Source organism: Diadema antillarum, unplaced genomic scaffold, assembly GCF_040938485.1.
Source record: "Diadema antillarum isolate AM-2024a unplaced genomic scaffold, OU_Dant_1.0 seq00001526_RagTag, whole genome shotgun sequence".
Classification (NCBI taxonomy): Eukaryota; Metazoa; Echinodermata; class Echinoidea; order Diadematoida; family Diadematidae; genus Diadema; species Diadema antillarum.
Genome location: NW_027272258.1, coordinates 529 through 72,617, shown reverse-complemented (window position 1 = coordinate 72,617; position 72,089 = coordinate 529). Strand labels below are relative to the sequence as shown.

Genomic DNA, 72,089 nt, shown 5'->3' with positions numbered 1-72,089 from the left:
ACTGCCTCCGATTGCAAAGCCAGGTAATTCGTCCAATTGTCGCATAGGGGAAATTCGTCCAATTTCCCCTATAACGGATTCTTTAATTTGTCGAACCTTCCCCGGATATCTAGCGAGTAACAAAATCGACGTAATCAACAGAACAAATACAATTAATGTTCTCTCCTTGTAGAACACATCGAATATTATGTCAAATACCCAATTTACTGGGAATTCAATGAAACTTTCATTATGGACTGATTTGATTTCATCACCGTTATAATACCGAGACTCATTACACGGACTAGTTTCGTTTGAAAACATGATTGAGAACAAATTTGGCCACTTTGATCTTAAAGGGAACGTACAGTTCTGGTTGAGACCTAATTTCAGGTTTCTAACATTTTTAGGTGAGATAATGGGAAATCTCATATGAAATATGAAAGAGCATCCAATTTTATGAGGAATTCAACGTTTATTTGATAAAAATTGCTTTTGAAATGGCTGAGATATCCAAAAAAGAACGATTCTAATAAAGTATGGGACCCACACTTTGTAACGATCGCTTTGTTTTACTTTGTTTTTGGATGTTTCAGTTATTCCAAACCCGATTTTCATCAAATAAACTTTGAATTCCTCTTAAAATGGAATGCTCGGTGCTATATCATAAGTGTTTTCTTGGTATCTTGCAAAAATTCGAAAGCCTATTTCTCATCTCAACCAAAACTGTACTATCCCTTTATGCTATATAATCAACTATTTTGTTGTACTCACGCAGTTTCTTTAAAACTTGTGAATTGCCTCATTATAACAAATGAAAAACAAAATTCACAACTTATTAATTTTTTCTTCCTTTCAAGAAAGGATCGACATTGTGGATTAAAGATAATAAAAAGTTTTGGTACCTCAAAAGCTCCCCTGAATGTCCTTGTCTTGGTTTATGTTTCGGGTTAAAGTACGTTGTCTGTGAAAATTACTCGCCCCAAAGTGCTCTCATGTCTTAGCAATCATGCAATAATGGTTTCGTACCAGAGCCGACGTCGATAAATACTGTACGAAACCACTGACTGCGACCAGCAGCGTGCAGCCCATTGTACGCATAGCTAACTGCGACCAGCAGCCCCATACGCAGAGCGTAATGGGGCTTCGCATTGTAGCATTCAGGATCATGACAGAATTAGTATCGCGGGTAAATGTCAACTTAAAATCCAAAAATTTCTTCGATTTGAAGACTTACCAATTAAGTTGAAGTATTGAAAACAGGCTTCGAACAACGTTTGGTTCTGCCAATAGTCCCTTTCTTTTCGAATTGATGACTGAATGTGACTCGGTCGAGAGGACCTTGGGAGACCTACATACACTGGATACTACGGCCAGCGCATGCGCACACAAACATCTTATCCGTTGATGGATTTGAAATTTGTGCGCATGTGATGTGTTCGCATGCACTGGCTGCAGTATTCAGTGTATGTAGCTCTCCAAAGGTCCTCTCGGCCGAGTCACATTCAATCATCAATTCGAACAGAAAGGGACTATAGGCAGAACCAAACGTTGCCCGAAGCCTGTTTTCAATACTTTACCTTCATTGGTAAGTCTTCAAATTGAAGAATTTTTGGGATTTTAAGTTGACATTTATCCTGCGATACTAAATCTGTCATGATCCTGAATGCTACAATTCGAAGCCCGATTACGCTATGCGTATGGGACTGCTGGTCGCTATGCGTATGTGGCTGGTGGTCACAGTTAATTGCGTGATTACTAAGACATGAGAGCACTTTGGGGCGAGTAAGTCTCACAGTGTTAGTTATATGAAAGGTACCTTAACCTGAAACACAAACTAAGACAAGGAAATTCAAGGAAACTTTTGAGGTACCAAAACTTTTTATTATCTTTAACTATGCCTACTATTATGACCATCTTAACAGAAATTTGTAGAAGTTATACAAATTGGGGAAAAAAAAGAATTCTTTCTCAAATCATGACTACCTTAGTTTCTCAGAATAACGTGGCACACAGGGGGTTTCCTGAAGACCATGGTTACTGATTTCGCGATGTTAATCGATAGCCCCTTTTCCTCGCTTGCTCTGGAGACAACATCTATCAATCCCTACAACTTCTCTGCACTGTCAGCTAGAATCACCGTGTCATCGGCGTACCTCATGTTTGTGAGTTGACTGCCTCCGATTGCAAAGCCAGGTAAATCGTCCAATTGTCGCATAGCTATAACGGATTCTTCATTTTGTCGAACCTTCCCCGGATATCTAGCGAGTAACAAAATCGACGTTATCAACAGAACAAATACAATTAATGTTCTCTCCTTGTAGAACACATCCAATATAATGCCCGATGTTCTTTTACTTTGTGACGTTAGTGCCAAATACCCAATTTACTGGGAATTCAATGAAACTTTCATTATGGACTGATTTGATTTCATCACCGTTATAATACCGAGACTCATTACACGGACTAATTTCGTTTGAAAACATGATTGAGAACAAATTTGGCCACTTTGATCTTAATGTGTAGTTATGCTATATAATCAACTATTTTCTTATACTCGCGCAGTTTCTTTAAAACTTGTGAATTGCCTCATAATTACAAATGAAAAACAGAATTCACAACTTCTTAATTTTTTCTTCCTTTCAACATAGGATTGACATTGTGGATAGCTTCACATATCTTGCTAGTTTTATAAACAAAAGGAGGGTGTGATTGCAAAGGAACTTAACTGTCGTATTGTGAAGGCTTCTGCTGCCTCCAAGAAGCTGAACATAATCTGGCCTGAAAAACAAACTTCGATTCTACAACTCAAATGTCCTATCAACATTCCTTTATAGTTGCGAAATTTGGAACTTGAAATCATCTGAAGAATTCAAACTTGATGCATTCGACTCAAAATGCCTCCGAAGAATACTGGACATTGAGTGGAATGACTTCATTACCAACAAGTAAGTCAGAGAGAGAACTAATCAACTTCCAGTATCCTCCATCATTTGTAAAAGGCGGCTTAAGTGGCTTTGGCATGCTGCACGACTTCCACCTGATCTTATAGCTAAACCAATCCCTCTGGTGGGTTCCTTCAGGCAGAAGGTGAAGAGGCAGACGACGAATGAACTGGCAACAGACTGTCTGCAGAGATGTTAAAGACCTAAAAGAGTGGGAAGATATCAAGGCCTTAGCCGCCGATAGACAAAGCTGGAAGAAGATGACCGCCTCATGCGTCGGACGACGCGGGAGCTACTAAGTCTAAGTAAGTTCAACAAAGAGGAAGGAGCTTTGAACCCGATTCACAAAATTCGCGGTATGTTTTCACATATTGTTACATATATAATCTACTATAGGCCAACTTTACGTCATTAGTAGTAATGACACAAAGATGAGAAACTATAGCACACGCGATTAAAGACCAAGAAGAAAAATGACATTGGATTCCTTCTGCTACTTTCAAATACTATGGTACTTGTTTCAAACTGCAAGTAATTAGACTATCAAACATCTTAAGTCGGTCTTTTATCATGACTTGATTTCATAACATACTCTTTCTTGAAGTTCCTGAAGTTTCTTAAAGTTTCTTTTCAACTTCAGAATTCCGCCATAATAAATAATGAAAGTTTTGTTTATTTTGAACAAAATAGCTTTGTAATCAGATAGAACGAATTTGACGGGTTTGTTACAATTCATTTTCAATCAACTGCAAGTAATTAGACTATCAAGCATGCTAAATTAGTCATTTATCATTCATTTGAATTCATAGCACACTGTTTCTTAAAAACCAATGGCTTCGTTTAACTTGCACGAAAATGTGGCGGTTTTACGTTGGAAACGGTTTCAAACCCGTTTGCAATGTAATTAACGATTTCCCCTTTAACGGATTCTTTATTTTGTCGAACCTTCCCCGGATATCTAGCGAGTAACAAAATCGACGTAATCGACAGAACAAATACAATTAATGTTCTCTCCTTGTAGAACACATGGAGTACTTGTTTCAAACTGCAAGTAATTAGACTATCAAACATCTTAAGTCGGTCTTTTATCATCACTTGATTTTATAACATACTCTTTCTTGAAGTTCCTGAAGTTTCTTAACTCTTTATGTGCCACGTTCGCACATCCGACTCAGTCGACGGCGTGCCATATTCGCATATTCTGCTCAACAAACAAAGCCGCCAAAACCGATCGATAATCATTGCTAATCCCACGGCACAATGAAAGTGTTTCTCGTGCTTTTGTTCCTCTCATATACGGTTCGAATTCTATGAGGGTTATTGACTATGAAGCGGTGTTCCCAACTAGATTTGCTCGTACAGTCTAAGTTTCTGTCACGGTTTTATGTGCAAAAGTCATGCCTTTACAGTAATGTAGCAACTTGTCATTCTAAAGAAAAATGGAAAATAGATTCGTCAGACAATTTATATCAAACAAAGCTTGGCACTCCTCTTTAGAGATAATAAAAAGTTTTGGTACCTCAAAAGTTTCCCTGAATTTCCTTGTCTTGGTTTGTGTTTCACGTTAAAGTACGTTGTCTGTGAGAATTACTCGCCCCAAAGTGCTCTCATGTCTTAATAATCATGCAATAATGGTTTCGTACCAGAGCCGTCGCCGTACACCGTCGATAAATATTGTACGAAACCACTGACTGCGACCAGCACCGTTCAGCCCATTGTACGCATAGCTAACTGCGACCAGCAGCCCCATACGCAGAGCGTAAAGGGGCTTCGCATTGTAGCATTCAGGACCATGACAGAATTAGTATCGCGGGTAAATGTCAACTTACAATCCAAAAATTTCTTCGATTTGAAGACTTACCAATTAAGTTGAAGTATTGAAAACAGGCTTCGAACAACGTTTGGTTCTGCCAATAGTCCCTTTCTTTTCGAATTGATGACTGAATGTGACTCGGTCGAGAGGACCTTGGGAGAGCTACATACACTGACTACTACGGCCAGCGCATGCGCACACAAACATCTTATCCGTTGATGGATTTGAAATTTGTGCGCATGTGATGTGTTCGCATGCACTGGCTGCAGTATTCAGTGTATGTAGCTCTCCAAAGGTCCTCTCGGCCGAGTCACATTCAATCATCAATTCGAACAGAAAGGGACTATAGGCAGAACCAAACGTTGCCCGAAGCCTGTTTTCAATACTTCACCTTCATTGGTAAGTCTTCAAATTGAAGAATTTTTGGAATTTTAAGTTGACATTTATCCTGCGATACTAAATCTGTCATGATCCTGAATGCTACAATTCGAAGCCCGATTACGCTATGCGTATGGGACTGCTGGTCGCTATGCGTATGGGGCTGCTGGTCGCAGTTAATTGCGTGATTACTAAGACATGAGAGCACTTTGGGGCGAGTAAGTCTCACAGTGTTAGTTATATGAAAGGTACTTTAACCTGAAACACAAACTAAGACAAGGAAATTCAAGGAAACTTTTGAGGTACCAAAACTTTTTATTATCTTTAACTATGCCTACTATTATGCCCATCTTAACAGAAATTTGTAGAAGTTATACAAATTGGGGAAAAAAAAAAGAATTCTTTCTCAAATCATGACTACCTTAGTTTCTCAGAATAACGTGGCACACAGGGGGTTTCCTGAAGACCATGGTTACTGATTTCGCGATGTCAATCGATAGCCCCTTTTCCTCGCTTGCTCTGGAGACAACATCCATCAATCCCTACAACTTCTCTGCACTGTCAGCTAGAATCACCGTGTCATCGGCGTACCTCATGTTTGTGAGTTGACTGCCTCCGATTTGCAAAGCCAGGTAAATCGTCCAATTGTCGCATAGGGGAAATTCGTCCAATTTCCCCTATAACGGATTCTTCATTTTGTCGAACCTTCCCCGGATATCTAGCGAGTAACAAAATCGACGTTATCAACAGAACAAATACAATTAATGTTCTCTCCTTGTAGAACACATCGAATATAATGCCTGATGTTCTTTTACTTTGTGACGTTAGTGCCAAATACCCAATTTACTGGGAATTCAATGAAACTTTCATTATGGACTGATTTGATTTCATCACCGTTATAATACCGAGACTCATTACACGGACTAATTTCGTTTGAAAACATGATTGAGAACAAATTTGGCCACTTTGATCTTAATGTGTAGTTATGCTATATAATCAACTATTTTCTTATACTCGCGCAGTTTCTTTAAAACTTGTGAATTGCCTCATAATTACAAATGAAAAACAAAATTCACAACTTCTTAATTTTTTCTTCCTTTCAACATAGGATTGACATTGTGGATAGCTTCACATATCTTGCTAGTTTTATAAACAAAAGGAGGGTGTGATTGCAAAGGAACTTAACTGTCGTATTGTGAAGGCTTCTGCTGCCTCCAAGAAGCTGAACATAATCTGGCCTGAAAAACAAACTTCGATTCTACAACTCAAATCTCCTTTATAGTTGTGAAACTTGGAACTTGAAATCATCTGAAGAATTCAAACTTGATGCATTCGACTCAAAATGCCTCCGAAGAATACTGGACATTGAGTGGAATGACTTCATTACCAACAAGTAAGTCAGAGAGAGAACTAATCAACTTCCAGTATCCTCCATCAATTGTAAAAGGCGGCTTAAGTGGCTTTGGCATGCTGCACGACTTCCACCTGATCGTATAGCTAAACCAATCGCTCTGGTGGGTTCCTCTCCAGGCAGAAGGTGAAGAGGCAGACCACGAATGAACTGGCAACAGACTGTCTGCAGAGATGTTAAAGACCTAAAAGAGTGGGAAGATATCAAGGCCCTAGCCGCCGATAGACAAAGCTGGAAGAAGATGACCGCCTCATGCGTCGGACGACGCGGGAGCTAATAAGTCTAAGTAAGTTCAACAAAGAGGAAGGAGCTTTGAACCCGATTCAACAAAATTCGCGGTATGTTTTCACATATTGTTACATATATAATCTACTATAGGCCTACTTTGCGTCATTAGTAGTAATGACGCAAAGATGAAAAACCTTAGCACACGCGATTGAAGATCAATAAGAAAAAAAAAATCATTCCTTCTGCTACTTTCAAATACTATGGTACTTGTTTCAAACTACAAGTATTTACATTATCAAGCATCTTAAATTGGTCATTTATCAGTCACTTGCTTTCATAACATACCCTTTCTTGAAGTTCCTGAAATTTCTTAAAGATTCTTTTCAACTTCTGAATTCCGTCATAGTAAGAAATGAAAGTTTTGTTTCTTTTGAACGACCAGCTTAGTAATCAGATTGACAAAATCGACGGGTTTGTTAAAAAAATCATTTTCAATACATTAGTAGTAATGACGCAAGTATGAGGAACCATAGGACAAGCAATTGAAGATCAAGAAGAAAAAAGGCATTTCATTCGGTCTATTACTTTCAAATACTTTGGTACTTGTTTCAAACTGCAAGTAATTAGACTATCAAGCATCTTGAATTGGTAATTTATCATTCACTGAATTCATAATATGCTGTTTCTTGAAAGCCAGTGATTTCGTTTACTTTGCACGAAATTTTGACGGTTTTACGTTGGAAACGGTTTCAATCACGTTTGCAATGTAATGTACGATTTCCTCAATAATGGATTCTTTAATTTGTCGAACCTTCCCCGGATATCTAGCGAGTAACAAAATCGACGAAATCCGCAGAACAAAACAAGATATTTTCTCTCCTTGTAGAACACATCGAATATACTGCCCGATGTTTCTTTACTTTGCGTCGTTACTGCCAAATACCAAATTTACTGGGAATTCAATGAATCTTTCACCATGGACTAATTTGATTTCATCACCGTTATGATGCCAAGACTCATTACACAGACTAATTTCACTTAAAAACATGATCTTCATTTGTAAAGTCATGCTATGTAATAACTATTTTCTTGTACTCACGCAGTTTCTTTAAAACTTGTGAATTGCCTCATAATAATAAATGAAAAACAAAATTCACAACTTAATGATTTTTTTTTCTTTCAACAAAGAGGAAAGAGCTTTGTACCCGATTCACAAAATTCGCGGTATGTTTTCACACATTGTTACATATATAATCTACTATAGGCCTACTTTGCGTCATTATTAGTAATGACGCAAAGAAAGAAACCATAGCATACGCCCTTAAAGATCAAGAAGAAAAAACACATTTCATTCCTCCTGCGTCTGTCAAATACTTTGGTACTTGTTTCAAACTGCAAGTAATTAGACTATCAAGCATCTTGAATTGGTCATTTATCATTCACTTGAATTCATAACATGCTGTTTCTTGAAAACCAATGATTTCGTTTACCTTGCAAGAACATTTGACGGTTTGATGTTGGAAACGGTTTCAAGACTGGTGCAGTTCTAAGAAAGTGACAATTAATTTGAAAAAGACTAAATATATGATTATAAAAAGTAAAAAAATGGGAAGTTACAGTAAAAGGAACAATGAAACTATCAGATAATTTCATTAGTAGAGTGAATGAGGCATCTTTTGTTGGAATATGCATTGATAGTCATTAAATGTGTAAGACGGAAGGTTGGTATTCTGTTTTAAATTACGACACTGTGTCCCCCAACATACACTTATTCTACTTTACAAATCCTTTATCCAATCCAACATAACATATGGAATTGAAGTGTGGGGGAGTACATGCAAATCTTATCTAAACTGCCTTCGTCTTAATCAGAAAATGGCCATGCGAGCTATCACTTTCAGTCCACTCAGAACACCTTCTGATCCCCTATTTCAAAAACTGGGAGTAATGGATGTATTTGAACTGCATAGACTTTACATCTGTACATTTATATTTGATTTATCAAAGGGAAATATGCCACATGATCTAGTAGAATATTGTCAAAACATCCAACATTCTTATTCAACAAGGGGTAAAAAAAAAGGCTTGCTTTATCTACCAAAATGCAAAACTATGTATGGCCAACTCTCACTTTCTTATATAGGAGTGAAATTGTGGAATGCTTTGCCAAAAAAATTAAGGAGTATTAATATCAGAAAAAATTTCCGAAGTAATTTAGCAAAACACATTAAATCTGTATAGACAATGGTACTACAAATTAATAATGTTATAACAGTATTTTTAAATGTATTTCAATAGTTCATTATGTAATACGTGTTTAAAAGGACCAACACCTACTAGCACCTGTGCTACCTCTTGGTTCTTTTAGCAACCTCATTGTATACAACATTGCCATATTGTAGCTCTTTTTTTAGAGTAATAGTTTTAGATTACATAATCATTTATAATTTTATTTTATAGATTATATTCAATATGTATTGTTTAGATCGTTTAGACTGTTACATGTAGTATGTATTAATATTGATGTATAAACATGTATTCAAACTTTCCTGTACATATGTTGTTGTTATAAATAAACTCAAACTCAAACTCAAACTCAAACTCAAACCCGTTTCCAATGTAACGTACGATTTCCCCAATAACGGATTCTTTATTTTGTTGAACCTCCCCGGATTTCTAGCGAGAAACAAAATAGACGAAATCGACAGAACAAATACAAGGAATGTTCTCTCCTTGCAGAACACATCGAATATACCGCCCGATGTTCCTTTAATTTGCGTCGTTACTGCCAAATACCCAATTAACTGGGAATTCAATACAACTTTCATTATGAACTAATTTGATTTCATCACCGTTATAATGCCGAGACTCATTACACAGTGTAGAGCCCACTAATGTCAATATCGCCCACTAATGTCAAAACAACCACTTATATCATAACACGTCGACGACAAATGTAAAAACAACTATTAATGTCATGACCCGTCGACGACAAAATAATGTCAAATTTCCCAAATTTTCTGCAAATGTCATGACGCGTCACAAGGGCGGATCGAGGAATTCCATAAAGGGGAGGCGCCTTTACAAAATCAAAGGCTGGCGCGACCCTCGTTCCCCCCCCCCCCATTTTCTTATTTTTATTTCTGTGGTGTTGACAAAATAAAGAGAGGGGGCACTAAAGGGGGATGCGCCCCTTTAAATCCGCGATTGCGTCAACCATAAATATCAATATTGGATTAACCGCAATATTTAATGTTGACGGTTAATGTTGACACGTCGACCACAAATGTCCTAACGCGACGCAGGGCCGGATCCATGAATTCCGTAAAGGGGGGGGGGGGGGAGCTTTACAAATTCAAAGGCTGGCGCGACCCCCTTTTCTTATTTTTGTTTCTATTGGTTTAACCTAATAGAGTGAGGGTGAGAGGGGGAAGGCCCCCCACCCCATTCGATTCATCATTGCGTCAACCACATATGGAAAAAATCATTGCTTGCATTACAGGGGCGGATCCAGGAATTTTGTATAGGGGAGGCGTCTTTACAAAGTCAAAGGCTGGCGCAACCTTCCTCTCCTCATTTTCTTCTTTTTATTATTGTTGTGTTGACGAAATAGAGAGGGGCTCTAAAGGGGGATGCGCCTCCTCTCAATCCACGATTGCGTCAACCACAAGTCAAAATCGGGGATTAACCACAAATGCACTAACACGTCGACCACAAATGTCATAACGCTTTACAGGGGCGGATCCAGGAATTCCGGAAATTTTCTTATTTTTATTTTTGTTGTGTTGACAAAATTAAGAGAGGGGGCACTAAAGGGGGATGCACCCGTCCTCGCCAGAAAATGAAGTACGCGTGGCGGAAAAGTGCCGTCAGGTAGTTTGAAATATTTACGCGTGGTGGCTCAAACTGAACACGTGGTCGGGTCGTCGGGAGAAGAAACGGCGCTTACACACCGACATGCGCGTGCGCGAGAAGCATGCAAAAACAAAACAAAACAGAAAGAGAGAGAAAAAGGGACAAAATTGGTGCGATATCGCACTGTCGACTCTGCGTTATAACGTTACAGCTTCGTAGCTAAAAAAATGGTACTAAAAGTGTCCGAAATCATCCCTCCGTTTGTAACAGATTTTATATAATATGCTGGGCTCGACACTAACGGTTCCCCGGGGTCACCAAAAAAGTCGGATGTTTGCCTTTGCTTTTGGAAATGAAAAGCGGTAACAATCGGCTCCATACGATGCCAAGATAACTGTCGGATGTTTGCTTTTAAATTTCGATATGAATAACAGTAACATTTAGTTGCGTTCGATGGTAAATTTTATGTTTGATGTTTGCTTTGACATTCGGAAATGAATATCAATAGTATTCAACTCCGTACGATGATAAAATGAATGCCGGAAGTTTGTTCTTACGTTCGAAAGTAAATAACAATAAAATTTAGCTCCGGAAGATACTAAAATAAATATCGAATGATCCCTTTGACGTTCGGAAATGAATAACAATTCTATTCAACTCCGTACGATGATGAAATAAACGTCTGATGTTTGCTTTTATGTTCGAAAGTAAATAACAATAACTTTCAGCTCCGGAAGATGGTAAAATAAATGTCAGATGAGTGCTTTTACGTTCGGAAATGAACAGCGGTAACAATCGGCTCCATACGATGCAAAGATAACTGTCGGATGTTTGCTTTTAAATTTCGAAACGAATACAGTAATATTTAGTTGCGTTCGGTGGTAAATTTAATGTTTGATGTTTGCTTTGACGTTCGGAAATGAATAACAATAGTATTCAACTCCGTACGATGATAAAATGAATGCCGGAAATTTGTTTTTACGTTCGAAGGTATAAATAACAATAAAATTTAGCTCCGGAAGAAGCTAAAATAAATGTCAGATGAGTGTTTTACGTTCGGGAGTGAATAGCAGTAATATTCTGCTCCATACGATGCTAAAATAACTGTCGGATGTTTGCTTTTAAATTTCGAAATGAATAACAGTAACGTTCAGCTGCGTTTGATGATAAAGTAAATATCTGATGTCTGCCTTGACATTGAAAAATCAAAAACAGTATAACATTCGGCTCCGTACGATAATAAGATAAATGTCGGATGTTTGCCTTTGCTTTTGGAAATGAACAGCGGTAACAATCGGCTCCATACGATGCTAAGATAACTGTCGGATGTTTGCATTTAAATTCCGAAATGAATAACAGTAACATTTTAGTTGCGTTCGATGGTAAATTTAATGTTTGATGTTTGGTTTGAAATTCGGAAATGAATTACAATACACTTTTGCAGTATTCAACTCCGTACGATGATAAAATGAATGCTGGAAGTTTGTTTTTACGTTCGAAAGTAAATAACAATAACATTTAGCTCCGGAAGATACTAAAATAAATATCGAATGATCCCTTCGACGTTCGGAAATGAATAACAATACTATTCAACTCCGTACGATGATGAAATAAACGTCTGATGTTCGCTTTTATGTTCGAAAGTAAATAACAATAACTTTCAGCTCCGGAAGATGGTAAAATAAATGTCAGATGAGTGCTTTTACGTTCGGAAATGAACAGCGGTAACAATCGGCTCCATACGATGCAAAGATAACTGTCGGATGTTTGCTTTTAAATTTCGAAACGAATAACAGTATCATTTAGTTGCGTTCGGTGGTAAATTTAATGTTTGATGTTTGCTTTGACGTTCGGAAATGAATAACAATAGGTATTCAACTCCGTACGATGATAAAATGAATGCCGGAAATTTGTTTTTACGTTCGAAGGTATAAATAACAATAAAATTTAGCTCCGGAAGAAGCTAAAATAAATATCAGATGAGTGCTTTTACGTTCGGAAGTGAATATCAGTAATATTCAACTCTGTACGATGCTAAAATAACTGTCTGATGTTTGCTTTTAAATTTCGAAATGAATAACAGTAACGTTCAGCTGCGTTTGATAATAAAGTAAATATCTGATATCTGCCTTGACGTTCAAAAATACAAAATAGTATAACATTCGGCTCCGTACGATGCTAAAATAATTTCCAGATGATTCATTTCACTTTTGGAAGTGGACAGCAGTAACATTCGGCTCAGTACGATAATAAAATAATGTCGGATGTTTGCTTTTAAATTTGGAAATGAAAAACGTTAATATTCTGCTCCGTACGATGCTAAAATAAATAACAGATTGTAATTGCTTTTACACTTGGAAATGATTAACGGTATCAATCGGCTCAGTTAGATGCTAAAATAAATAGCGGATGTGTTTTTGCTTTCACGTTCGGAACTGAATAGATAAGGATTTAACATTCATGAAGCTCCGTAAGATGCTAAAATGAATGTCGGTTGTTTGCTTTTAAATTTAAAAATCATTTACGGTATTATTCGGCTCCGTAAGGTGCTAAAATATTAGTAAATGTTGGATGAGTGCTTCTACAATCACAAATGAATAACAGTAACTTTCGGCTCTTTACAATGCTAAAAGAAATGTCGGATGTTTACAAAGGTCTGCAAATGATCCCAATTTCTCATTTCAAACGTAAGTTTTGATCACCTAAATATAGGCATTAACTTTTATAGTAATCTATAAGCCTATTTGCTAAATCTTAGAACTCTGAATAACGGTAAGATGATTGATTTTTTTATTCATTTATTTCAGACATGGTATACCTGTATCACTTCAGTCATACTTTCTTTTTATTTGTCTAACGGACCGGTATCACACTGTAACGCTGCGTTAAGCTTAGCTCCGCGTCGCTGAAAATGTGACTTATAGTCTGCGAAATCATCTTTTCTTTTATGACAATAGTGGATGCGTATATAACTTAGTAAAGTATCGGTTTGCATCATTTTTTTACACTTTATTTTGCGTTTCTTTTTCATTTCAAGGATTGCACTGATTTGAAGAAAAAAAAGAAAAAGGAAGAAAATAATTATTGGTGCTACTAGCCTATAACGAAGCGTCAACCCACCATAAAAGCTGCGTTTACGTTAACTTTGCGTTGCTGAAAATGTGACTAAAAGTCTTCGTAATTATCTTTCCTTTAATGCAATATTGTTGATACTTGTCACGTAATAAAGTGCAAGTTTGCATCGCTTTCATCCTTTATTTTTGTGCGTTTCTTTCTCTATTTCAAGTCTCTCACGATTAAGAAGAAAAAATGAGCAAAGGAAGAAGTTTTGAAAAAGAAAAGAAAAAGAAGAAAATATTGATGCAAGTATAACAAAACGGCATCGCGGTATCAAAGCTTAACTTTGCGGTGCTGAAAATGTGACTTCCAGTGTCCGAAATTATGTTTTCTTTCATCATACATTGACATAATTGTTGTTATTCATCATGTAACTAAAGTGAAGGTTTGCATCATTTGACTATTTCCTTTCGTCTCATTTTTTTTTTTGTTCTGTTCTTAAAAAATCACTCTATTTAGAAGAATGTGGAAAGAAAACGAAGATGATGAAGAAGAAAAAAATAGTGCAACTGTCGTAACGAAGCATCATCCATGCTCTATCAACTCTGCATTTAGTTTAACTAAACGTCTCTGTGAAGTGACTTAAGTGTCCGAAATTCTTTTCTTTCATGATATGATTGTTGATATTTATCACGTGACTAAGAAAAGATTAAAAGAAGAAAGTATTAGTGGAACAAACTGAGCGCAGAGTCAGCGTCCTCGCACTAAATGTGACTTCAAAAAATCTCCGAAATTATCTATTCTTTTATGACAATATTGTGGATACTTATCACTTAATGAAGTGAGAGTTTGCATTGCTTTCATACTTTCTTTTGCGCTATATTAAGTTCTTTTTTTTTATTTCAAGGATTACACTGATTTGAAGAAAAATGGAATAAGAAGAAAATATCGGTGCAACAAGATAACAGAAGCCCGGCATCCCGCCATCTCAAAGCTGCGTTTTATCAAAGCTTTCTTGCGTCGCTGAGAATGTGACTTATCTAGAGTTCATTTTATTTTATCATTCAAGAATCGCGAAATTTAAGAGAAAAAAAAAAGAGAAAATAATTTAAAAGAAGAAAGGATGAGTGGAACGAACTGATCGCAGAGTCCGTGACATCACACTATATCAACGCTTTATGTCACTAAAATGTGGCATTTATAGAGTCCGAACGAAATCATGATTTCGTTTATAATTGTTAGTACTTATCAAGTAATAAAGTGAAGGTTTGCATCACATTTTATTCTTTCGTCTATTTTTCCATTATATTATAATATACTTCAAAGATCACGCAATTTAGGAGAACATGCATACGTCTTCGTCTTATTTCATGTCTCCCTCTTTTGCTGTATTTCCCCTCCAATGAATGATGAAAATAAAAATTATGTACATGTCTCCCTCAAAACAAAAAGAACCACGTGCTAGCAACCTTCGTAAAGTTGAATCTAACTGCTAATTGCTAGCAAAGAATAGCCACCGTGGGGAAATACGACAACAAATAGAAGCGAAAGATAAGCATGCATTCTCTTGGGATTGAAGACGCTTGACATCCTCCCACCCCCCACCCCCCTTTTGCAGAAATTTCCACAAAACCAGGTGCCAGACGCAGGTGCCAGACGAAAGAATGCGCGCACTAGAATTCTGTTAATAAACAGAGTGTAAATAGCCTGGAAATATCGATCGAAGAACTAGCTCGAGAATAGAATTAAAGGAATCATTACAAGGATCATGATTCTATTAATTTAGTCTTTCTTTTGGCCTATAGTAGAAACATCGAACAGTCGATCATAATCCGGGATAATAGTGTATACTTGATTATTTTAGATGTTCCTGAACTATAGAAAGGGATTGATTAATCACTAATGCGTATTACTAACCTTCAAAGCTTGAAAGAATTTCACCTGTGAACTGTGACGGTCCACTATATGCGGAGATGATTTGGCTATCAACATTCGTTTGTTTCTCGTTTTGTTATGTCTTGTCTGTTTGTTTGCTTGCTTGCTTTTGTTTGGTTTTGTTTTTACTCGTACAAGACATGACGATTTCTTGGTATCGAATGTAAACTGTTACCGCAATCAAGCCATAAAGCGCAGCTGCGGCGCATTCGATTCATTGAACTTGAAGTAGCCTCAAACAAGGCAAGAGCACATGGCACGTGTTTCGCACATCGGCACATCGACACACAGCGAGACATTTAGCAATCATCGTTATGGCAGACAATCTGATTTCAATCATGGGAAAAGAAACTGGAATACTTGGGAAAATGATGATGTTTAAAATCAAATCAAATAAAAAAAAAGCCTATATATAAAAACGCATGGCTTATTCTGAGTTATAAGATTCAACATAGGTTTATAGATTGTTATAAAAGTTGATGCCTATTTAGGTGGTCAAAACTTACGTTTGAAATGAGAAAGTGGGAGCATTATTTTGTAGACATTAAGATGTAAACATCCGACATTTGTTTTAGCATTGTAAATAGCCGAAAGTTACCGTTATTCATTTCTGATTGTAAAAGCAATCATCCAACATTTACAAGTATTTTAGCACCTTACAGAGCCGAATGTTATACCGTTAATCATTTTCAAATGTAAAAGCAAACAACCGACATTCATTTTAGCATCTTACAGAGCAGAATGTTATCCCTATTAAGTTCCAAACGTGAAAGGAAACATCCGTTATTTATTTTAGCGTCTAACTGAGCCGATTGATACCGTTAATCATTTCCAAATGTAAAAGCAACAATCTGTTATTTATCTTAGCATGTACGGAGCAGAATATTTCCGTTATATTCATTTCCAAATTTAAAAGTAAACATCCGACATTATTTTATTTCATCATCGTACGGAGCCGAATGTTACTGTTGCCCGCATCCGAAAGTGAAATGAATCATCTGACAATTATTTCAGCATCCTACATCAACGTAAAAGCAGTCATCTGACATAATTTATTTTGGCATCATATCCGGATCCGAATATTATTGCTATTTATTTATTTTATTTCATCATCGTACGGAGCCGAATGTTACTGTTGCCCGCATCCGAAAGTGAAATGAATCATCTGACAATTATTTCAGCATTCTACATCAACGTAAAAGCAGTCATCTGACATAATTTATTTTGGCATCATATCCGGATCCGAATATTATTGCTATTTACTTTCGAAAGTAAAAGCAAACATCCGACATTTATTTAATCATCATACGGAGTTAAATATTATTGCTATTCATTTCCGAACGTCAAAGGGATCATTCGACATTTATTTTAGCATCTTCCGGAGCTGAATGTTATTGCTATTTACTTTCGAACGTAAAAGCAAACATCCGGCATTTATTTTATCATCGTACGGAGTTGAATATTATTGTTATTCATTTCCGAACGTCAAAGCAAACATGCGACATTTATTTTAGCATCTTCCGGAGCTGAATGTTATTGCTATCTACTTTCGAACATGAGAGCAAACATCATACATGTGTTTTATTATCGTACGGAGTTGAATATTATTGTTATTCATTTCTGAACGACAAAGAGGTCATCCGACATTGATTTTAGCATCTTACGGAGCCGATTGTTTGATAACGCTGTTCATTTCCAAAAGTAAAGGCAAATAACCGAAAAAAAGGAGGTTGAAACGTATGAAATTTAAAAAAAAATACAAATTTTAGAGCTGCTGAGTACAATACTAGTTTGTGCTTCCAAACATTGGCAGCTTTGCTTGCTGGATCACTCGCACATGGCTCGATCTGCGATCTGCTGCTCCGGGGATTGCGCGCGTTCACGTGTAGTAACAGTGGCATGCAACTCACAGTGATCGGAGAGAAGCGCCGGTAAATTTTCTGCACCGGAATCTCGGTGAACGTGGTGCGCTCACTTGTGCACCTGCGTATGCTGGCAAGCAAAGTGGAATCGGTAATAGGTCGACCGCGTGCGATGCGGGTACATCGCACACGATCGACGATCTTGCCGCTAAAGCGAGCGCCGAGCAAGTAACTGTCGAGCATGCGTTCGAAGGAAACTGCAAAAGATTTATTTTTTTTTAAATGGGAAACATGAAAAAATGGGGAAGGAAGATAACAAAAACTCTGAAGATTACGCGTGGTAGTCCAAATTTACGCGTGGCGCAAAATTGGTCGCCACAATTCACGCGTGGCGCAAAATTGGCTGCCACAATTCACGCGTGGCGCGCCCGCCACGCGTAAAACGCCTTAGTCCAGTCAAAATACGACAAAAAGTGGGTTAACCCACAACTAATTGCAACAGAAACGATTCCACTTGCATTTGACCCGGAAGAGCTATCAAAATAACATATTAAAAGTTCCCTAAAATTCGAGTGGTGGATCAGTGTCTAATTTGCATAAATTCAAAATGGCCGCCATACAACCTGTTTATGCCTATATCTCGGGATACGTAACCAATAGAAAGTAAATTCCGGTGTCTAAACCTATGTTTTTTAGGTCAAGGAATACAATTATGTTATCTGTAGCAACTTTCAAGCATCCCTTTATATAGTTTTTGCATATATTTGCATATAATTACATGCAAAATGGCCGCCATATTGCCTGTGCAAGCCCGTATCTTCGTATACCATTAATGTAGTACACTCAGGAATAAGTCGCTATATATCTGGACATAAAACCCACAAAAAATATATTCTGGTGTCTAAACCTATGTTTTTTAGGTCAGGGAATACAATTATGATATTAGCAGTAACTTTCAAGCTTCCCTTTATACATTTTTTGGAATATATTTGCATTCACTAAATGCAAAATGGCCGCCATAATTCCTCTACAGGCTTATATCTCTATCTGTAAAAGGTACCCAGTGGTGGTGTCTATGGTCTTAATTTACTGCTGAAAGTCACTGTTGTAGAAAACGTTCCAATCAGGAATAATTACCTATATTTCACTAAAAATTTGCATATATTTATACATAAATCTATTCAAATTAAGAGTAGCTTATATCCATAAGCTACTCTACAAAAGCTTCGTGAGTTTGGACATTTGTTTAGAGAATGTTCTTGTCATATCAGGATACCATGTCACTCACTCACTTTCTGAATAAAAGACCCAGGGGTCCAGCCCTCACTCGAGTATCTCAAGTTCACCTTCCATGCATTCTTACAGACTATTACTTGGGAGAGAGGAAATTGGAAGACTTTGGGAAGGGCCATTTCTACAAGCCTTTAGGGACCTCCATGGCCCAGGGAGGCATGATGTTCATATATTCATGACACTAGCGATAAATGCACCTACAGTACTAAGTTTGTTGAAAATTTGACCATATGTTTTCAAAAAAAGGATCAAAAATCAAAAGTGGCCCCCAATAACTGGTCCCAGCCCCAAGGCATCCGCACCTATAGGTAATATTTAAGGTGCCTTTGGGCATCCTGTGGCCTGGGGTGGAGGGGGGGGGTTGGGGTAGATGGTACCCGTGATATATGTATATATATATATATATATATATATATATATATATATACATACGAAGTATGGTGGCAATGCATTTCAGTTCAACAGTGCTATTTATTCAGACCAAATTTTCGACGGATACATTCATCTTCCTCAGGATCGACAATGACAATTGTGAAGAAAGACGAATGTTTGCGTCGAAAATTTGGTCTGACTAAATAGCACTGTTGGACTGAAATGCATTACCACCCTGATTCGTCATCTTTCTGTACTGGTACCAACACATTGATTACAAGTATCATTATATATATATATATATATATATATATATATATATATATATATATATATATACTGACATCAAAGGACTTAACCACAACATGGCGGGGCGGTGCAAGGACAGTAAATCTATTGACAGCAAGTCTTGCATATATAGACGTGGCTGGTGTTGGGTAGCACCCCTTTAATCATCGAGCTTTCAGGCGAAAAGCCCTTCTTCAGGATTGTGTTGGTGCTGAGTGTGGTCTTGTAGTGTTGTCTGTACACAGACAACACTACAAGACCACACTCGATGATTAAAGGGGTGCTACCCAACACCAGCCACGTCTATATGTGCAAGATTTGCTGTCAATATATATATATATATATATATATATATATATATATATATATAATGTGTAATATTTCGAAAATAAGTTAAACTGTGAAAGTAAACTTAAATCTATATGCAATCTCCAAGATATTCAACTTTGTACATTATACCTAGCTCTGTTACACTTGGTTCTACTTTTGTGTGTGTGTGTGTGTGACGGGAGTTTTTTTTTTTATAATAGATTCCTTAATTTCGGGGTTCTGGGACCTTTCGGAATATGGTGTCTATTTGAACACCTTGAAAGCCTAATCATCCTTGGGATGCTACTTGCCTAGTTTGTTGAAAATCTGTCATTACATGGGTTTTTTTTAAAGAGAACCTAGCTGGAAATGGTTTTTGAAAATGTATGCATGACCGACGACCGGACAGTAGAATATAAATGATGGCTATTTGCAATATTAGCTTGAATCTTTTTTGCTGTCTTGAACCTTTGGCTAAGATGAGTCACTTGATTTCAAGAAAACTTTCGTTTCCTGTACATCATTTTCATTTTCTAGCTTGTGATAATACAGATACTAAGGTATGTAATGTGATCTCTCAAAATAGAAACACGAGTATACAAAACTATAGCTTACACTCACAGTGTTTTATGTGTTTACCACAAATTCTGGACTAGGATGGTGTGAAATTGCAGTTGATTAATTTAAAGCAAACAGGATCTCGGCTCTATTTCATACTGAAGCGTGGTAAGTCTCACGTTTGTTGTAAACTGTGTCGATGTCTTTCGAGAATGCTTCTTATTCCTAGTCACCAATTAGAACAGCATAATCTCACTCCTCACATATTTTAGAAATACAACATTACAAGTGTCTGATATATAATGGCCCGCATCTGACACTGGTATGGGTTGTGTGCAGTCAAATCTGCTTGCCCTGCAACTATACACTGCCAGTTGCTAACATCCTGTCTTGCAGTTGCATCAGACTTTCTTCAGGAGTTCTTAATAGCTGCACTGTGTCTGTAGTGATCAGAACATATTTTTGATTAAACATCTTCCTAAAATCGTCCCAATTCCAATGATTGTATGTCATTTCCCTTCCACTGTTTAACTTGAAGAAAAGCTGGAGGGAAGGGACCTTTTGGAAGGGTTAGGAACAGAAAATGATGTTATGTATTTTGTTTTTTATCTGACTTAAGACTGCTTTTTCGCCAGCAAAATTGAATTCAGCCTTCATGCTGCTCGCATTTCTAAAAAACAACAACTGTGTGTTGGTGAAAATGTTATTAGTGCGAAGCCTCAATGCAATAGGAAACATTTCTTTTAATAAAGCTGCAGATACAACATGGAAAATGGTGGAAGTAAGACGTATAAGAATTTATATGTGTTGTATGAGCTTGAAGCCAATGAGAAGGATGCTGTTTGTATTGATCGACTGATGAATCCAGAGTACTAGTAATAGAAATGTTAAGGCATTTCCTTTTTTTTTCTTTTTCTTTGTATCTGGCTGTAAATCACAATGTTTTACATTTTCAGTGAGTCACTGGGTGAAACCGTGCAAAAATATGACAAAATCCACTTCCATACACGGTCATATGTTGCTCATTGATAAACATGCCTTTACCAAAAGTTTTGCAACAAAGGACACAAGTATCAACTAAACATGGATGTAAATCATCGTAGGTAAGAAAAAAGATGTTTGAAAAAAAAAAAAAACCTGCTGAATGATTTAAGACCAATTTTTGTGTACCGTAAGCACACTTTGAAAGCTATATGAGATATGTCCAAACTCATTAAACTTTTGTAGAGTAGCTTATGGATAATCATGAACTTGATGACATGCCCCCCCCCCCCCTTGGCAAAAAAAAAAAAGAGAGAAGAAATAAAGAATTGCAACATAGACACAAGTAATAAGCAGTAAACATGAGGGCAAATTACAAAACATAATACATTAGATATCATGCAATCATGAAATATTTTAACGATTCCTACTACATAATTTTAGACTTTAATATTTGTGTACCTATTGAGCACACTTTGGAAGATAAGTTGAATCTACAGTTAATAAAGATATGTTCTATTCGATGCTACTTACAGTTGTTCTCTGTTTTGAGGCTGTATCTCAAGAAAATGTGAGTACAATGTAATACAATACTTTTAATAAATGCAAGAATATACACACTAGGTGTAGGATAATCATCAAGGTTTTAAATGGTATAACAATTTTCCCTTGATATCTTGGATGAGACATTACAGTACAATCAACCTTCTGCAGCTTGTATTCGTATATCTGAAATCATATTCACGGTAGTAATTTGAATAGATTTATGTATAAATATATGCAAATTTTTAGTGAAATATAGGTAACTATTGCTGAGTGGAACGTATTCTACATCAGTGATTCTCAGTAGTAAAATTAAGACCACAGACACCATCACTAGGTACCTTTTACAGATAGAAATATAAGCCTGTAGTGGCACTACGGCGGTCATTTTGCATTTAATTGAATGGAAATATATGCAAAAAAATGTATAAAGGGAAGTTTGAAAGTTACTGCTTATATCATAATTGTATTCCCTGACCTAAAAAACATCTATAGGTTTAGACACCAGAATTTATTTTCTGCGGTTTTATGTCCAGATATATAGCGACTTATTCCTGAGTGTACTACATTAATGATATACGAAGATACGGGCTTGCGCAGGCAATATGGCGACCATTTTGCATGTAATTATATGCAAATATATGCAAAAACTATATAAAAGGATGTTTGAAAGTTGCTATACATAACATATTTGTATTCCTTGACCTAAAAAACATAGGATTAGACACCGGAATTTACTTTCTGTGGGTTACATATCCCCAGATATAGGCATAAATAGGTTGTACGGCGGCCATCTTGAATTTATGCAAATTAGACATTGATCCACCACTCGAATTTTAGGGAACTTTTAATATGTTATTTTGATAGCTCTTCCGGGTCAAATGCAAGTGGAATCGTTTCTGTTGCAATTAGTTGTGGGTCATTTCATATTTTGACTGGACTACCTGGCGAGGACGTTGGGTTCAATCTCATGCACCCCTCTAAATCCGCGATTGTGTCAACCACAAATATCAATATTGGATTAACCACAAATGTCATAACGCGACACAGGGCCGGATCCATGAATTTCGTAAAGGGGGGTTGGGCGGCTTTACAAATTCAAAGGCTGGCGCGACCCCCATTTCTTATTTTTGTTTCTATCGTTTTAACCTAACAATTACCCTCTCCCCTATTTTCTTCTTTTTATTTCTGTTGTGTTGACGAAATAAAGAGGGCACTAATGGGGGATGCGCCCCCTCTCAATCCGCAATTGCGTCAACCGCAAATGTCAAAATCGGGGATTAACCACAAATGTCATAACGCGTCGACCACAGATGTCAAAATTTTCAAACTAACTGCAAATGTCATAACGCGTCACAGGGGTGGATCCAGGAATTCCGTAAAGGGGAGAAGCGCCTTAAAAAATCAAAGGCTGGCGTGACTCCCCCCCCCCCCCCCCATTATCTTATCTTTATTTCTGTTGTTTTAACATACTATAGTGAGGGGGAACCAGAGGGGGAAGCGCCCCCTCTCGATCCATGATTGCGTCAACCACAAATATCAAAACTCATTACTTCCATTACGGGGGGCGTATCCAGGAAATTCGTAAAGGGGAGGCGGCTTTACAAAATAAAAGGCTAGCGCGACCTTTGCCCGCCGCCATTTTCTCATTTTCATTTTTGTTGTGTTGAAAAAATGGAGGGGGCACTACAGGGGGATGCGCCCCCTGTAAATCCGAGATTGCGTCAAATATTCAATTCAATTCAATTCATTTTATTTTCATTCTTCTCATTTATGAACATTACAACAGAAACCAGACAAGTTCTTTTACCTTGTGAACAATGTGCAGAAAACAAACAATATACATGGTGATAACACAGTAATTACATGTAATGATAACTGGTCAAAATCGAAATCGAAATGGGGTTGATCAAAGAGAAGTATGACGGGACCTACATGAAAGCTAGCTTGTTTGGCTGTAAGCCCCGAGTAATCAGTGTTTGTGAAAAAGAAACGGAGAACGGATAGAAGATGATGTAAGGTTGCCAAATTTTATGTAATAAAAAAGAAGAAGAAGAAAAACAAACAAACTATACATTAATATGAACTTACTGTGACCGAGCCATCATTATTATACAGCCTACTTTGGTATATATACTATAAACTATTGTTGCATTAAAACTTTCACCCAGGATATGATCAGTAAGACACAAAAAGTAACATGTACAACTATTAAGCCATTTGGTGCCTGCCGTCAAGCTCTGCATAGAAGGTTAGAGAGGGGCAGAGGGAAAGAGGAAGAGAGGGAAACGAAGTAGAATGTGGAATTGCTAATGATGAATTCAGAGAGCCCGATGGCAAGACCCTAAATGGAATCTGCAACGTGTTGACAAAATGTTTGATTGGACAATAACATACCACAGTATTACATAAGACATTACGACTGTTCAGTGTCTGCAAAATATGCACTCAATAAAAACTCTTTTAATTTACGTTTAAAGGAATATAAAGACGAGCAGCTTGTTATTTCGGGGGAGAGGTCATTCCAGTATCTAGGGCCCGTATACATTATCGTTTTTTTAGCGAAAATTGTTCGAGTACGTGGAAGGTGAAATGCGTCACTTTGACGGGTAGGATAATTATGAATCAAATAGTTTTTTCTGAACATGCTAGTAAAAACATCCGGTAACTCGTTGGCAGAAAATTTGTACATAAATATGCCGACGTTGTAACTGAACAGATCTGATATTTTCAGTATTTTATTTTTCAAAAATAAATCATTCGTGTGGGACAAATATCCGACATGGTTGATATTTCTGATGGCACGTTTTTGAATACGGAACAGTATATCAAGAAGATTTCTAGTTGCATTCCCCCACACAAGAATACCATAATTAAGGTACGGAGTAATCAAAGTAGAATAAAGATTAAGCAGAATTTGACTTGGAAAAACACTCAAGTTTATTAAGAACACCCGTATTTTTAGAAAGAATATTACTTAAATAACTAACGTGGGATTTCCAAGATAAATCACTATCAATAAAAAGCCCTAAAAATTTTATACTACTGACTTGATTTAATTCAGTTTCATTAAATTTAATATGAAAAGGAAGGGTTTTAAGACTATTGCTAAAAAGCATACAATGAGTTTTATCAATATTAAGTGACAATTTGTTGGCGTATATCCAAGATTGCACAGATTTAAGTTCTTTATTCACTGTGTTAACAAGAGTATAAGGATCTCTGTGTGTAAAAAACAGATTGGAGTCGTCAGCAAAACATATAAAGGAAAGAATTGGCGAGGAACTAGGAAGATCGTTAATGTACAAAATGAACAATAGTGGGCCTAGTAAGGAGCCCTGTGGAACACCACATGAAATTAACTTTAACTGAGAATCACGGCCATTTTATACTCACAAATTGTTTTCTGTTTGATAAATAATCTCGAAACCAGTCCAAAGCCTTCCCACGTATATTATAATGTCGTAGCTTGTAAATCAAAATATCGTGGTCAATTGTGTCGAAGGCCTTCGAAAAATTAAGAAAAACTCCAATAATGTGGGAGACATCATCTATAGCATGAGCAACTTTATGGATAAAAATGAGTAAGGCATGGGTCGTACTGTGGTTTTTCCTAAAACCAAACTGGGAGTTACAAAAAAACTTCACACTTTTCGAGAAATTTGTGTGTGCGCGTATATACCAACCTTTCAAGAAGTTTTGAAAATGAAGTTAACAAAGATATATGGCGATAATTTGTCACAGATTCTTTTTGTCCTTTTTTAAAAATTGGTACTGCTTTAGCTATTTTCATTTTTTTGTGGAGCTATGCCAGTAGATAACGATAAATCAAAAATGTGTGTTAATGATATAACTATTTCATTAATGATGTTTTTTTAAGGAGAAAATTGGTGATTCCATCACATCCAGAACTTTTCTTAGTGTTCAAGTTTTGCACAATATCTTTGATTTCTTCTTCAATGACAGGTTAAAAAAAAAGAGACTGCTGATTCTGGTCTTTTAGAAAGTAATAAAAATCAGTATTTGAATGCGGAATATTGCTGGCAAGATTAGGTCCTATGCTTACAAAGTATTCATTGAATACTTCTGCCACATCAGCTTCATCTTCAATGTACTTATCATTATTAATAATATGCCTAGGTGGTTCAATGTTATTTTTAGTGTTCAGCGCTTCATTTATCACCTTCCACGTACTCTTGATGTCATTTTTATGCTTGATAAATTGCTTTGAAAAATACATTCGTTTGGCTAAACGTATGGATGATGTAAGAACGTTGCGATAATGCACATACCGAGACCGAGTTCGACTGTTAGTATCACTTCGGTATTTGTAGAAAAGAGCATTTTTACGGTTAATAGACCTCAGGAGAGATTTCGTAATCCATGGTTTCTTTGGAACCTTTTTACGGTTTGAACGAGTAAATGGCTTAACGGGTATAATGGAATTGAATGCGGATGATAATATTTGTGAAAAGTGTTCAAAAGCTATATTTGCATCACTTTGGTTATTAACAATTGACCAATTAACGGATCCTAGTCTCTCCCTAAGTCTATTAAGATTAGTTTCTGACATTTCTCGAAAACCAGAATTGGGCGAATAAAAAGAGGCATTACTTATGTTAACATTGGGCAGAACAGCGCAAATCGGAAAATGATCGGATACATCAGACACTATTACACCAAACGTGATATTGAAAAGAGAACTATTAACAAAGATGTTGTCAATTAGAGTTGCTGTGACATCTGAAATTCGAGTGGGCTTCTTTATAAGAGGTGAAAAGGACTCGGATAACATCACATTGAGGAAATCTTGGCATGCGGAGTTGGTATGACAGTCTAAAAGGTTGAAATTGAAGTCACCCATGATGAAACAACTTTTATTCTCCAAATATTTATCAGCTAAAAGTACGGATAAAGATTCAATAAATTCAGTGGGGCTTGTATTTGGAGGTCTGTATATTTCACCGACAACAATACTTTTTCTATTTGAAACCCTAATTTCAATGAAAATACTCTCAATAACTTCAGACATTAAACTGAATTCGTCTAAGAGTTCATAATTCAAATTCTGAGTGACGTAAAGCCCAACTCCGCCGCCTTTTTTACCTGCCCTGTTTTTTGTCAAAAGTGTGAAGCCATCAATGGTAAATAGCGAAGAAGGTGATATTTCATTTAACCAGGTTTCACTGATTCCGATAACCTGTATCATAACACGTCGACCACAAATGTCATAACAAGTCACAGGGGCGGATCCAGGAATTCCGTAAAGGGGGGGGGGGGGGGGGGGGGGGGGGGTGTACAAAATTTTAGACTGACGCGACCCACCTTTTCCTATTTTTGTTTCTGTTGGTTTAACCTGAAAATCTGGGATTAACCACAAATGTCATAACACGTCGACCACAAATGTCATATCGCGTCACAGGGGCGGATCCAGGAATTCCGTGAAGGGGGAGGGGAGGAGGGGCGCCTTCACAAAATCAAATGCTGGCGAGACACTCCCCCATTTCATTATTTTTGTTTCTGTTGTTTTAACCAAATAATTATAGTGAGGGTGCACCAGACGGGGATGCGCCCCTTCTCGATCCATCATTACGTCAACCACAAATATCAAAACTCATTGCTTGCATTACGGGGGCGGATCCAGGAATTTCGTAAAGGGGAGGCGGCTTTACAAATTAAAGGATACAGCACCCCCCCCCCCCCAATTTTTTCTATGTTGTGTTAACCAAGAAAGAACAAGAAAAGAAAAGAAAGGGGCACCAGAGGGGGATGCGCCCCCTCTTGATCCATCATTGTGTCAAGCACAAATGACCAAATTCATTGCTTGCATTACAGTGGCGGATCCAGGAATTTCGTAAAGGGGAGGCGTCTTTACAAAGTAAAAGTCTTGCGCGACCCTCCCCCTCCCCTATTTTCTTCTTTTTATTTCTGTTGTGTTGACGAAATAAAGAGATTGGGCACTAATGGGGGATTGCGCCCCCTCTCAATCCGCGATTGCGTTAACCGCAAATGTCATCATCGGGGATTAACCACAAATGTCATAACACGTCACAGGGGCGGATCCAGGAATTCCGTAAGGAGGGGGGTGGGGGGACGCCTGTACAAAATCAAAGGGTGGCGCGACCCCCTTTTCTTTTTTTTTGTTTCTGTTGGTTTAACCTAATAACTAAATAAAATCGCGCCCCCATACTGTGATCAGTGCATGAAGAAGCTCTCTCCGTCGCAAACTATGCGGACGTGAAAATAGCCCAGTACGCGTAGCAAACAACTCAGGCGACGCAAGCTAAAAATAGATTGACTTTACGCGCGCTACTGCGCAAGCTCAGAACATGTTTTTTTCCTCTGAACGTCCGCGCGTCTAAAATATAAAGCTCCCTATTAGAGACGTATTTATGACGTAGATCTCACGTCACTATTGATACGTGTTCATCACGTCATATTAGCGATGTATTTGTGACGTTAATTTCACGTCAGTTTTGCGACGTGTTCATTACGTCATATTAGTCATGTATTTATGATGTGAAATTCATCACGCGATTCATTTATGACATACATTTCACATCAGTTTGATGACGTATTTATCACGTCATATGTTGGCGACGTATTTATGACGTAAATTTCAGGTCAGTTTTATTACCTGTTCATCATGTCATATTTGCGACGTATTTAGGACATGAATTTCACGTCAGTTTTATTACCTGTTCATCACGTCATATCTGCAACGTATTTAGGAACTGAATTTCACGTCAGTTTTGTTAGCGATCTATTTTTGACGTAAATTTGACATCACTTTTGAGATGTATTTATCACGTCTTGTCAGCGACGTACTTCACGTGTTCTTCATGTCATATTAGTGACGCATTTATGTTGTAAATTTCACGTCAGTTTTTGATGTGTTCATCACATCATGGTATTTATGACGTAAATTTCACTTCAAGTTTTGCAGTACCCGATACCCTCTATATTGAATCCTCAGTGTTAACTTCGTCGACAAAATTCAAGATGCATCATTGATATAGCACGATAGATACAGATTGACATCTTTTGAAAATGAGTTGCTTTTTAAAATACCATAGAAAAGAAACATCAACAGCATTATTATCATCTGGCAAAAAAATAAGTGACTTTTTCTCTTTTGTTTTTTTTTTCCTCCAGAAACTTTGGAGAACAGCAAACGTGTTTTCATTTCCTTTGTGCGCAAAAGTCAGTAGGTGGGATGCCAAGTTCACATAGGTTGCTCAGAAGTATGAATCCGCCCAAACCGATCAAAAAATCGCTCAAAGCCGCAGCAGAATAAAAGCTTCACTCGCGATTCCTTTTATCTCATTGTGGCTTGCATTACATGGTGATTGCATGTCGCCCCAGTTTTCCTTTGGGTTTCTTTTAATTATAATTTTCTGTCAGGGTTGTTAGAGCAAAAATCATATCTCCAGAACCTGAAAAATCATGTAGCTGCTAGCCATATGAAGAAAAGAATAACCATCGATATGTTATGAAATTTACATCGTAGCAAAGTTTTCCGTAAAACTGTTCATTTCATGTGTACCATAAAAAATTGGTTTAAAGCTCAGATCGATTTGAAAAACAAAATGTTTTCCGAAAGCATACCTGAGTTTGAAACTCAGAACTTCTTCGTATACGTATTTAGAAGACGAAGAATGTGATGAGGACACGATTACAACAGTTACCAACTCAAGAGATTTCGACATTGCCTTCTCACTAATGAATTCATAGTGAATTCCTCTTCAATGGTATTCACACACCTTCCATGGTGTTTTTGTAGCCTACGAAAGAAAAAGGAAACCAAAGGTATTCCAACATTAAAAGGTGTCATGGACAACATCTGCCTTCTTTTTTAATATCTGTCAGAAAACAAAAAGAAAACAAGGATTGAACAGAACAAAACATTGATTTCCAAATTCTTTCCATATCTTTAGAGCTTTTCCTGCACGAAATAAATCTTCTTAATCCGTTTTATACAGGGACCGTGGGTCGGGAGGGGGGTGTATGGAGCGGCAGCCCCCTCCCCACTTTTGGCTCGACAAAAAGAAACAAATTCGAAAAGAAAAATCGGAGAAAAAATTCACAACACCAAAGATTTATGATTTTTAAGATTCCGCCCTTAGACTCTTCCCGTCTAAGCGGAGGTGGGGGTGGGAGGGGGTCCTTGGCCTTGACACCCCCGGTCCCGCAGCCACCCCCCACATACACTCACACTCTGAAAAAAAAACAAAAACTTCTGCGGCCTCCACTACAAAGGCAGGGCTCTCTATTCGCAATTAACTAAGGAGGGATTATTAACCCCTTCGACACATTTCTGTATTTTTTATGACAAAATTCCTTGTGATTGGGAGTAACACTAATTGCGGTTTGTATCTACATGAGTGGAAATTGTGTTTAATAACTATGTAGGTATGTAATGGAATCAACATTGAATAAATAAAAAAGATTTAATAATGTATTTGTCTCTATCGGACACATTGTATAGCTACTCATTCACTAGACTTACGTACTTGACTTAATTGTAAAGGACAGTGTGTCTCTTTGCTCTCCTACAAGTGATTTTTCTCCTTTGGTCTTACCTGGGCTCTTATTCTAATCAAGATATAATGACGGCCTTATAGATAACGATTTGTACCAACAAACTGAGAACTTGAAAAAATACTCTAAATTAGTACGCGCGAGTGAGCCGAAATATGCATATTTTCGCGTATCATCACGTGTTGTTCTTATCTCTTTTTATTTTTGATAAATTTTGGCGAGCAAGCGCAGCGAGCGAACCGAAAATTTTTGTATTTCAGCTTACAAAACATGGAATTCTTGTCATTTTTTGCTTATTAAATCTTATAATACTAATCAAGATATAGTGACGGCCTTATATAGATCCCTTCAGAACGAATGAAATAGCAGCCGCTGCTCCGTGTAACATTTTGCCTGGTAAATATAAAATGATAAAATGACATGTGTGAACACAATAGACATTGTCATTCTGTCCGCGTCATCACCACGTTTTGTTCTGATCTTCTTCTTTTTTTTTTAAATAAGTTTTGGCGAGTGACCGCAGCGAGCGAGCGGAATACGTTTGTATTTCTTGTGGAAACACAATAAACATTGTCATTTGGAGACCTTTCGTAAGTTGAAGAGGCTGGGGAAATGAGACCTCCTTTGTCTTCCTTCTGTCACAACTGGAATGAAAGATGCAGTAGGTGCTCAAGAGAAATTTCAGACGCGTTTAATGCTCATTATTTATTTTTTATTTATAAAGTGACAATAAAAACGTATACATAACAACGGCGAGATAATGTCAAGAGAAGGACGCTCACAACAATTCCTATTTCTTAAAGTGACAATATAGCTTTGGCTTAGACGGAAGATACAGTTTTTTACTTTCTGCGACAGAATTAGAAGCCACTTATGAATTATTAAAGAGTGTACAATTCTAACAGGTGTTGAAAGTTGTATTTGATGAAAATCAGTTTTAAAATGGCTGAGATATTTAAGACAAAAGTAAAACAAAGTGATCTTGATCACTTTGTTTTTCTTTGTCACGTGGGTCGCACCTTTTATTACGACCTCTTTGTTTGTGGATATACCAGCCAAATCAAAACCAATTTTTATTGAATAAGCTTTTGATTTCTCCTAAAATTGTATACTATTTCATAAGAGTTTTTTTTTTCATTATCTCACGAGAGAGAGAGACCTTTGTAACCACCACCTCGTGCTGCCAGTGAAAGATAAAAAGACTGATGAAAGAAACCCTCCCTCCACTTAGGAAGATGATACGAATTCATTCTTGGTTCCTTCCGTGATTACGCCATTTTGTTACAGCAAACTATAATCACTATACAAATAAAGACCTTGAACTTAATTAGAATGGAATCCTTATCAATATCGATGACATGGCAAAGTTTTAACAAGATACTAATATCACTGATTTGACTCTTGCCGTACACAAACAGAGCAAAGGATGGTTCTTCAAGACGCTTCCATTAAATCAAGTACATCATAGTCAATCAAGACTTGTATATGACGTGTCTTTGAAATATTACCAATCAAAATAGCTGCGTGTATTCTTTTATTAGCTTGGGGAAAAGATTGTTCTTCGACAGCATTGTTCATCTCAAATGTGTGACTATGCGTGCATTGACAAAATGATCGTCATGAAATCCACAACGAATTTTCTCCATGTATTAGTCCTTCTTTCCGTGATCGCAGAAGGTGAGTCTGGACTTGAAATGGTCTTTCTCAATATCACGTGAGAAGTACAGTGGTTTTGGACCGATTTTACATGGTTTGTCTTAACATGACTTGTTATCGGGAATTTGGGAATATTTCAATCGCAATAGCAATTCATTCATATTTTAATTTGATTTCGCATTTGCACGTATACTGCGGATAATTTCCTGGAATATTTTACATATACTTAATATGTTGAAAGTAACATTTAAATTTGGACGCTGCACGCGACGGTTAAATATCCTGAAGAAACAATAAACACTTAACTATGAGCTTGAGGGAGGGATAAACGAGCGGATGTGAATAAAGAAAAATTTGCCTTCAAATGCCTATGGAAAAATGTAACATGGTTCCAATGAGCTCTATCTTGATGGAGTCTCGTAATGCACCATGTCTGTCACACAGTGGCATTCCTGGCGCAGAAAGGTAAGACCTCTCACATTGCTTCAGGAAAAGATCCATATTGAAAGAAGGCACACAGTCATTGAAATAAAAAGGTCTTGAGTTTCCACTTGAACAGAGGGAATGAGGTCTCCATTCTCAGTTTCAAAAGCAAGGAGTTCCAGAGAGAAGAGCCAGACTGGGTGAAAGCTCTGTTCCCCCATGAATGATGAGTACGGGGAACTCGAAGGGTGTGAGCAGTGGATGAACGTAGAAATCTAGCTGGTTTGTACTTATGGAATAGTTACTGAAGGTAGCTGGGTGCTGTGCCATGTAAAGAACAGAAAACCAGGATCAAGATCTTGTAGACAATTCGCTTGTCAACAGGAAGCCAGTGTAATACTATTATATGGAGGACGTGAGAGATGTCTGAAGTTTTCTTCGTAAGAGTTACTAGTCTAGCAGCAGAGTTATGGAGCAGCTGGAGGCGATGTATTTGGTAGCCTGGTAGGTTTGTCAGGATCGCATTTGCAAAGACACGACCAAGAGATATAAGAGAGTGAACCAAGCATTCAATTGTCTTAGGAGAGAGATACTTGTGAATGTGCGATAAATTTCGCAACTGAAATCTCACTCCCCTGCAAACAGTGGAAATGCGGTCATTGAAAGTCATACCTGAATCAATGACAACACAGGATTCGGCATTTTTCTTAGGGTGGACATCCATGTCTCCAATTCGGATGGTAAGCAGAAGAGACACCTTCTTCAGGTTGAATTTGGAACCAAGAAGAATAAATTCTGATTTACTGTCATTCAGTTTCAGATTATTCAGGGACGTCCATTCCTCGACATCTGTTACACATTAACCAAGCAATGAATTGAAGAGGAGAGGTTTTCATCCGTTGGGTTAAATGATGTATACAACTGAAAGTTATCGGCGTGTGAGTGAAAATTTATGCTATGAAAACGGATGATATTGCCAAAAAGCTGTGTGTAAACAACAAACAGAAGTGGTCCACCTACAGACCCCTGTGGAACTCCATGCGAAAGAAGAGTTTGAGGAGAACAGACACAACAGAAGAGACACGCTAAGTCTACCCATGAATGTACGAGCTGAACCCTTGAAGTGCTTGTGATGTGACTCCAAGGGATTCTAACCTCTTGATCAAGATTGAATGACGAGCAGTGTCAAAGGCACCTGACACATCGAGTATAGAACAAGTGCAATGACTTTACACTTGTCCATTTCTCACAGAATGTTGTCACAAAGACTCACCAAGACAGTTTCAACACTATGGTTACTCCTGTACGCTGACTGGTGGCTATCAAACAAGTGATTATCGTAAAGATGTGCAGTGAGTTGATCTAAAGCAACACGTTCCAATTTCTTTTTTAGATGAAAGGTAGATTTGATATAGGTCTGTAGTTCTGAAGAGCATTGTGGTCCTGTCCAGATCTCTTGAGTGCTGGTCGTACATCTGCTACTTTCAGAGCAGCAGGGATAACACAATCAGTTTCAAAATTTGAATTTATGATGTCAGTGAAGGTAGGTAAAAAAAATGACCGAAACTTCTTCAGGAGATCAGTAGGCATTGGGTCAAGATTACACACGTTTCTTAAAGATTTCTTTACAGTAGATTTCACATCATCTGAGGTAACAGATTTTAACTGGTCTAGTGTAGAACAGGGAGTCAAAGAATGTATTGATGTTGAAAGGACTTTGCTTGTGTCTGGCGTCACACTGCAGCAAATTGCTGATATTTGATCCTTAAAACTGTGTCACTGAACTTATTCACATTATTGTGGTCAGGGAATACATATGTGGTTTTTTTTTCGATTAAGAAAGTCATTAGCTTACAACTTAGATAGATCGTTATCGAATTTCAGAATGTCAATTGAGTTGAAATTCCTGTAAGTAATCGTCATGGTTCCAGTCTTCGCTTTTCCAAAAATTAAGATTGCACACAATGGCGAGGTGGTCAGATATTGCGCTAGATTAGAAAGATTAGAAACTGTTGTATCAAAATTTCTCGATATCAGAAGGTCTAGAGGATGTCCATGTATGTGAGTGGACCCACTCCCATGCTGCTTCAGGCTGTGAAACTGCAAAAGGTCACTGATCGATGATGACTGAGTAGAGACTTCATCAACATGAATATTGAAATCACCACAAATGATGAGAGAGCCTGGTAATAAAAGGTGTGCAGTTTGACTCTGCGCTTAAGATGGACAAGCATGTTTCGGATCTCTGTCGTTGACTGCATTACCATATGTCAAACATAGCTCGCATTAGACCATTTATTGGCAAGAAAGCATGCGATGATGCCGTCAGAACCATTTTGCATTAAGACTGGATTACGCCAAATCTCTTGATTTATGGCATCAATTCCCAGCAGGTCCAGCGCCTTCAGAGGGTACAGAATCGTGTGGCAAAACTCATCTTCATGTGCCGTAGGCGTGATCATGTCACCTTGCTGAAGCAGCTACATTGGCTACCAGTTCGCACATCGCATTGTTTGTAAAATCATAACGATTGTGTACAAGTGTCTTCAAGGGAAAGCTCCTACTTATCTTAGCTCTCTAATCATTCCATAGTGTTCTGCTCGACTTGGACTACGTTCAAGTACAGATAGCACCTTACTCCATGTACCCAAAACAATCAGTAGAGCGGGGGACAATGTTTGTGTGACGGCTGCATCGCGAATTTGGAACTACATCTACATCTGTTCGTCCGCATTTCCCCATCCCTTGATGTCTTCAAGAAGAATCTTAAGACTTTCCTTTTTGATGCCAATCTGTGACTGTAAAGTGCTTTGTTGTAAAGTTTGTTGTAAAGTGCTGTGAAACCAGTCATTGACTGTGTAAGAGCGCTATATAAATGATCCGCCGATTGTATTGTATTGTATTGTAATACCAAAGAGGTTCAAGAGATGGAGTAACAACAGTGCTTTTCCCTTTGAGCCCATGTTTGATGCCGCCACTATGAAATATTGGAAGTATGCGCTTAATTGTAGCTGCCTCACAGATACGATGACAATTGACACGTGTCTCATTGCATAATCACCAGCCACTTTCAAAGGAAGATATATCTTTGTGATGGTAATTATTTTTCGCTATCCCTTCTTATAAAAGGTAGGTGGTACAGACATGAGGATGTGCGAATAGAAATTGAGTAAGAAAATGCTGAAATAAAGATAAAATTACTCGACTGGACATATCCGGGCTCTAATCTTATATATCTACCAATAAAGAATTATACTTGAAGATTATTCCATATTAGTTTAATTTCTGGAAATTAAGCGGAAAATCTGTAAGATTTCATTTTCGTAACCTGGGCTCAATTCGGAGATATTTAACTAGATCAGCAGCAGAAAAACTGATGCATGCTCTTATTTCGTCTCGTCTAGATTTCTGCAATTCTCTGTTTTGCAGCCTTCCACAAAAAGAACTCAGTAAACTGCAACGTCTTCAGAATTGTGCCGCTAGATTACTTACTTTCAAGAAGAAAACTGTGCATACTACCCCAATACTTCGGTTCCTGCACTGGCTTCCTGTAGAAAAACGTATTAACTTTAAGATTCTTCTTGTTTACCGTACATTGCGCAAATTTGCCCCTGTCTACCTTCAAAATACTCTTCATCTTCACCAACCATCACGTAATCTCCGTTCATTAAAGACGCTAAAATTACAGGTACCTCGAATCAAGCATAATTGGGGGGGGGGTCGGGCTTTTTCATATATAGGCCCAACACTATGGAATGGCCTACCCAAATCTCTTAGAGAAGTATCTTCCATTTATAGTTTCAAAAAGAATCTCAAGACATATATTTTTAATTTGAATTGACAAGATTGTATACCTGTTTGTAAAGTATGTGTACGTATATATTGTTTGTTGGTTTATTGTCTTATCATTTTCTGTGATATTGTTTTAACGTGACACAATATGTACTCTGTTCTATAGCGCCTTGAGTATCTTTTTTAGGTAGAAATGTGCGCTTTATAAGAGTATCACTATTATTATTATTATTAAAACCAGCTTTCCAGGATGGTACAGTTCTAAAAGTTTTACATGATACAACTCTGATTACACGTTTGCACAAATTTCTTGACGGAATTGACTTTTGTTGTACATACTTCATCACTGAGTGAAATTTCATTTCATCTAATAAATAAATAAGCAAAATATGGCCAACATTATGAAAACGTTCAAAATGAATCTTCAGATTGCTCAGGAAGACGGCGCGGCGGCGTCGAATATCGATCATCAAAGGCACTAGTGCAACTGTGGAATTCTTTTGTACATCAATAGAAATCTGACAACTGTTTGAATAATTACAGCCACTTTGAACTCCATGTATAAAATCTCCATGGTAATACATTTTACTGGTCCAGGAGATACGAAAATTCTTTGAGGAAAAAGCTGAATGGAGAATCAGAAGAGGGTGGACAATAAATCACAAGCAAATAAGTAGAGCCAATGTCAGTTTTGATACACGTCTGGAGCAATTCAAACGACTTAAATTCCAATGAAGAAGCTTTCAACTGAAGACTTAATTCACTTCTATAAAGAAGACCGACACCTCCACCACGCCTCGCTAATCTTGACACATGAGAAAAGGTATACCCATCAGGTGTGAACTCTCTTTAAACTGTAGAGTGTCCTTCAGTATGCCATGTTTCACATATCCCAAGAATGTCAATCCGACACGTATTGCCTTGTTTTATGAAGTGAGGTAAACTTAGTACAAAAATATTTTGTATCCCACTGTGATGTTCAGGAACTACACCCCTATATATATCCCCTGCTCCTACAATGTAGTTTGACGCGATGCACCCCACTGGTTACCAAACTTGTTGAGATATAACGTATATGGCTGAGGGTCTCTCACTTAGAGATTTGAAGGAAAAAATCATCCTCATATCAAACCCCTGTGTTGCTTTGCATGACAACAGAAAAACAGTCACGAAAATTTCTTGAAAAATCGGGGGAAAAAAAGAGTTCTATTATGAACTGTCAAAATCTCAAGAGAGTCAGGTGTGTTGCCTATGTATAATCAAGATCAAGATGTTGATCAGTTTTCCATTTTTTTTTAGTACAAAAAATGTTTATCATTTTTGTATTTTTGTAAAATATTTGGGCACAGACTAAAGTTATCCAATAACAAAGAGGGCATGCACACATATCGCTCTAATCGTATACTATATACAAACAGGTCTGAAGAAAATATTTCTCGTCTTTTCACTGAAAAAAATATTTGTGTGTGTGTGTGTGTGTGTGTATAAACCGTATACAGAATTACTCATTGATATAAACGGAATGGGGAGAAGCTACTATACAAGCATCCTTTTTTTTTCAGTACAGCAATACACTCGCAGCCTTTATGTTATCGACTGTACCTGCCACCGCTTTATCGTTCTGTCTTTTTTTCAAAGATGCTTAGGACTACAAGCAGTCAGTTTGAAGTGCGGCAAATGATAAACATAGCAGCGCTAGCTCCCTTTCCTCGCTCTCGATATAGCTTGCTGCAGTGCACACCAAACAGTAGGTTGAACTGCGATGACTGTGTAAAAATTTCGAGTTCGATCAGATTTAGCTCATTAGAGTCATAGGTCAGGTGAGCTACGGTGATCATTCATCATCGTCCGTGCGTAAACTTTCTACTTTTCCAGCTTCTTGAGAAAAAAAAATGATGGATTTTAACCAAACTAGGCAGGACAGGTAGCATTGCTGGGGGCAATATAGTTGTACATGACCCAACAGGACCGTCAAGTTTCAATAACGAATCTTAAAAACAAACCAAACCAAACCAAACCAAACCAAACCAAACCAAACCAAACCAACTAATCAACCAATCAAAAAGAAAAAAAAACTTGTATAAAACCATAAATACTCTGAGTAAATTTACATGAATGAATGTACTTTCAAGATTTGTGTATCCTCCAGGGATGGCCCTATTGGGCCTGGACTGAACTTGGGGCCATAACATTTTGATCATCCTCTTGAAAATGCATGGTCAAATTTTCTAAATACCTTGCAGGTACTAGTTGCAAATGAGATAGAATATAAGATTGGACACCATGCCCCCTACAGACCGTCAAAAGCTCCCCTCCCGAAATTGCAATGCTGCCAGGTAGTAGTCTGCAAGAATGCGAGACTTCCGGGTATTGTTTTCTCACTCTCTCACAAGTATCGATTTTTGTTTTCTTTACAAAAAAAAAGGAAGTATAAGAACAGATATATCTTCATATTAGTGTCGATATTATATATTCATTTTTACGCATATTTACAGACTACACATGTTGTGTATAATGATTATAATGATAATAGACCATATTTGTATAGCGCATATCTCAAAAAATGCATTCATATATCTAGGCACATTAGGAGTTTTCACATCAGCCCGATAAAAATCCAAGCTCGAGAAATTTTTTCGCGATTGCGAATTAGAGCGCTATTTCGTTTCTTATTCACATCAGCACCTAGAGGGGGTAGCCCGAATAGTTAAAAGATTTAAAATAGCTAATTCGACAGCTGATTATGTGCAAACAGCATCAGTAATGTGTGTGCCCTCTCAAAAATTCCTCATGATTTGTGTGCAGTTTGCCTCGATCGATCGGTCACACACCCTAGGCATGATGGGATTCATCGCGCTAATTTCTCGAGTCGTTTTCACATTATCAAATAGCGCGCTACTATCCCGCTATTTCAGAAATTTCCCGAGTTGGAGTCGAAAAATTTTCTCGATCAGAACGATACAATTAGCGCGCTAATTTGTGTTCACATTATCAAATAGCGCGCTATTTCGCTATAGGGAAAATTTCCCAAGTCAGAAAATAGCGCGCTATTTCGAAACATCGGGCTGATGTGAAAATGCCTATTGAAGGAAGGAAAATTGAGTTGAGTTGAGTTGAGTTTGTTAACAACATACATGTGAATATGATAACATGATAACATGAAATTCCATAGGGTAAGATACAACAGCAGGAACATTTTTTAATGAGAATACAATGATTTTGTACAAGGTTCTTACAGCTGTTGCAAGTTTATATTTTACGTACTTATATTTATCTTACATAAGAATACATGTGGTATAATGGATTTAGTTTCGTTATGATACATTTATCACTGAAAAGGCAAAGAGAATGAATAAGTATGTAATGTAGACATATGCATAGACAAAGGTTCTGAAAAAATAGAAAAACAGACAATAATGTTGTTACGGGGGAACTAAAAGTTAGCAGAAGTGCTAGTCGAGAATGGTTCTCCCATTATAGCTGGGTCTACTCTTTTAATGTAACTGTACTATAAAAGTACATTAAACTAAACAATGAATATTCTTTTCATCACTAAACTTCATTTAACAATTGATTTCTCAGGTTTCTTCGAAATGAAGGTCTTGTTCTTTCCTCTTGAATATTTTTGGGCAAACTATTCCAGTACTTTGACCCGACAAAAGATATAGAAAATGTACTATGTGTCGTTTTACATTTCGGGAGTCTAAGCACGGAATGATCTTTGCCTCTAGTCCTGTATCCATGATTCATTGGCTCATAATATTGCGTTACAGAATGTGGTAAATGTTCCTTGTGTAGATCATATACAAAGGTTGACACTGCAAGCTTATGCAGGTCAAAAACATCTAACACTCCAAGACTGGAGAATAAATGGCCTAGAACTTGTTCTTCAGGGGGAAAATGTAATTGCTCCTACGGCCATTTTTTGTGCTAAAAATATACAATTTAAGTGGCTTCTGTAGGCGCTTCCCCATACTTCAATTCCATAAAGTATATGTGATTGTATTAAGAATTAATATAAAAGCATGACACATGGAAAGAAGGAAAAGACGCGAGAGAGGGAGAGAGAGAGAGAGAGAGAGTGAGAGAGAGAAAGATAGAGAAGAAACAAAGCAAGATGAAGAGTTACGAAATTCTGATGTACAGCACAAAGCCTAATCCATTGACAAGTTAAAGGAATAGGCTTTCAAAAGACTCTTGGAATTATCTAATGTATCAACCTGTTTAAGAAGTGTTGGCAATTTTGTCCCTAACTCTGTGTCTGCCATGAAATGGATCTTGCACCGTAAAGATTTGTTGATATTATGGGGTGGATAAAAGAAATCTTGACTGAGAGCGAAAAAGAAATGAACCTAACGTTCCAGCCTTGTGCATAGTAAACGAAGCTCCGTTGCAAATTTAATTCACATGGGTTGACAATGTCAAATGCCTATCGAGTCTCACACCAAGGTTTCTGGAGAGTCAACAGTCTGTATCAGAGTGTTACCAATGAGATGCTATCAATTCTACAACATTCTACAACATTCTACAATTTACTGATGAAATGAAGAACCTTATCCTCATGAATTTTTAAGACCATTATGAGCTAACCGGTTTTTTTTTTCGGCCATACAAGAGTGGAGTTTCAAAATTGTTTCAGAATGATGACCCTTTCCAGCCAAAATTGTATACTTGTGTACCGTCAGTACACAACATACCAGATGTCATGCAATGGAGCAGCATGGAGGCTAAAATAAACTAGGCCACTAAAAACTGACCCTTGCGGGACCCCGACAGTGATTTACAGTAACTTGTTTCATGTACAATCGTGTCAAATGCTGCTTTATAGTAAAGTAAGAGTAAAATTGCCTCTTCACAGTGTAACTGCGAAGAGGCTATTGCATCTGTAATATTTCGCCTTTATCGAGAAATAGGAGGATCATTGGCAACTCTAATCGATGCACTCTCCAATTATGGTACTGTCTATAGGCAGACTGAGTCATGACTTACAAGTTGTTGTTCTGAAGATAACCATTTATTCTCTCAATCGTCTCGCCGAGATACTTTAGATGAGTGATCGGCCTGTAATTTATCAAATGCAGCACCTCTAATAACAAGCGAAATAGGAAAGCATCCACCTTGTCAGAACTGAATTGACTACATGTGTTCTTGTATTAATATGAGCTTCAGTTCATTGATGTATTTCTTAAGCAGATCAACGGGGATTTGATCCAATTCACAAATGGAAAACTTTGAAAGAAACTTAAACTGCAGCCGAGATACCGCTGGAATGCATAAAACTGCAGCAATAACGAATGTTGTTTTGTTGACTAAGAAGGTACACAGAAGGGCCGTATAGACTTCATCCTTTGGCAGTGTTTCTCTCACTCATGATCTCCCTTTGTGAAAAAAGAAGTGTCCTGACCATAGCCTTTTAGTGGATAGTCTTCAAGTTTTAACATGTAATACTATGACGTTGTTACTATAGTCTTAGAGCTGTTGGATAGTAGCACAATGAGCAAAAAGTGATTGGTACCTATAAAATGCGCGATGAAACCTATGTTGAAGCTGTGTTTGGACACGCGTGAAAGGTCCGTTGAACATTTACGATCCCTTCTATCTGCATGTGATTCTGTGTAAACCGAATTTCTTAAATTTTTCCTTCCCCGCTATCTACGCTCAATATAGTTTTGCTAACATAACACGGGCTTCTCTTGTTTGCCAAAATTCGTCTCTAAACAGAGCGACACTAAAACCCCTTTACACTAGCATTCCTTATTTTAAATTCCCCAAGTACTATGTTTCCGATGATATAGGCTCTCGTACTTATCTATCTTTAGAACAGTTTGTTCAGATTAAGTGAGGTAGTATTTTCAAAATGAGTCAGATATCTCTATGGTATCATGCAGCCAAAATGCCTTGATATCATTTCTATATCAAAATGTCCTCTGATGTTAGTTCATGTTGCACAGTTCGAGTTCTAAGTCTAGAGTCGGTCAAAAGGAAAGTTGGTTCGAAGATAAATTTTTTCTTCCGAGATATTTGCATATCCTTCGTGCAAAGTAAAATGTGATGCAAGCAGTAGTCGTGATTGTTGTGGCAATTATCTGGATTCAATAAATGAAAAAATATATTGTCAATGAAGCACTCGTTGCAAAGGTTTTGGGGAAACCTGATTATCTGTTCCAAACAAGTATTTCAAATTGATTGCTTATAAGTAACTGAATTATTTCAAACATTATTATGTATACTTTTAATTTTACTTTGGAAATTGGGAATGTTTACAAACATTGCTCGGAAAACTCACATCTTAATTGCATACTGATCATGAAAGAAAATGCGCACTGAAATGTCTTATTGCATGTTTGACTAGTCCATCGATCACTAGCAAGTAAAGACGCGTCTCACAATATCATTATATTGATGTTTTTGCTTGTCTTGTTATCAAACCTGCATTATATCTGTTTGGAAGACTGCTCAATAGACTTTTTTTCCTGAGGTGATTATCTCTATTGATAACAATATTAATTGAACTTGTGCCCTCTACGAACTTGTGAAATCCTTGTGTACACTCTGCACATAAACCGTATAAACCGTGTAAACCGAATTTCTTAAATTTTTCCTTCCCCACTGCTCAATAGACCTTTTTTTCCCTGAGGTGATTATCTCTATTGATAACAATATTAATTGAACTTGTGCCCTCTACGAACTTGTGAAATCCTTGTGTACACTCTGCACATAATTGTTTGTGCAATATGTTGCCCGTTGTACTGACGTACTTGAGTAATAGGTTTGGGTCTGTTTCTCCAACGGGTCATGAACAGTGAATGATACAAAACAAGAAGAAACATGGTAGAAGAGTAATTACGTTTTCACAAAGACCCGTGTCAATCAATCGATGTATTCAAGTTTGGTAAAGGGCGCTCCATCCATGACTTGTCAAAAAAAAATGAATTTGAATCGCCGCTTTCTGACGTAAATAATTCCTCGAATTGATTCAATTAAACTGGAACTACATGAAGATGTTTTCTGTGTAACAGATATAAGACTTCCTTTATTATGATATTATCGGAAAAGCCAAAAGGTACAATCAAAGGTAATGACCATTTCGCCCGTATGAAAAAAAAAACAACAACATGAGAACGAGGCAGTCAGAAGAAGACGTGGAGCTCGTGGTACCATTAAGTCTCATTCCCTCAAAACCTTTACACTGACATTCCTTCGCGGACTAGTCATTTTGCCAGTATCAAAGATGTATATGTAAAACCAAATTTCATTTTTGTTATCAGCATTACCCTTAGAAACAGACCAGACTCCTTCAACAACTCCCTGGTCACAATGGGAAACTCGACATACCATGAAGACTACTGCAGAGACGACAGCAGCGCCAAGTACCGCTTCGACAACCGCAGTACTACCAACACTGCCACCCCTCAGTGAGTAGGACATACTTCATAAGCATAGGGGCAAGCGGGCATTTGGCTCGCTTCCTTATTATACACCCATTCCACAGAGATTTCTTCTCGTCGGTCACTCAGTGTCAGACAAGTCGGTCGGTGATCTGATGAGGCAAGATCGTCAGATGAGGATCATACGCGACATGTCTGACACTCACCTGATACTCGACAAAAAAAAAGTTGGATTCATCACACTGCGATTCAATACACTCTGGTGGGTGACCGGAGACAACAATCCCTTCCGTCTCGTGAGCGATGAGAAAAAAAAAAAGAATCTCTGTGGAATGGGGTATTACAGTACGGATCATAACATGCCACACATCACACACACAAGAACACACAAGAGGAAGTGAGTCTCTGGTGAGAGACTAAACTTTGCCATTTTGGCATTTGGGACAATAGGCGTCAAAACCACATAGGTATCAGGTACATATGTATATATATGTATGTATATATATTTTTTTCTTTTGATAGAGGTAACGTTGACGAAAAATAATCATCGTGAAAGCCTATAACCATGAAGTCATATTCCTCAGAAGTGAAAAAGAGGTATACATAGAAAGAAAGGGGATTATTCTTTGAGAGCGGGCTACTCATGACATGTAATGGTTATGATAAATAATAGTTTCTTGAAAAAGCGGTACTTTAAGAAGACAGGCCATTACATGTATGAAAATAACACAGGCGAAAGACTTTCTATTTGCCTAAGAAGAAAGCCTTTTAAGTAGACCTACCTGTCTTCTTCACTCGTCTTCTCTTGAGCACGGTAAGCCTCCTGGGTGCACGTCACAAGTTCGAGACCCATGAAGCCCTCCTTCCCCTCCATACCGAAACTACCTTAAATGAATAAAATATTAACAGGGAATATTTGAATACGTTTTACTGTTGTAGGCGACTACCGCTGCGCCTTCGAAGTCGACTTTTGCAAGTTTACACAACCATGGTATAATGATTTCGACTGGCAGAGACGCAGTGGTCCAACTCCAACCAGCGGCACTGGTCCTCAGGTAGACCACACCTATGGCAATGGTATGTTTGAGTCTTTCTCAGGAAGTTTTTACAAAACATTTAAGTTTATTCAAGTATGCAGTCTCCTTACTCTGAATCAAAATTTGTCATACTTTTGTGTACATCAGTCGGTTCGTTATTAACACCAAGTTATTCTGAAGGTCCTTGATTCCGGAGATTCGTTATAGACCGACAGCGGAAAGAGGATACGGATATGTTTTTTTTAAATGGCTCCAATAATCAGAAAAATATGGTGAGTACCAAATTAAATAATCTCGACATGAAATATCATTATGGCGCTATCACATAGACGCCTACACACCTCGTTTGCCTTAGTATTTGTTTCAATTTGCATGTTTGTGTTGGAGTGACTGCTCTTATAACCTGTCTGGTGTCTACAGGGAACCACCAAGATCAATCTGGATGCAGTATTGTGAGGTAGGACATTTGTGAATTACAGAGCAATCATGTTGATTCTTCACTGGACTCTCACTGTTGTCTCAGTATATCTATTGCGGACCATCAACGATAGCCAGACCGCTAGTCTTGGCAGCCTACTCTGGCGTCCCACCGTGCATACCGCCAGGCGAGGTAGCCCGCTCGATAAAAGGGATGCCAAACTTGAACTTCCCGCGCACAGGTCACATCAGAGACGCCGCCTGTCATACCCAGTAGACTCTTTGTTCAGGTTACGTAATCACGCCCCTGTGTCTTTATCACACTCAACGTTGGACACCATTCGACAACTTGGAATCGACCGTCAATCTCAGAGGCAAAAACGCAACCAAAGAGGTAAAAGAGGGGGCAGTCGACTTCGACGGAAGATACCAACGGTAATCGGACATCGGATGACATCGACCGACTCGTCACCCCTGCGAACAGGAAGCGAACTGCCACAAAGAAATAGAACCAATCTAATAGTGTCCCGCTCGTGTCAGCTCAATCGGTAAGAACACTACCCGAGTTTCCTACATTTCTTTTGGCGAACTCGCGGTCGCTCAACAACAAATTTGATGAGTTCTTCGCCTACGTTAGAACTTATGATATTGACGTCACAGCAGTCACCGAAACCTGGTTTCGTTCCGATCAACCCGACGATTACATCACGTTGGAGAATTACGATGTGTTTGTGAAATCGAGATCGCACCGCCGGGGAGGGGGAGTAGCTTTGTATGCAAAGCAATCACTGAACTCTCAACCGGTCTCGGACATCATCGTTCCTGATGAATTAGAAGTCGTATTGTTGAAAGTTTGCCCAGAACGACTCCCACGATCCGTTTCCATCATTGTTGTAGCGGCCATTTATCACCCACCCAATGCGCCTACAGCCGACAGCCTGATCGATCATCTTCTTGAATCGATGGACCTCATTTCGTCTAAGCACCCCAATGCTGGCTTTATCCTTTTGGGGGACTTCATTGAACTCGACATCACTCCACTGACTGCCAGTAATGGATTTGCTCAAGTTGTTGACAAACCGACCAGGGGTCATCAAACACTGGGCAAAATTGTGAGTAATATAAACCAATTTTATGTGACACCATCCATACTACCCCCACTTGGAGCCAGCGACCATGCCACGGCCATGTGGTCTCCACGGGAATTCACACCTAAGCCGAATCGAGTTCACATACGAACAACTCGACCTATGCCGGACAGTGCCATGCGTGAATTCGGTCAGAAGCTGAGTGATTGTGACTGGTCTCATGTACATGATGCTACTGATGTTGACGCTAAATGTGAGACATTTTATTCAACCCTCCTGTCGCTGATCGACACATACTTCCCCACACGTACCACAAGAACGCATGGACAATGACAAACCTTGGATCACGCCTAAAATCAAATCTCTAATCAAGCAACGTCAGAGGGCATTTGCCGCTGGTAAAACAGCACGCTGGAAGCAGATAAGAAACAAGTTAACCAGATGTATAGCCTCTGCAAAGTCTTCATTTTATGTGGAACGTGTACAAAAAATGAAGACGGCGCATTATCCCATCGACATCCTGAACACCATCTTTCGCAATGCTGACAAACCCAAAACCGTGTCAACACTGGTAGCAGTGGATTTCAGCAAAGCGTTTGATCGCATTAACCACAACATCGCGATATCCAAGATGCTCGAGATGAATAGTAGTAGTCGCAGTAGTCGCGTGGATATGTAGCTTCCTCTCCAGCCGCGAGCAGTGTGTTAGATACATGTCCACGTACTCTGATTGGCTGGAAGTTTCCGCGGGCGCGCCTCAAGGGACTTTGCTTGGTCCGGTCATATTTTTGTGTATGATCAACGACGCGTGTCGTGATAGCGCCCACCCCAGTTGGAAATATGTCGACGATCTGTCATTACTGGAATGCAGGAAAGTGAACGAGACGTCAACTCTTCAGAACACTGTGCACGAACTAGATATTTGGTCAGCAAGTAACAATATGAAATTTAACCCCAAGAAATGTGTTGCAATGAATGTCAGTTTTGTACGTACAGAATTGATTTCGCCAAAAATAACCGTTGGAAATCAAGAGGTAAAGGAAGTAACAGTTGTAAAACTACTGGGAGTTTTGATCCAGAATGACCTCAAGTGGAATTGTCATGTTAATGATATTGTCAAGCGGGCAAGCATGAGGCTACACATGCTTCGAATTCTCAAGGGATTCAATCTTCCCCTGCGTGATCTGTTGACAGTCTATTGCTCTTATATACGGCCCGTAGTAGAGTATTGTGCACCAGTTTGGCACTCGGGTATAACCGAAAGTCAGAAGGCTCAAATTGAGCGAATCCAACGAAAGGCTGGCTTGCCGCCTCATGCTTGGGCCGCTCTATGGTCACTACAGACATGCTCTGGACACTCTGTGTCTCCCAACTCTAGATAGCAGACGTGATAAGCTGGCATTCAAATTGGGTAAAGGCTTGACCAAAACACAGTCACCCTTCCACCATTGGCTCCCTCCTACACGAGCCGCCATAACTTCTAGATCTTTACGTAAAGGTCAAGCTTACTCAGAAGTCCGCTGTAAAACGGAACGATACAGGAAAAGTGCTCTTCCATACATCATAAGGCTACTCAATACTAACGGTGTGTGAAGCTATACACCAGGCAAGATATAGAAGGTTGAATTACATCCTTTTGTTTTTCACTGTTTCTAAGAGTACCCATAATTATATGATCTAATTTACTGATGGTGTTGCTTTTTATATGAATGTTTGTAATGGTGCAATATTAAGAAATTTCACAGTAATTCATTGGTGTGATAATAATTACATTTTAAGTTGAATTCATTTTTACTCCATACAAGTCAAAACTTTTTGTCATACAGTATACTCAAGGCAGTTTCAATACATGTAGTAGCAAGTGATTATTTGCAAATCGATTGTTATCCCGGGGAACTCGTATACTTTTCACTGGTATAATTTTATGGTGCAGATGTCAATCGTTTGTCTCGTTATTGAGCCTATACTGTCTCAGCTCTTAGGCAGCAATTTCATTCATACATAAACACAACACACACACACACATACACACACAACGCATGCATGCACACACATACACACACACACACTCACGCACACACAGACACACAATCATACGTGTACAAGTATCCCATGCTTTTGCACGCACTTCAACAGAGCGTTTGTAACAACACCGAGAGATAATTTCCTCGTGGTAAGAAATAGATCAATTTTCTGGCAATTCCATTTTATACTTCCAAAGAATTGTTGTTGTTGTTGTTGTTGTTGTTGCTGAACATTTTCGCTTTTACTGTTTCCAATCACACCCACATCACATGATTTAATCTAGTGACCATGTTGGTTTTTTTATATGAATATTTGTAGGTGCAATATTAAGATATTTCACAGTGATTATTTGTTGTGGCAATAATACATATATATTGAAAGTTGAATTTACTAATTTATCTTTTACATTATGTATTTTTAAAAGCAACGAGTGATTACGTATTATTAGTGAATCGATTGCTATCCCGGGAACTCGTACATTTTCACTGATATAATTTCATGGAGTATGATTATAGAGGTCAATTTTTTGTCTCATTATTGAACCTTCTGTGTCAGCTCTCATAGCAGCAATTTTATTCATATAACAACACAACACACACAACATACACACAACTTACGCACACACAAACATACTCACACACATACACACACACATACACACGCCCACAAGCACATGATCATTGTATACGTGTATAAGTATTCTACGCCTTTGCAAGCACATTAACAGAACGCTCGTAATACACCTACACGTAACTTTTTCGTCGTAAGAATTTGAATTTTGTATATTTTCTGACAATTTCGTTTTATATGTGCAATGAACTGTTGCTGTTTTCAGGTGATATATTCGTGGTGGAATAATGGACGATTTTGTTATGTTTTTATGACTGCATGTCCGTCATGTATAATTAGAAAAGTTGCAGCGATTTTATCACTGTTAAACATGTAATACCATACATTCGAATACACACACACACTTATGCACATTACACATAATTATATAGAGTACATTATACACATACACATTATACACACACCCGCATCAATGCACATCATACACACACATGTTTACAGACACTCCCCTCAAGCGCATGTTTGATATACAGCAAGAGGTTATTTCCTTGTGGTAAGAATCTGAATTTTATATATGTAAGGTTGTGTTTTTTTGTGATAGCATTTGTTGTATAGTAAAAGACGGTTTTGTTATGTTCTGTGTAGGTCTATGCATGTTCGTCGAGTACAAATGGGAGCAATTCAGTACTGAACAAACAAATCATAATACAATTGTACACTGTACGCTTGAATACACGCACGCTAAATGCACACACGTTAAATGCACACACACATAACCGTACACACTTTAGTATTATGTGATGTTTAAAGACACATCCTTTAGGTACCTCAGTAGCTGTTCGAAATGCACCAAGAGGCATTTTACTCGTAGCAAATTATCGGAATTACATTTTATGCATTTTACCGTGTATGTATATAAAGAATTGCAATTCCATGTTTATATCTGTAGTACAAACAGGTTTGTTATATTCATATGTATACATCATGTCTTTTATGTACAATTGTGAGCAATTCAGCAATCCATATTGATGCGAGTCACGATTTCAATAAACCATGAATAATAATAATAATAATAATAATAATAATAATAAATTAAAAAAAAGTTATACTTAGTTAAATACTAAGTTACATATAGTCGTACAAATTCAAGAGTAAGGAAAACAGCAAATAGCTTAACATAAAATACATAGACCTGTAGGCCTCTTTGATAGTACGATCTGTCTTTTTCAATACGCTGTATTTCTGGAACAATTTTTTAAAGATTTTGATTGACAAACCCTGTTTTCAGATGTAAACTAACCCTATTTTAATTTCCTGTTTACGAACGTGATTATTTAGGATAAACAAATCCCCGGGTACATGAAAATTTATGATAAAACGGACCAACAGAGAGACAAACATTTCTTAAACTCCTTTATCATTTGACGGAAGTCTCAAAGGTAAAGTCAGCTATCATCCCAAATAAAACAAAATCCGTATTGTATGATAAAAGAAATAGCAAATAGACAGATGACGGGAACATATCGAGACAATACGAAGGTATCTCTGACTGGCAATGATAAATGATTATGCCAAAATAAAAGCGTAAACATTCTTTAAAGATTATGGGTTTCACGTCATGCCAGTAAAAGCTCAATATATAAAAGGAAATAAATCATATTTCGTCAGTTAGATTTTTCTTTCAATAGTCAAATTAAAGTTGTTTCATTCATTCTTCGCCAACTCCACATAACCACAAACATATACGCAAAATGTGAATGAAAGTAGAGGGATATCAACATGGGCGTAAATCCCGGGTGATGGGGGGGATGAATCCCCCCTGAAATGGAGGAGGGGGTATGGCCTGTACAATCATCCCCCCTTAAAATTTGAGAAAAAAAATGGAGGAAGCAGAAATGTGATTGTATCAATTTTGGCATATTGCATGACGTTCGTTCGCCCGCCTCAGTTCAGACAGGTAACAGAGCTGAACAATATTCTATCTTGTAGAAAAACTAAACATAATTTTCTCAAGCGCTCGCTCGCTTCGCTCGCTCGCGAAGAAAGTAATACCAACATAAGGTATGGTTTAGTTGTTGACAACGTCAAATAGTATAGGCCTACATGTAAACATGCTTTGACGCGAGCAACTCGGGACCATCTGCAATCGTCTTATGCACGAAAACAAACAAACAAACAAACAATAACAAAAACTATCCCGTCATAATTGAACCCCCTCCATTTCCTGAATAATTCCTGAAACGATGATGACTCCAATGACTCAGTCAGGATACATCTATGGGCATACACAGGAATGATCAAGGACGTCGAATCTATCGGGGGGGGGGGCAAAGGGGTATTTGCCCCGCCCCTACGGAAATGTTGGGGGCAGACAAATCATTTGTCCCTAAGCAATTCCCGAGATGAGGACAGATCTCGAACTTTCTTTGTGGAAAATTGTCCAAATACCGCAGAACTATGCACCAGATCGCTGAATTGCAATCATTGAAATTTGAAAGCTCCGCTACTGACGTATTTCATAATACTTTATCATAGAGTGTGCAGCAGATCTTTCACTTACAAAAGCTACCTCGTATGCAGAGATGTCGATGGGGGAGGGGGTGGTTCCCCCATAAAAGTATTGGGGCAAACATATCATTTTGCTCCTTCTCGTAACCCCCGAGATGTGGAAATGTTCTTACTTTTTTTACATCTCTTTCCCGCTTGGGAGGTGGATACCCCCTCCCCCTTTCTGTCCTTTTCTTTTTTGTTCTTTTTAGATTGACAGATTCCCAAATGTTTTATCTTAAGCGTACACCGGGTCTGTCACTTCAATTACAAAAAAAAAAAAGAACACAAAAGATCCACCGCGGGTGGTAAGGGATATTTTATCTTCTTTCAATCAACCCTTCCTCCGCTTTGTTTCCAATTAAAAACTTTAGTACACTTTGGGAATTGACGCAGCTTTCCGAATTTTCCATCAAAAATTTTCATTCATATTTGTATTCTAAGAATGCAAAAGCCCACTCGTATACAGGGAGAACGATCCTGGAGGACTAGGGGGGGGGGTTGTCCCCCAATAATTCCCGAAATGAGAAAAATGTTCTTGCGTTTTGTCCAAATCTTATCTAAAGTGTACACCAGATTGCTGGATTTCCATTAAAAAAAAAGAGCAAAATCTCTCGTGTTTGGGAGGGGGTACCCCCCTACGAAACCCTCCCCTCTGTAACCCTTTCCCTAGCCTTAGTACACTTTTCAGATTAAAAAAAAATCTGAATAATTATGAATGCACCAGACCGCAATATCACTTATATTCCGAAAACTCGAACTCGAACTTCATGTACCAGGGGAAGATCCCCCTTTAAAGGGATCGTATAGTTTTGGTTAAGACCTAATTTCAGGTTTCTAACATTTTTTGATGAAATAATGAGAAACCTCTTATGAAATATGAAAGAGCACGTAATTCCATGAGGAATTCAACGTTTATTTGATGAAAATTGGTTTTGAAATGGCTGAGATATCCAAAACAGAGCGATTCTAATAAGTGTGGGACCCACACTTTATTACGATCGCTTTGTTTTACTTTGCTTTTGGATGTTTCAGTAATTCCAAACCCGATTTTCATCAAATAAACTTTGAATTCCTCTGAAAATGGTATGCTCTGTACTATTTCAAAAGTGTTTTCTTGGTATCTCGCAAAAAGTTAAAAGCCCAATTCTCATCTCCACCAATACTGTACTATCCCTTTAATCATCCCTTTCCTCGCTCACTTCCCCCGTTACGGATAACTTTTTTTTTTTAATTTCCCAAATATTCCATCAAATATGCGTATGCGAGATATCTCAATTTCAATTTTATAAAAAGGAAAAAGCTCCCTCGTACGGGAAGGGTGGTAATACTAATAGCACTCGCCCATGCCTTCTCCTGGCTCGCCCGCCTCCCCCCCCCCCCGCCCCATCCATACAAGTATAGACTGTGGCTACACTTTGAACATAGACATGCCACAAAATGTGTGCACCAAAGAGTTTAAATGCACTCAGAATGTACAGAATCTCCCTTGTGTGAGATAGGAAGGGGGAATAGGGCTTATCCCCTCCCACCTTCTCTGATTGACAAAATAATTTCCAGATATTTCAACAAGAGTGTGCACCAGATTGTTGAATTTCAGTTCTAAAACTGAAAAAAAAGCTCCCTCAAATATGGCCACCCTTCCATTGCTTGGTCCCCTCTATAGACTTAGTTCACTTTTGGGAATGACAATTTCCGAATTTTCCACAAAAAGTGTGCTTCAGATCGCTTTATATTAATTCTAATAACGCTAACACACAGATGATGCACACTCGGAATGAGAGCTAAATTCCATGATTTTAACACTTCCCCCCTCCCCCCGCTCGGTCGCTCCGCTCCCTCGCACATTCCAACTCCACGTCCCTCCCGTACCCACCATCATGAAAACGGAACGATGCCCTGCGGATGATTGCTTTATTGACTTAAATCAAGAAAATTGAAAAATACAATAGCTACAGGAAAATATCTACTACATTATTACATACAAAGAAATGGAGATCCATATTACCATTTGATTGAATTTATTTGGGCATTATTCAGGGTTTCGCTACACTTTTGAAAGGGGGGGGGGTCAAAATCGCCTGTCAGTCTAGGAGAAAGAAAGTCAAAAGACAAGACAAACAACAACAAAAACGTCTTCATATTCTTAAGATCTGATTTTCCACCGAAAGTCGGCTGACAAGCAGCAAAACAAACAAAAACAAGAACTTGCCGCCACTTCCCTCCCACTTTATATTTCATGCAAAAGAGTGGGACATTCGATCCCTGTAAAGTGTGTGTGTGTGGGGGGGGGGGGGGGCATCAAGCTTCTCTCCCCCCTCCCCCCCCCCCCCCCCCCCCCCCACAAGGCTGCGAGGGTCCGGTTATGGGCTTGTAATCGTGGTGATGGTGACTATATCGCCGATCATCCCCCCACTCCTCAGTACGGATTGACGCCGTTGGATATCAACATAAGTAACAAGAAGTAATTAGACGATGTCCGTGAATGATATTTTGTTTTCTCTAAGTGCTCTTATGATTATGCGTGATTATGCACAATGTGTAGCCTGCATAGCTTAATGAATTATATTGTTCCACTGCATGATTTAGGCCTAGATGAATATTTGGGGTCAGAGATGACATTTCATGCTGACTGCCAGTGGCGAATGGCATAACGATTAAAAGCGAGCGAGCTTGAAAATTTTGACATTTTACATGCCAAACACTGCCGTTTGTAGCAATATTTTTTCGCTTTGGAAATTAAGGGGGGGGGGGCACCGGGCGCAGCTGCTGGCAATGACTGGCAGTAACATCAGGAGAATGGCATAACGATTAAATGCGAGCGAGCTTGAAAATTTTGACATTTTACACTTACAGTCCAAAAACTGCCGTTTGTAAGCTATATTTTTTTCGCTTTGGAAATTAAGGGGGATGGGTGTTCACCGGACGCAACTGCTGGCAATTACTGGCAGCAACATCAGGAGAATGGCATAACGATTATATGCGAGCGAGCGAAGAGAGCGAGCTTGAACATTTTCACATTTTACAATCCAAACACTGCCGTTTGTAGCTATATTTTTTCGCTTTGGAAATTAAGGGGGTGCATCGGGCACAACTGCTGGCAATTACTGGCAACAACATCAGGAATGGCATAACGATGAAAAGCAAGCGAGCGAAGTGAGCGAGTTTGAAAATTTTGACATTTTACAGTCCAAAAACTGCCGTTTGTAGCAATATTCTTTCGCTTTGGAAATTAGAGGGGTAGGGGGACGCCCGGTGCGCCCCCCTCCGATCCGTCACTGGTAGTCAAGGGTGTCGGTTTATGGTCATGATTGGGGGAGGTATGACCAGTGAGGGGGCGTCGAAGTGACCAAGCGGGGGAAGGATGTCCAAAATCTGCACTTTAGAGCATCCCCTAATTGTTTGTGTTTGTGTGTGTGTGTTTTATGTACATGGAAAAGTTAGGAAATAGCCCAGGTCAAGTCTTATTATTGGCAATGCAAGGCATTTTAATATAGACTAGTATGTAAAGTAACTCGCTGCAAAATCAATGATCTAGCTTTGATATAACAATTCAATTTCAATTCAATCATAGTTTATTTCCAATCATCGAAAATCAAAAACGTAGTACAAAGTATACATGTGATGAAATGATATTGTTTAAACGTTTGCAAAAGATTCATGTAATATATATACGAGACAAATTATAGAACAACATATATGTACAATAATTAGGAAAAACACTGTATAAATACTTCGTGGGCGAGCGGAAGGTACAAAGGTATACATTCTACATCACATTATTGCGCAACATTGCAGCGACTCTTTTTGCCGTTCGGATGTTCTGAGTACACTGCGCACATCCTGCTTATATTCAGAATGCCAACCAGGAATCACGCTGAATCACAATATTTTGTCGGCTCTAGGCTTTTTGAACAATGTTTCACGCTATATTATACCCCTTTTATTATGGTTAAAAGAAATCATGGAAAAAATATATGATTTCATGATCATCCTTTCATGTCGATTTCAAAAGCAGTGTACTAACCCTTGAATTACCATTTTGGTTATTTTTTTTTTTTAAACCAGCGGATGGGGGGGGGGGGGGGGCACGTGCCCCCATGCGCCCCTGTAGTTACGCCACTGTTGACAGCCACATCTTGGAACACAACACATTCTTCTTTTTTTTTCAGGAACGGGCTTTTATATCTACACTGAGGCAAATGGAAGGGTAAGGAAATATTCCTCACTCGAGTCGGCCAGCATCCCGGCTGCAACCATGGGAACCGTTTGTGTCTACTTCTGGTATCATATGTACGGCTCGGACATGGGAACGCTGAACGTCAGATCGCAAGTGGACGGTGATCTCCTTCAAGTGTTCTGGACTCGTAGTAATTCTCTGGATGATAACTGGTATCAAGGACAGGCAGAATACACGTCCACAGAGGATTTTCAGGTACGTTTGACAACGTCCCTCTGAAGAGCAACTATTTTCGTTGTATGATGTGTGTCAAATGATGTGTTATCGATAAACTGCCTGCAACGTTCTAGGACTATAGCATGCCAACGTTTAATTGCTTCAGATCCATAGTGAAGATGTCTTGTAAAGAGAACTTCTTTGTCAATTAAGTTGACAAAGAAGTATACTATTATATATATATATATATATATATATATGGATATATATATATATATATATATGGATATATATATATATATATATATATATGGATATATATATATATATATATATGGATATATATATATATATATATATATATGGATATACATATATATATATATATATATATGTATATATATATATATATATATATGTATATATATATATATATATATGTATATATATATATATATATATGTATATATTGTAGCGAACAACGGGGCCTTGGCACTTATGCAGACCGAGCAGACCGTCCGTTTGATCGAAATATACAATCACTCTATGAAGAGGATAAAACCTTAAGTTTCCCACCACTTGTACGTCACCAGTCTACACCTTGCACTTCACACCATCTGATTCAAAGGCACATTCTCACTTCTCACATCTAATTCACCAACACACTGAAAAGTGAATTTTCACTCTCACTCCCGACGTTGTTTCTAGAGTACGTCGTCCTCCGACGTTCGCCCTGGAGGTACGTCGTTTGTACTTTTCATTTCCAAAGTACTGTACTTCGTTCTCCGACGTCAGTTCAGGAAGTACGTCGGACGTACTTGTCCCTTCCAAAGTTCTGAACTTCGTTCTCCGACGTCCGTTCTGGAAGTACGTCGGACGTACTTGTTCCTCCCAAAGTACTGAACTTCGTTCTCCGACGTCCGTTCTGGATACTCAATTATCCCACGATGCAGCAAAGCCCGCTCGAGAATGCTCGCAAAGGCTGCTGGATGAGTTGTCTTCTGCTCCCGAACCACCGGTTGCCATCCTAGTCCCACCAGCACTCATTCCACCCAATACTTATGTTATACTGCTCACGAATTCATCACAACTTCAGAGGCGACATCGGGAACACGAACTTGTTTATTTACAAATATAGTGTGTACATATGCAATTTATTCACATTCTCAAGTCAAACTGATCACCAAGATAGAGAGTCAATTGCTAGCCCAATGAACAGCCTCTCTTCTCCACTGCCTGGCACTGCCAGTATGGGCACATCAATGTGCTAATATATTACATATTTAAGCGGTAGAGCAATGAGAATGAGGTAGCTTATAGTACCTGTGCTGAATTATTATAAGCATGGTTATCAATTCCCCTAAAATTTCCTTTATTCTTTCTTTATTTTTACACAGTGTTAATTTATCCCTTTAAACTCTTCACAATTTGATAAAGATTATTTAAATCAAACATCAACAACATTTTCAGTCCCATAACTGATCATGTTTACTAATTAATCAACGTTAATCGTCTAAAATGTGTCATATGGCCAACCTGTATACACACGTATACACAGACAATGCTAAATGTATGTGTCAAACCTCTGTAACACAACTTTGAACTAACTGTAGGAATTATCGCTGCACTTATCATCCATACTTTTTATCACTATCTGAATCTCCACAAAAACCACTAATTGACAAATAATCATCAATACAGAAGACTGACTTAAAGGAACAATTCAAACACTCTTTTAGAATGCATAGCTTGTTACATGTATAAATCAGCACAAAGTAACCACGACTACATTGTGTTACTGAATTATTATATCCAAATTTCACTTTACCTATGGTTTTATACTAATTCCAAGTGAAACGCACCACACTCCACACAAAATAAATATCATTTTGTTACAATATATATAAACCTTAAAAAAAGTTTGGAAATCTGAGCTTAATCAATCATTTTTCATTTCTCCTTAGAAATGATTTATTTACGCTCAGTGCCACACAAAGATTGTTTAATTCTCTTTAAAATGATGCCATACTTATTATGATTATCGTATACATGGAGGTGCAGTGCTTACAAATATGAGGTAAAGTCAGAATTGAAAAGTTGCAAAATGGCCCAATTTTTGACGTCTGTAATGCAGTTTCCTCGTGATGAGTGAGTTCCCCACTTTTTCTTTGGTGTTCATTTACTGTAACATCCGCATTTTTATGGAGTGAAACATGTATGTATGCGTTCAACTAAACAGAGAAACACACACACATACACAACATTACACACACACACACACACACACACAAACGATATTGACTCAAACCATTTAATCTCACAGAACCTTGCCACATTAATCGCAACAAAGACATAAAGAGGTGAAATGACATGGTCTTGATTTTATTAGAGTTTCATCTTTCCAACTCTATCTTCATTTTGTCGTTATTTTCTGTTTACTTCATGTTTACTTTGTCTTTATATTGTCAATGAACATGATCGGGGCTTAGCATCTGGTGGACGAGCCGAGTGCTTGCACCACCGCCTGGCACCGTGTCCTCATGCTGTTGATTTGCGGCAGCGTCAACCAGTATCTGACGGAATCCTGCCTATGTCGTTGCATTTGTAACCCTCTTCCCCACAGCTCGACCAAGTTGATCCCAAAAATGTTGTATGGGATTGAGGTCGGGGCTGCATGAAGGCCAGTCCCATTTAAATGATGCCCTCTCTCTCTCGAGAAAGTTGCGCACATGTCTCGCTCTATGTGGTTTTGCGTTGTTATCTTTTTCAAGCATCTCGGCTTCAATTTGCCCTATATGCGCGGGCTTTTTGAACATTGCTTACAGGTGGCATGATGTACAACCATAAAACTTGATGAGCTATCAAAATTGCCTGGCATGGCACCACTGAAAACTTGAGTGTGAAGTTAAGATGCCTATTGAAATTTGCCTTCATGGCTGACCAGTTGAGAACAAAAGAACATGTTCTTTATGTACTCTTCACGATCATTCTTCTTCATAACGACAGTTTTTGTTCATTTTGCAACTTTTCAATGCAGACCTCATCAGACACATTTGAGTACAGTTTTTTACTTGATTGCATAATCATAATGAGTAGGATATCATTTTAAAGAGAATTTAATACTCTTTCCATTTATATGAAGCATGTATTGTATAGTGCTTACAAGCTGGATACATTTACAATTGAAGTCAGATTTCCAAACTTTTTTTGAAGGGTTTATATATATATATATATATGCATATGTGTGTGTGTGTGTGTCTGTCTGTCTGTCTGTCTGTGTCTGTGTCAGAAATTTAACAGAACCTGCCAGCACCGGCTTGAGTAAATGTGAAGGATTATCGCTCCTTTATTTTTACGCCACTGTTTAGCTACTTCATACTGTATGATTGTCACCCATGGAAGACGTTATCCCGTCGCTCTGTTCTAACATTCCTTGATTTCGCTCTTCTACAGATAGTGTTTCAAGGTGTAATCGGAGATAATTACAGGAGCGACATGGCACTTGATGATATCAGCATTGTGGCGGAACCGTGCAGAGGTACGGATGTTATCATAAAGGCAGTATATCGAAATTAGCACACTTGGAAGCTTAGTACAGAAGTCACTATACGATCTCTTTTCCTGTGATAATTCAGAGGGTAAAATGTACTTTCGGTGCTTTGAAAACATTACAGATGTTCCATAACGTAACAATGATGGGAAAATGCTAAGCACATTTCTCATGTAACATGATTGATTGAAATAAAAGGGTGAAGGATGATAAGATTTCATATTGTACAATCATGATCCCATCGTGGTAGAGGGACATGAGCATATTTTATATTGCGGACATTACATTTAATCTCCAAAAGTCTTGAAATCGAAAGTACAACGAGACTGTGTATTCAGATTTATCACATGGGTTACACATTTTTAGGCTATAACTAGGAAGAAAATGACCAAACCCCCCCCCAAAACCGCCACTTATAAAGATCTTATCACGTCAAGTCTTCATTTCACACTGTTCCTATAGGCCTTAGTCCATCTTTATGTAATTTAAATGGCTGTTACCATTTCAACTTGAAATATGCCTTTTCTTTCTTTTCTTATTAACTTTCATTTTCATACCATCGTGTTATCGGTGTAGGGAAGAAAACATAGACATGTGCCAAATGTAAAGAAGAAATTTAGTAGTTATTTAATAATAATAAATGTAATGGTCGAATGACGTGTGGTCCAATGTGTCCTCTCCCAGCTCTACATCAGTGTGACTTCGAGCAAGAGAACCTTTGCGGATACACACAGGATCAGTCAGATGATTTCGACTGGACCTGGAACAGTGGCTATACCACTTCGGACTATACTGGGCCTTCATTTGATGTTACCATGGGGACCACATCTGGTATTTTGTTGAAATTCATGAAAAATAGTAAAACTGGATACTTTTCCAAGTAATATCTATCTAGAGTGAAATTATAGTCATTATAATCAGATTTCTTTGACTTCGCAATTCAGATTAAGAAGCTGATTCAGAAATAGCGATAAAGTACAAGTGTACAACAACGAATGGACTCAGCTATAAATCATTCTTGAGCGTTAAATTCAAGTACTCCTTGTCAAAGAACCAATGACAACTGACAGTCAAGATTTAAATTTCAGGAACAAGACTGCAATGACACAACAAAATTTGTTTAATGATAATGTGGATGATATGATTGATTTGACTTCTGGTCTGTGTGTTATCCTTACCAACCAACCTTATATAATGTTCATAATCCTATTGAGAGTTTCTGCATCTTGCTTTAAATGCTTTGCCTTGTTATCTGCACAATAGGTCATTACGTGTACATTGAAGCCAGTGATCACAATGCTGGAGACGTTGCCAGATTGACGACCCCGGAACTTGATCCATCGGGGAGTAATGAAGTCACATGTTGGTCCTTCTACTATCACATGTTTGGTGACGACATCGGGGATTTGAATGTCTATGTGAGCTTCAATTTTGTTCTACATACGCTATTTTGATGTTATTTAACTATCAAGTGAGATGACCCTCTGCGACCCTCACAAGTGCGATCTTTTCCTCGAGAAGAAGGTCCACTCAAAGCTAAACCATGCAGTTTTACCCCCCAATAAAAACACCTCTTCAAACGCAATTACTTTATATCAAGGGGTTATGAATAGAAGAGTCTAGAATCACAGACGTTTCATTCTTTATAATTATGGTTCTATACGATTGAGCCCCCCCCCCCCAAAAAAAAAAAGAACAATATACATTCAAGGTGTTTACATACGGAAATCATTATGCAAAGTCGTATCAAAAACGGAAATCATTATGCAAAGTAGTAATAGTTGTACAGAACAATGTTACAAGATTCCTTATGATGTAAGTTCTGATTCATCCAGGTAGCGTTCAATTAAGGTGCGAAATCAAGTCAGTTCATCTGGATTTACTCTTTTAATTCCGAGTACGGTTTCATGTCCGATCAGTTCGTCTGATTTGGTGGCGGGAAGACGTCGTTGCCGATCGGCGCAGACGCACTACCGACGTTATTGATCGGAGTCAGTCGTCGAAAAACAATCCGGATTACAGAGCTGTACACCCGGGAGAGGTTGTGTCGTAGTCCCTAATCAACATTAACCTAATTATCATTCCCAAATTGGGAATGGTATGAACATTATGTCACAGGGCGTACTACATTTTGTCTTCTCAGGAGAAAGAGCCTTTTTTTTTTCCTCTGGGAGGCACTTTGCGTGTGTGGTTACCACGGATGGAGTCTCGAGAAAGGTATCCACCCGCGCAATCGTAAACATCGGGACAATGAAACACTTCAAGCGGAGCAGCGCTGGAGCATAAGTGTGTCTCTATGCCCTATGTCAGCGGACCTTCTGAGAAAATCCAACAGATTCGTTCAGGCTGTTGGATTCCCGTTCACTCCAAACCGGTTTACACACTTGATAAGTAGAAACTGGTCCATCCAAAAGGACAGGAAAAGGGAAACAACGTCGTCTATGCAATTCATTGTTAAGAGAGGAGGGTTGCAAAGAGAACTATATTGGTGAAACCAATACATTATCCACCAACGTAACAAAAACGACAACTATTCTTCAGCAATTGCGTCAATCACGCATAATGCAAATATATTTCAGGAATTGCATCCATAGATCGTATAGTGCCTATATCGTCATCATTACAAGCTCAATTCTGCCGTCATATAACATACACAGCTGTAAGGAAATTCTCCTATAAAAAGGAAGTAAAATTCAGGTCCTCAAATTATAATCTTTATATCTTCATGTACTTAACTGTTCGGCTATAAAGAAATTTCGATGTAACGATGGAAAACTGCCGCACCCGAGGACTCCGTTGAAACGGGAGTAGCCTGTACTATATTTCTGTGTTTCTACGCTGCCTTCACAACCAAAGTGCCGTAGTAGCCCAAGAGTATTAGTTTTAACCTGGACATTTTTGGTAACAAGCTGATTTTTTTTCAGGATAGGTCCAGAAAAATGTCTAGCATAACATACTAAAAAACCTCATAAATCCTCTTTTGGCGTTTTCCGCAATCCAAGATGGCGTCAAAAATGGTCGCCATTTCCAGAAATTCTCATAACTTTTCAACCAGGTGACCCAAATAGGAAATTTAAATGATTAGATATGTGTATTGAAGCATGAAGAACTCAATAAAACACACATTAAGAGATGTTGATGCACGCAAGTACCGTAATCCAAGATGGCGTCCAAAATGGCCGCCATTTCCTGAAATTCTTATATCTTTTTAGCCAGGTAACCTAAATCAAAATTTAAATGTCTAAATATATGTGTTGAAGGATGAAGAACTCAATGAAATACATATGCAGAGTTGTTGAAGCACAGAAGTACCGTAAGCCAAGATGGAGTCCAAAATGGCCGCCATTTCCTGATTTTTTTTTCTCATAATTTTGCAAGTAGATTCCAACTGCACACACTTGGAATGTCGAAACATACGTTTTGAGTCACAAGGAACCAAATAAAATACTTATACAGAGATATTGAAACACAAACAAAGCACTTAAGCACTTTCAGAAATCCAAAATGGTATCCAAAATGACTGCCATTTCCTGTTTTTCTCATAACCCTGAAACTAGGTAACCGCGATACGCACTTAAATGTATGAATATATATTTTGAGACATAAGGAACCCAACGCACGTAAGTACAAATAAAACCACGTGAATTCTTCGCAAAAACCAAATGTTGCCCAAAATGGCCGCCGTTTGTTTATAAAAAATTGCTGTTTTTAAGTCTGTTTCAAAGACAAAGCAATTCAACATAATGTTCGAGATTCAACAACTCAGTAGATCCAGTGGAATCTTTCCCTTAAATGTGCACAACACGGGTATAGGTTGGGTTGGATACATCCCCCCCGGGGGGGGGGGGGAGGAGGTGGCATGTTCAATCATTATTTTCCAAATATTCAATCTGAAGTATTTGCACTTTGTCATTGAATTGCAATCATAAAAATGCTAAACGTCCCTCGCTCTGCTCTTTTCCACAGACTTTGTACAGTTTTGAGATTAACACATTTCCAAATATGTCATCAAAACGTGTGCACTAGATCTTTAATACAAAATGCAAAAGTTAGTTCCCTCATATTGGAGGGTAATTTGCCCTTCCTAATCCTTCCACCGCTCACTTCCCCCAATATGAATTAAATACCCCTTTAACAACTCCCAAATATTCCATCAAATGTGTGCAAATGATTTATAATTATTTTCATTTCAATTCAAGTGTAAAAGCTCCCTCGTGCTGGAGGGGATGGGAATACTTGAGACTATGAATTATCCATTCTTTGAGGATGGACAAGCAATATAACACCAAGGGTGCACTAGGCAGGCTAATGACGATCATAGAAATACAAAACTCCCTCCAGTCAAAAGTAATGCCCCCACATCCTCTACTAGCTCATTGTCTTGAATATACTTGTCTTTATTCTACTTACACTTTTTGATAGAAACATAAATCTAGTTTTGTGCACCATAAAATCCGTAACTTGAAAAAAAAAATCTCTATTTTGTGGGAGGTCTCATCACCTCATACGCCTCCCCCGCATATTTCCATAAATACATATTTTCTTACTTTTAGGACAAAAACAAATCTCAGATATTTCACCAAAAGGGTGCGCTAAATCTCTGAATTTTAAATTGGAAAATGCCAAAATCTCCATCGTATGGGAAGGAGTGTTCTCCTCACATACTTTCCCCTCCCAGATACTTTCCTGAATATATATTTTTCCTAACGTTTTCAAATAGAAAACAAATATCGGATATTTCACCAAAATGGGTGCAACAGATCTGTGAATTTCATGTCTGAAAATACGAAATTTTTCCTCGTGTGGGAGCGGGCAACCCTATGACCACACTTCCATGACTATATATTTGTTTTGTTCTTTTTTTTGATGGAAACAAAAATCTGATATTTAACCAATATGGTGTATCAGATGTCTGAATATCAAGTCTGAAAATGCAAAATCTCCCTCATGTTGGGGGGAGGGGGAAGGGGATCCCTCTTCCACACCCTCCCATATATTGCCTATTTCCCTGAATACAATGTACTACTTTAAACATTTCCTACTCTTCGATGGAAATAATTCAATATCTTACCAAACGTTTGCACTGTATGTTTCACTTTCGAGTAAAACAAAAAAGAAAAGATCTCTCTTGTAGGAAAGGAGTATCCGTCCTCCATGTACCAATAACTATGAGTGCCATATTCTCTGATTTCTTTTATATAATTTAACCTAATCCACTCGAAACAAATAAGTTAATTTAGACACATGTTTAGGTGGAGCAATATACTGCACCAAAGAAATTCACTGTCATGTGATGAATTACATATTGTTTTGCAGCACATGTAGATACTAATTTTGAACATTTATATCTGGATAACAGATATCATAAAGAATTTTTATTACTTCTCAAATGATAACTGACATTTTCATTTAGAACTCACCTCATGGTAGACATCAAATATATTGGTAATAAAAAGGGGCTAGCACTAAATTTTCATCTCATGTGCTTAAGGTGACGAGAATGTACAGTGTCGGGGCGATTGGTAACGGGCTGTAACCTGGATGAAAAGCTACAAGAATTTCTGAAAATGGCGGCAATTTTTGGACGCCACCTTGGATTACGGTACCTGTGCGCGTCGACATCTCTTAATATGTATTTCATTGAGTTCTTCATCCTTCTAAACATATATTTAGACATTTAAATTTTGTATTTCGTTTACCTGGCTGAAAAGATATAAGAATTTCAGAAAATGGCGGCCATTATGGACGCCATCTTAGATTTCGGTACTTGCGTGCATCTATACATATCTTGATATGTGTTTTATTGAGTTCTTCATGCTTTAGAACATAAATTTAGACATTTGAATTTGTTTTGGGGTTCTCTAGTTGAAAAGTTATAAGAATTTTTGGAAATGGCGGCCATTTTGGGCGCCATCGTGGATTGCGGAAAACGCTCAAAGAGGATATACGAGGACTTTTAGTATGCTATTCTAGACATTTTTCTGGACCTATCCTGAAATTGTTACCAAAAAATGTCCAGGCTTAGGCCTTTTTTGACCTAATGTTCTTGGACTATAGGCCCTGTAGGCAATCGAGTCTCTCAACTTGTTTGTCCGATAATCTCTTTGTTGTTGTTGTGCTTATTTCACTCAGAGCAAAATGTGATATGACTATATCATCCGACTCAAAGATCGGAGGGCGAATTCCTACAGTGGCATTTTTAAGATTTTGACTATTTTAAAGACAATTAGATAAAAAAGCATGTATCTTTATCAAACCTTTTATCGAAACAGGGCATATATATATATATATATATATATATATATATTTATATAATTTTTTTCTTCTAAATACTGGACAGGTTTCCGGAGTAGCATTTTGAGGTATATCAGTTCGATATTCTTGTTTTTGTTGCTTTACTTTGTTCCCACTTTCAGATTGACAAAGAATTAGACCAATCGTTGTGGAGCCTTGGAGGTCGCAACCTGGGTGACCGTTGGTTCTACGCAGAGGTCAATGTTTCCAGATATGAAAATTATTCACTGACCTTTGAAGGTGTGGTAGGTGATGGACCACAAGGTGACCTTGCCATAGATGAGGTGGACTACAGGCTAGGATACTGTCAAGGAGCTGGTGAGATCTCTGTTGATAAGGTGTAGGAGAAATATAAAGAGACATAGCCGAGCCTTATTTTTATTTCAGTAGAACTTGAAATACACAAGCTCATGTTTGGCCAAAGTGTCTACAGCCTATTCGACATGATTCTCTATATGCTCAGTAAAAGTGCTCTAAATATATGTTATGAACATGCATATCAATATACGCATGCGCTGAAGGAGCCCACGTGGTGGAAGCTTCCAGAGTCTGGAGAGTGTTTGGAACAGACATGGCACTCGAGACCGAGAAATTAAGATTCAGTAAGTTGCTGTTTCTCAAAGTTTGGTGGTCATACAGCCTCTTTGTTTGGTGTCATCGAATGACGTGTGATGGCCCTGCGATCACCACCACCTTTTCCTCGGGGCCGTAATATGTAGTTGGGAAATATAAGATTACCTTATGATGAAATGTTAAATTCTGTTGTTTTTCGAAGCCCAAGTTTACACACATACAAAAGTGTATACACAATAGTGTGCCATAAGCGCACACAAATAAGGTAGGATTATAGCATAAGGGGAAATGATTTTTTAATGATCAGCCGTAACAACGCCTTTGTCTCATGTACCCGCTCTAGGGTAATGATTATAAACAGCGTCATATGCAATGTAAACATGCCCTTGATATATCAGTTGTTCTCCATTTATAATATATACCATGTGAATCATATTTTCCTTATAGAATTTCTTAGAATATGATGAAGACGGATATCCGCATGAAGCAAATAAGAAATTTTCGTTGATTCTTAACTCTCATGATACCCGACGTCTCCTTTCATAACAGCTACAGCAAAGTGGGCAGCTATCGAAAATGTTCTATTCATTCCAATGCTGATAAATGGCAATATTTAACATATCATATAATTTTTCTCGTTTTGCTGGCTGAGATAATCCTCACTAATGGTGCATATATCACCATTGATCACACCGCGATACTAATGTCACACATATGCAGACCCTATATTTGAACATATTTATGTGTTCAAATTTAAAATTAATATTTTTTATAAATTTATTATAAATTATTTTGCTAGATCCAAGAGGATGCAAGACTGCGTGGAAAACGTTTGATATTACGATGTCACAAAGACTTTTTCTCTTTTTATAGTAAATATCGCCTTATCCGACTCAAGACAGTCGCATATAGTCACTTCTTTTTAACATAGAACAATATTACTTCAAACGCATCTCAGTTTCTGTATAATTCAAGATTATTTTACACAAAATAAAAGATATTGATAAGATGTTTGAGGTGTAACTCACATTTTTTTTCTAACACCGGCAACACTCTAAATCACCGCAGCTATACTTCTTTTTATAATGCATTCTAGATGGAACAAAACCAGTGCAAATGTACTTTCTCAAAATTGTTACGCAGAAAATATGCTTTACGAATACTCAAACACACGCACACATTGAGCCTCATGGTAAGCTAAATCTGTTTCTTTTCTATTACAATGGGATAATCACGTTATGTTGTTAGGATCGTGTGACTTTGAGAATGGACTTTGTTCGTGGATGAATATTGGAGGGGATGAGTTTGATTGGTCACGTCATAGAGGAAGCACCTCGACGGGTACGACAGGTCCTAATGTCGACCACACCACAGGCACCAGCAGTGGTGAGTAAAAACAGAGTTTGTAAAGAAGTAAGGCTTCTATTTCTATTAAGCAAATTATATCTCACAAGTCATGTTGTCTTTTTTGGGGGCGAATTTTCACATGTTTAATCTAATTTTTCAAATCTTATGTACGGCTTCACTAAATCAAGTAAGCTTAAATCCCACTAATACTTCGTGAAGTGAATCATGATGTGATCATTACATGTTGTGTGTAATCATACCGTCCCCATGAGCCTCTAGTAAGGGGCAAAACACAGTGTCCACCGGATAGGACATTGAATGGAGGACCCGTGTGTGAGAGAGTCACAACTCATGCACGTAAAAATATCCCGCTTCATTTATTCATCGCAAAGAGCAGGGCGTTTAACCCGGTGTAGTGGTCCCGCCTAACATCCGCCTGGACCCCGTGGAAGACCAGCTATTGTAGCTAAATATGGGCTATCCAGCCATCTTTTCAGATGGAAATGAAACAAACTTAAAAAAAAAAAAACTATGCTTACTTTCTTTTTTTTCTTGCACGCTTGTATCTCCAATGCTAACACCGGGAACTGATGGGAACACTGGGAACAAGGCACTCTATTCCATCAAACTAAGACTCAATGTCATGCTAATTGATGTCAAGAGTGACAAAGATAAACCATGAGACATGACTCCCTCAAAAAGATGGTTGAACGAGGCTTGATTCAGACTCTCATTGTCTTCCTGACAGGGCACTATATGTACACAGAGGAGACGGGCAAGGCCATAGGTGAGCGTGCGATACTCTACCTCGATGAGCCTTTGAGTAGTGGTCAACAGTGCCTCAGATTTTGGTACCACATGCTCGGTGTGGGGCACGGCGAACTGATAGTTTTTGCATCCAACACTAGCTCCTTGATGATGGATGACCACTATGTGTGGTCACTGGCTGGACCACAGAACCCTGACCAGGACACATGGTTACTTGGTCAAGTTCCCATGAACTTTGACCTCACATATGCCGTGAGTAGAAATGCATGAAAATAGAATGTGGACGTTAACTTTGCTCTTATTGTCGAAATATCTTTGTTAGTAAACTATTTTTGAAAAGAAATTAATCCTTAATCCCGAATTCTGAATTGCAGACTCTAATTTTGTTGAAAATAGAATGATTACATAGAACATTTTATATCTCAAAAAAATGTGATTTATTGCTGATGTTTGATGGCACAGCATTCTGTCTCTCCGTAGGTGTACTTTGTTGGTATCATTGGGTCAGGGAGCTCGGACACAGCACTAGACGACATCTCCTTTCAGAGTGGCCACTGTGATGGTGAGAACATGAACACGTAGACACAAGACAATCTGAATGAAAACAAAAGCACGAATTAATGCCTACATTATAATGATTTGTACCGATGCCAGAAATTTATGATACCCTGCACTTACCACCATGTGGTGACATTTATGAAAAAAAAAAACTTAGTCAAAGGCTCACGGCTGCCGCAAACATATTGTGAAAATTGTGGGGAAACTTATAATCATAATCAGGAATAATCAGGACTAACGGAGTGCCATATTGCGTTAGTCCTGATTATTCCCGAGACTAACATATTCTATTACCTGAGACTAACATATTATATTATGATATGCTAGTCTCCGGAACTGAATAGTAGGTAGAGAATAACATATGAAACACACACGCACACACATTTTCTATCTAAATAAATAACTGATAAGATAGCTGAAACTTAGACAGAAAAATCCGTCCGTGCGAAGGAATTTTCATCATTTTTTAAAATACTTTTACGGCTCTCCTCGTTTTTGTGGTACACTGGTTATAGAAGTTCCCTTTAAGATGAATGGCCTCAGTGAAATGGTAGAATGTTTATCTGCAGGATAGTCCTCCTTTTTTATTTCTTTTTGGACAAAAAAAGTGGGGTTTATGCATGCTCTATCTGCAAGGTAGTCCCACATATAATTATCGCATTATAATATTTGTGAAAATAAATTACAAAATACGTATTTTCTCTCGGCTTGCTTCTTACTCTCTGGGCGTTTTTTAATATTTTTTTTTGTCCTACATTTTGGCGAAACTACAGTTTCAAAATACTTTCTAGTGTTTTCAAGATAAACTATCAACACATGTAATGTATGCATACATGACTAGAATAACCATACACTTTCTATTCCCCAGTCGTACCATCAGAAGCTGCCCCTGGGAGCGATGTTTTGCCCCTGTCATGTGACTTTGACGCTGACAGGTGCTTCTGGCGTGAATCCCTGGATGATGACTTTAACTGGATAAGACAAACGGGTCCAACTATTTCTGCAGGGACTGGTCCTGATACTGACCACTCGGGTACTGGTGGGTATGAAGCAGAGGATCTCCTTCTTTAGCTACCCAACAGATTTGAGAGATACGAAATTACCAATACCCTTGACTCTCCTCTTTTTTTTTTCAGGTATTGCATCATAAAGTATAATTAAATCATGACAATATGTGTACTCACACAGATATATACCTATAAAAACTTAGATACATCTTCTTTGTATAGCCCGATGTGCGTGTTTGATACCATTTGCTGACTATTGCTAGTCACCTGGGGTGAATCGCGAGGGGTTGGCATCATTCACCCATCTTCTGGTGTAGGTCACTGTCCGATCCAATTAGTGTTCTGCTCTTTGTGATGAAAGCAGGATCATTTGGGTGCACGACACCCACAAGTCATACAGCCCACAAGTCATACAGCTCACAAGTCATACAGCCCACAAGTCATACAGCTCACAAGTCATACAGCCCACAAGTCATACAGCTCACAAGTCATACAGCCCACGAGTTATACAGCCCACTAGATATACAGTACGCGAGTTCGACATCAAGTAAAATAAGCCCACGAATTATACAGCCCATGCGTTCGACATTACGAACTTTGCCTAGATGTCGGTCTCGTGGGCTTTCTTTGTGTAGTGTCGGTCTCAGGAGCCTTTTCTGTGTAGTGTCGAACTCGTGGACTGTACGGCTCCTGAGCCATATAACTCGTGGGCTGTATGACTCCTGAGCCGTATAGCTCGTGGACTGTATCACTCATGAACCTATTTTTTATGTCGATCTCGTGGGATGACCCCGTGTCATTTTCGTGCGTTATGATTCCTTCACACGTGTACGGCAATATGATGTCCTCTCTAAGGGACACGCCGGGGAAAGATTGTTTTGCCTCATAGGCCCGAATTCACGAAGATGGTACAATAATTGAAACCATGGTTTGAACCATGGACAATGTGTATGCAGCGCCAAGTTTCGCAAAGCGTATTTCGTTCCGAAATCAGTCATTTCGTTTTTTCGCCGACGAAATTATGTATACATAGGATATCCCAAAGGATAGAATACTGTTAAGCTCTGTTATTCTCTGAAGGCGGGCGTAAGAACATCATGCAATATGCCAAAATTGATACAATCACATTTCTGCTTCTTCCATTTTTTTCTTCAGATTTCGGGGGGGGGGGGGGGGGCTGATTGTACAGGCCATCCCCCTCCTCCATTTCGGGGGGGGGGGGGATACATCCACCATCCCCGGGATTTACGCCCATGTCTTGAAATCACAAGTAGGTAGTCCTAGATCGGAGATAATCACAGAGCATTTAAGAAAGGTAGAAGTTACAATAAGCCACAGAAATTCTGAATTATCATAGGCAGAGTATCGGTACCCAGCACCTCTGTTTTGAGAGCTACGTCACTTTTGGCTCTGAAGTCCTGTGTTACCTGCTAACCTGTAATATTAGTAGAGATGAGGCCTGCAAGACATATTGCTTGCGGATATTGATTCGCCTGTATTGGTGACCAACTCCATTCTCATGTCTGCTGACATTGCTACATCAAAGTAACAGCAGCTTTACAATTTGAACCCTCTCCACTAATCTGGTCAATCGGTATACATACACACATTTAAGCAACCATACAATACATGATATCTATACCGGAATATACAGTACATTCATGACAATGGTTTTATCATGGTTTCATGGTAATAATCCATAGCCCACCTGCCATCTCCTTATGGGGTTTGGTTTCATCACCATACTCTTCACATCATATGCATGTACACACTTCCCCCACAATGATGGAGTTACTGTTGTGCGGAACGTAGAACATGTACATGAGAGACTGGTGTCATACTTGCGCAGATGCGGAGTGAGACGGTCCCGCATCTCAGCAAAGAGTTCTGAACTCACGCGAAGAAAGTTTTTAAAGGACACGACATCCTCAAGCCTTGACATATCCAGCAGTTGACTATTGGCACCATGCTCCGGTCGTAGAGTGAGCCAGTTCCGAAGCCACACCGTCCGAGGTTTCCGATGGTTGGTGACGTCAAGGTACTGTGCAGGTATTTATTTATTTATTTTATTTATTTATTCTCCGCTCATGGGATGGATTGCCCTGGTCAGCTAAAAGCTGGTTTTCACGGGGGTCCAACCAAAATACAAAACATGCCATCAGTACAAACAACAAATCAATCAATAATATACAACTGAAATTACATAAAAAGCCAGAATGGCATAAGCTATACAATTTAACTAAGGAAAAAAAAACCCTACCTCCTAAGATATTAGAAACAATATAATATAATCAACATAAAAAAT

General features: G+C 38.3%; 1 protein-coding gene across 1 annotated transcript; it reads left to right on the top strand.

Moving 5' to 3' along the window:
• Positions 1–43,536: 43,536 nt before the first annotated feature.
• On the top strand, positions 43,537–69,816 carry LOC139710379 (MAM and LDL-receptor class A domain-containing protein 1-like; the record flags this gene model as incomplete). The annotated part of the gene is made up of 13 exons (XM_071622295.1): positions 43,537–43,609; positions 44,547–44,684; positions 45,168–45,455; positions 45,959–46,456; positions 55,464–55,726; positions 59,141–59,225; positions 59,922–60,068; positions 60,501–60,655; positions 65,654–65,849; positions 67,353–67,490; positions 68,200–68,471; positions 68,700–68,781; positions 69,646–69,816. Coding segments are annotated over exons 1-13 (2,506 nt in total), but the record flags the coding sequence as incomplete, so codon positions are not given.
• Positions 69,817–72,089: the final 2,273 nt, after the last annotated feature.